This window comes from Euphorbia lathyris, chromosome 7, assembly GCF_963576675.1.
Source record: "Euphorbia lathyris chromosome 7, ddEupLath1.1, whole genome shotgun sequence".
Classification (NCBI taxonomy): domain Eukaryota; kingdom Viridiplantae; phylum Streptophyta; class Magnoliopsida; order Malpighiales; family Euphorbiaceae; genus Euphorbia; species Euphorbia lathyris.
The window spans coordinates 57,598,142-57,670,230 of NC_088916.1; the positions used below are offsets into that span (position 1 = coordinate 57,598,142).

Genomic DNA, 72,089 nt, shown 5'->3' on the forward strand with positions numbered 1-72,089 from the left:
TAAAAATATGGACCAAAGGGTCTGTAAGAAGATGAGTGAGATGTCCGGTATTCCTCTAACCAAGGTTTTTGGTAACTATCTAGGGGTTCCTCTCCATAGTGATAGGGTTTCAAAAGCCTCTTTTAAAGCGATCTTCGATAAAACTAATAATAAGCGTGCTAATTGGAAAGCTAAATCCCTTTCTCTTGCGGGACGTCTTACCTTGATCCAATCAGTGAACTGTGCGGCTCCCAATCACATTATGCAAGCTTGTAAGCTGCCGGAGCCTGTTCTTAATGGCCTTGACAAAATCAATCGTTGGTTCCTGTGGGGGAACTCAGAAGAGGGGAAAAAAGTTCATTTGGTCCCGTGGAGGGAAGTTTGCCAACCTAAAAACATGGAAGGTTTAGGGATTAGACAAGCCAGGGACAATAATAAAGTGCTGTTAATGAAGCTTCTTTGGAGAATGTGGCAATCCCCGTCAGCTCTTTGGGTTCGGTTATTGTGTGGGAAATATAGAAATGATAGGATTTTTGGGGGCCCAAAAGAGAGAGCTCTTAATTGTTCCTTCTTATGGAAAGGGGTTAATGTAGTGTTTTCTGAGTTCTGCTCTGGGATTGGTTGGTTAGTGGGCAATGGAAAATCAATTAGTTTTTGGAATGACATCTGGTATGGGAAGAAGCCTTTAGTAGAGGTGTGTACTGCCCCGCCGCCTCTGGAGATTCGTAATTGGAGTATTGCTGATGTGGTGGACTCGGAGGGAGATTGAATTTGGTCGAGATTTGATGCTTACCTTAATATGGAAACACTCCTTAAGATTCGGGGAGTTAAAGTTAGTAGTAAGGAGGAAGATGGGGATAATCACTATTGGTCCCTTACGAACAACGGGGCTTATTCTTGCAAATCTGCGTTTGAGGCCTTCAATCTTAACTTGGATACTCCTCCTTCAGTCGCTTGGAAAAACATTTGGGCCTTGAAAGTTCCCTATCACATTAGGAGTTTCATGTGGCTTGGTGCAAAGAATAGATTTCTTACGAATGTAGAAAGGAAAAGATGCCATTTAGTAGAGGCTGATACTTGTAGTAGGTGCAGAGCTCAGGCAGAAACCATCAGCCATGTTCTTAGAGATTGTACGAAGAGTAAAAATGTGTGGAGGAAAATTCTTCCGGTCCATTTGCTACCTGATTTCTTGGCCTATTATGATCATGATTGGTTTATAGATGGTGTTAGTGGTTTGTTAATGTCTGACTTGGAGCATGGTGCTATCCTCTTTGTCGTTGCCTGTCACCAGCTTTGGCAGTGGAGGAATGCTGATATCTTTGGAGAATGAGCTATTGTTATTTCTAATTTACTTGCTTTTTTCTCCAAAAAAATTAATTCTATTATTACTAGTTTCAAGGAGGATAATTTATCTAGTACTATCCAGAGGAATGTAGTTCAGCTTTTTGGTTGGAGTAGACCGGGTGAAGGGATAGTGAAGTTAAATACTGATGGCTCGTGTCTTGTGGACGACAGAATTGCGGCTGGAGGTGTTTTGAGAGATGCTGGTGGTGCTTGGGTGTCTGGCTTTGCTCAGAACCTAGGGGTGAGTTCTTCCTTCACTGCTGAGCTCTGGGGGATCTTCTCTGGACTTAGGCTCGCCAAAAATCTGGGTTTGAAAAGACTGCTCGTGGAATCTGACAACCTCGAAGCGGTTAAAATGATCTCTGATAATAAGGCTATTTGTTTAGGTAGCCAAAATTTAGTTAAAGAGATCAAGAGATTGTGTTCTTCCTTCGACACCATCAGCTTTGGTCATGTCTTCAGGGAGCAGAACAGGGTTGCAGACCGCCTTGCTGCTGAAGGCCAATGGAGGATGTTGGGAGTCTCAACTTTCTCTTCTCCTCCGGACTTCCTTTTTTCGGGGCTGTTTGTTTGTTTTTCTTTCATTTTCCTACCAAAAAAACAACACAAAGGAAGATCACATTAAAGAGAAAGGAAAACGATCAACCCACTCCATGTGATTCGAACCTATGACTTTTAGGATCATAGGTAAACTCTCACCCAACAGGCTAAGAGTTTCACAAACATATGGTAGAAAATCATAATTATAATTAAATTTTATATAAAAATATTAATACTATATATATATATATATATATATATAATTTTGCCATTTTTTGAATTTTGTTTCTAGAAAACAAGGTGAACTAATTTTATATCCCAGCCATGCTAGGTGCTACCCTCAATCTCTTTCATTTCCTTTGAAAGAAAGCTTCATAAATGAAAAATTAATAGAAACATAGGAAAAAAAGGAAAAAAGGAAAACGTAAACACGGAGCTTGAAATAGAAAAGAGTTTGAGCTCAGAAAGATTAAAAAAAAAAAAACTCTTTCCAAGTCCCCATGGAAGTCCGTGGCAACCGCATAATGTGCAGTTAAGACTGCCATATATACAGACACAGTTTAGAGTTCCATTCTCTGCATTTTTTCTCACATTGCTTCTCTACTTCACCACCCCCAACTTGCATTTTTTCTCTCTACAACAGAAAGTTTTGATCTTTTTCGCACCAGGGTATTGGGTACTTTTGCTTCTTCTTTCTTACAGTTTTGTATTTCAATTTCAAAATTTATTGTTGATCTGGGTTCTTCTTAAATTTTTATAGAAAGAAAGTACTTGCTTTACTAGAAAGTAGTTTTACTTTTAAACTCACACTTCACTTGCACTCAATTCAAAATGTCATAACTATCTTCTCTTTTTCCTTTTTTAGGATTCCAAGTTCCCTGGATCTTGCATTCTCAAATCAAAGATCAAAGTATCACCTCATCTCATCTGGGTGTCTAATTTTCTGCCCTTTTCAACAATGGATTGTTGCTGTCTTGCTATGAGGCCTACACCCAATATTGGCGCTAACAAAGGTACTAAGTTTTGGGGAGAGAGTGTTAATGGAAGCCTGAAGAGTAGAGGTTTACAGAAGAATCTGACGACAAAAATGATCATACCCGGAGTCACCTACTCTGTTCTAACACCTGACCTTAGCAAAGAAAAGGTAGTCAAATCAAAGTTTCAACTTTTGCAAATTATTGATATGGGTATCAATGATCATACTAAGTTTTGTCTTTAAGCATCTCAAAAAGCTAAAAGATGATGAATGAATCAGAATCTTACCTTTTTTCCTTAAATTATAGACATTTGATCCACCAGCAGTTGTTGAGACACCAAGGGTAGACCCCAAAAACGTAGCTTCAATCATATTGGGAGGAGGTGCTGGAACTCGTCTTTTTCCTCTCACAAATAAACGATCCAAACCAGCAGTAAGATAATTTATTTTCCCCCAATTGAGTTTGGAATGTAAAACTCAATACTTTAATGGTTTTTTTCTTTTAATTGCAGGTTCCAGTTGGGGGTTGTTACAGGCTGATTGATATTCCAATGAGTAATTGTATTAATAGTGGCATAAGGAAGATTTTTATTCTAACACAATTCAATTCATTCTCACTCAATCGTCACCTGGCTCGAACTTATAATTTTGGCAATGGTGTTAGTTTTGGGGATGGATTTGTTGAGGTAATTTGATTTTTTATGTATGAAGTGCAATAAAGCTTCAAACTTTATCTGTATTTTATTTGTAGTGATACCAAGTTATTCTTTGTTCTTCTGCCATGCTCAGGTGTGGCACTTTGTTGAGAAATCCGCATTGCCATACGAATCATAGCTTCATAAGAGCTGTTGCAATCATCAAATAGGTTGTATTATGTCATTGTTTTTGCAATTGTCCTAATGCCTGAATCAGTATAACACACTACGATAGGAAGCAACGGGTCTCTCTGCCCGGTCAGTGAGTCGGGGTCGCCCCTGGCCTGGGTCCGGGGGTGGAGTCGCCCCCGCCCCGACGGTATATCTTGTTTCCTATTCGGATTAGTACTGTGTTTCGGTTTTCTATTTGGATTCGACATCGTGGCTTCCAAGTCGGATTAGGTTAGATTGAGTATTATAAACACTCCATTATGTAAACCTAATTTGTAATCTGATTTTCGGTCTTCTAATAAATACTATTCTCCTTCTGCCCGTAGACTAGCCAACACAACGTTGGTGAACCACGTAAATCTGTGTTTCGATTGTTTGTTTATTTATCTTTCGTTAAATCCGCACAATAGCAATTTTTTAGATGCTATTCGCTTTGAAACAGGTTCTGGCTGCTACTCAAACACCGGGGGAGGCAGGAAAAAGGTGGTTCCAAGGAACAGCAGATGCGGTGAGGCAATTTGTATGGGTCTTTGAGGTAAGCTGTAATGTTTTTTTAAAGATTTGATGCTAGTGTTCTTTGATGCTAGTTTAGGGTGTGAATGGCTTTCTAATGATTTCTTAGGATGCAAAGTACAAGAATGTGGAGCATGTTTTGATCTTATCCGGTGATCATCTTTATCGAATGGACTATACAGATTTTATACAGGTAATGTTTAAAGATAGGATCTTTTTTTTCCCCATACATGATTCATTCCTGAGATTTGAAATCTATTTTTGCAGAAGCACATTGATTCGAATGCAGACATTACTGTTTCGTGTGTGCCAATGGATGACAGGTATTCGGATGAACTTTTACCTTGTGATGCAAGGAATGCTCGAATTCTGTCTGAATTACTATGTTTACTTTCATATTGTCGTAACTTAAATGATCTATAGGCCAACTTTTGTTGAAATTACGACTGTTTCGAAGGGAGAGGACATGTTCTTATGTTATTTTTTGTATTTTTGAAATTTGTCTATGTTTCAGCCGAGCATCAGATTATGGACTAATGAAGATCGATGACAGAGGACGCATCGTCCAATTTGCTGAGAAACCGAAGGGCCATGATCTAAAAGCAATGGTGAATAGTCTAACCCGTTGTGCTCTTTCCACACGAAAACCTTAGTAGATGATGCTCTAATGTTTGCTTTTGGTAATTTATCTTTCAATCTGTAGCAAGTTGATACAACTCTTCTTGGCTTATCTAAGCAAGAGGCTTTAGAATTTCCTTACATTGCATCGATGGGAGTTTACGTGTTTAGGAGTGAGGTTCTTCAGAAGCTTCTTAGATGGAGTTATCCGTCATGCAATGACTTTGGCTCGGAAATTATTCCCTCTGCAGTGAAGGACCACAAAGTCCAGGTGATTGATTTTGACATACTCTTCAAAATGACTTCATTTTTCTTTTCGATGTTTCGCAGCTGGTAAAAGTTTGTGCGTGTCTTATCTTGCTAGGCATATTTGTTCAATGACTACTGGGAAGACATCGGAACCATAAAGTCGTTTTTCGATGCTAATTTGAGCCTAACCGAACAGGTTGGTGCCACTTTGATTTCATTGTGTAATACTTCAATAATGCCAATCAGCAAAAGTTAGAATATTTTTGCAATTATTTAGTATCTCCTCTTAGATGGAGGTTATAATACTGTGAAATTATGAATTGACGAAATATTTTTCGTCGATGCAGCCACCGAAGTTCGAATTTTATGATCCTAAAACACCTTTCTTCACTTCTCCTAGATTCTTGCCACCAACAAAAGTTGATGAATGCAGGGTATGATCTAAACTTAGTATTTGCTTTCTTTTTTCTCTCTTAAAAACGAAGTGTTCAATTTCTCATACTTGTTTATTGTAGATTGTGGATGCCATAATATCACATGGATGCTTCTTACGAGAATGTAGGATACAACACTCAATCGTAGGAGTTCGATCACGACTTGAGAGCGGTGTGGAGCTCATAGTAAGCATATGATTTCCATGTTTTTGGAATTCGATCACAGAAAAGATAGGAACATGTTTTTGAACTTCATGTTTCAAGTGACATTTCTTGTTTTGGTTATGGATTATGAAACTTGCACTTGTTGTGTAGGATACGATGATGATGGGAGCCGATTACTATCAAACTGAATCTGAAATCGCCTCTCTACTAGCTGAAGGAAAGGTTCCAATTGGTGTTGGTCAGAACACCAAAATCCGGTTAGAATTCGATCACAACTCTCTTTCAGTTGATAGTTCTAACATTAGAGGTTTCAATTGATTTCAAATGCTTTCACTTATCCATTGGATATATGTTAATTTTGTTTCAAGGAATTGCATTATTGACAAGAATGCAAAGATAGGAAGAGATGTAGTCATCACAAATGCTGATGTAAGTGAAGCTTCTTATGCATTTTAAACGTTATGTTCGGTTTCGTTTTCTTTGTTTCAATGAACTGCCAATGTCTGATTGATAAATCTTGTGAAATTCACAGGGTGTTCAAGAAGCTGATAGGCCAGAAGAAGGTTTTTACATCAGATCAGGTATTGCAGTCATACTGAAGAACGCAACGATCAAAGACGGGACAGTTGTTTAAGAGTCTTTCGTTATCCTGAGATCTTACTGTTCAGTTTTCGACAGAGATGGAGCCGAATGCCGAAGCTGCATTAGCAATAGTATTGTAATAAAGATAGACTAAGGCATCTAGCAATTAGTGTAAATTGTAAAGAGACAATGTACAAGAAAAATTGGGATATGGCTACTTATATATTCATATTTCACTCATCTGATATTGATGTTTAAACCTCTCTGCTACTTTACTTTATTCTTAAACCTCTTACTAAGTTACTACTACCATCTCCGGTCTGGTCTATCACCGAGTTTACACAATATGATTTGCTTTCTTCCACTTGGCTATATTCCGAAGCTTCACATACATCCTGCGGATCTTATTAAGCTTTCGAGACTGATCGACTATAATGTTAGCTGTGGATGGATTCTCACTGAAGATGACTTCATAGCCATCTCTGAACGAGTCCATTCCTTCAGTCATAAGTTGCCAGAACATGCCTCCGGCAGCTGCACCTCCACCCCTGGCCGACGAATAAATGGCTGAGTAGACTGTATTGAACAGCAGGTCTCTCTGGTTATAAGCAGCAGTCTTTGATGATTTTCCAAACTCCGTAAAAAGAAGTGGCTTCCGGAGTACGTTCTGCGCATCCTCGATGTGATTGCTGAGCCAATTGTCCAAGAAAGACAGCAAGCTTTTGTCATCTGAACTTGGCAGCCTGAAATCAACACAAATAAACCATCAGCTATAGGTGTTAAAACGGACTATCGTGTCATATTCGTGAAATGGTTACCATTGATCAGGATAAGAGTGAACAGTGGCAAAATCAATGCCAGGAATCTGATTATTTGAAATGAAATCAGTTCCAATTAGAAAATTAGGGTTGAATTGCTGTTTTTGAGCAGATGATTGTCCATAAAAACCTTCCAGACCCACTTCTAATAAGTGATTGCTATCTATGGATTTTAAGTAAGAAGCCATCTCTGTAATCCAAGCCTGCCATGCCAATATGAATTATTAACCATAAAGTTAATGACTTTGTCTTGTAGTCATGAGAATTACATGTGATAGTGATATTTAATGATCTTGGTTAGATTCGCCTAACCTGAATTGTCTTTCCAGAAGGGTCAGAAGTGCATCTGGGCTCATTCATAAGCTCCCAAGCCATTATTGTTGGTTCATCTTTGTAAGATACTCCGGTGATTGTGTTGCGTCTTGTAAGAACAGTCTATTACACAATTTCAAAATATTCCAATATTAATTATTCAATTGATTGCACTATAATTACCAAATAAATTTAGTCATTTATTGTTAGATCCAAATGTAAATGACCAAATTCATTTAGTCATTAGGATCATATGAACACAACCGTCGTAACCCAAATGTTTATGAATGAGTGAATTATAATTGACTAAATATACAATACATATCGCATTTATAAAAATAATTTTAGTGTCATTTTTTCAATCCCATCAGAATACCAGAAATATTTCAATGAAAGCAATTGTTTAACAAAGAAAATATGTAGAAGTTGACAGAAGTATGTTATAATAGGTGCAAAATAAAATACAAAATTATTTTAAAAAATTCAGCATCCGCTAATGTATTTTAAACTATCAGTAGTGTTCACATGGACCCTGGCGACTACGTGAATTTGACCATTCACCGTTAGATCTAGGCTGATTAAAATCCTAACGTGAAGACTTAAAGCATCCTAAGACTTAGATTTAATCAGTCTAGTTCTAACGGTGAATGACCAAATTCAACATTGAATCAGGGTCCATGTGAACATTAATGTTTAAACTATTTATCCAAAGTTTATTTCCATCAGAATACCAGAAATATTTCAATGAAAGCAATTGTTTAACAGAGAAAATATGTAGAAGTTGACAGATGTTATAATAGGTGCAAAATCAAATACATATTATCAAAATTATTTTTTAAAAAATCAGCATCCGCTAATGTATTTTAAACTATTTATCCAAAGTTTATTTTCATCAAACAAAGAATAAGAGGGCCAGAAAAATCCAATTAAATAGTGAAGCCTCAGCCACTACTAGTTTTAAGTTCTAAAACCTCTTGTTGAATTTATTTAAAATAAAATAAAATATGGCAACCACAAATAATAGAAGAAAGGAATCACATTCAAATTTTCCATAACTTTTTTTTTTTTTTGAGAAATGCACATATATACTTAACGTACAAATGTTAAAATCTTATCCTTAATAGTTCTAACCTGGAGCAAATTTTGGTGCCAATACAAATTTAGACAACAGAACTCATAAAAAAAGATTCTTATGCAAACCCATAGATAGAGGCAAGAGGCATAGGGTGTCGGCATACCCCTTGCTCTGTCCCTTTTGACAAGTTCATCTTTAACTCTATCGTGTTAGTGTCATTTTGGTCTCATTTTTTGGAACTTCTTTTGCCTTTTAATTTCAAAGTTTGGTAAAATTTCGAAACAATTATTTTTAACAAAAAAAAATAAGCTAATATCTAATACCTAATAGCAACCGCAAATAAAAATAATTGAACCAAACAAGCTCTTAATGAAGAATTGTGCATTCTTTTTTTGCCAATTTCAGATCAAACCAGCGTCAAATTTTTTTTCCATATATGTAAGGGTAAAAAAAAGTTCTAAGCCTAACAAAGCTGGTTTTATTTTTTCACCCCTAAACCGTATAAACTGACTTTTTGCTATTTAGATCTAAAATTACTCTATAATTATTTATTAAATTAAAAGTATATTTACGTTTTCCCAAAAAAAAAAAAAAAAAATCAAGGATAAACTTATACTTTAAAAAGAGAGATAAGTATCAAAATGGACTATTTTCAGGTACGTGTCAATTTAGATCCAACCTACAAAATATCAACATCTTAGTCTCAACAGTTGTAAAATATATATTGGAACTAAATTGATACCATTTTATTGTAAAATTGAAGTGTAAAAGCTCCATAATAATAAATTAATACTGTTAAAATGTTGTTATTTTGTAAATTGAGTTTAAATTCACACTTCCCAAAAAGTTTAAATTCACAATTCCCAAAAAAGAAAATCTAGCATAGAAATTACCTTGATATGATTTTTGTAATAATCTTTGACAAGGGAATTGGTAAAAAAATCATCATCAGAAGAGACAGATTGTCCCTGATTCCTTGCCCAGTTCACGTACTGCTTTTTCCCACCCAAGTTCTCATAGTTGTTAACGAGGCTCAATATCACTTTAATCCCATTTCTCTTCGCTTCAGAAATCACAAAATCCAATCCCTTCCAATCCAAACCAAACCAAATCAACACATCAATCAACAAATAATCTCAAAATCACGAAGCCAGAACACGAAATTAATGCTGAAAAAAAAACTAAATTAACCTGAAATGATTTTTCATCGTAGGAACCAGGAGCGTTCTGCAAAGCTCTGTCCTGGCCATCATTGAAAGCCCAAGTTCTAGCGAGAGAAAGACCGTGCTGTTTGGCTTGTAGGAAGACGGAAGAAACTTTGTCTCTCGTGGAAGGATCCGTCGCAAAATACATGAGCCAGTAAGCATTGAATCCGTTCGCGTAAAATGGACTTCCGTTCAGCATAAATTGAACTCCATTTGTGTTTACGAATCCATCTTCTGCCGATTCAAGCCCGTTTGTTTGAATCGCGAGTATTAGGAACAAAATCGCACCCCATTTCTTCATCTCTGTTTTGTCTCTGTGAAAGTGCTAACAAATGAATGAAATTGTGTGTGCAGGTGGAAAAGTATTTCTACTGCTTTTGGGGAATCAGATTTTTGGATTTGCTTTTCTTTTTCTACTTTGGCCCCACACCATTCATGTTTTGGTAACAATAATAAACATCGAATTGACTAAAATCCCCCTCGAGTGAAACTTGTATGATACAATAAAGGTTAAATGCATCATTGGTCACTTAACTTCAATTTGTCTCGATCAAATCATTCAACTTTGAGTTTTGTCTCAATTAGTTCACTATGACGATTTCAATGATTAAAAAACATCGGAATGATGACATAAGTGATACATCAATATAAAACAACTCATATTTCTAATCGAAATGACACATGACATCCATATATGCACCAACTGGCTATCACGTGTCGATTATTTTTATGAAAAAAAAAATTAAAATTTAGTTTTTTTCCATAAAAATACCCGATATATGCCTGTCACATTTCGTTTCGGTCAGATATTTGAGTTAACTCATGTTGACGTGTCACCCATGTCATTATCGATGCATTTTAACCACTAAAACCGATGGAGTGACCTAATTGAGACAAAACTCAAAGTTGAGTGATTTTATTGAGACAAATTGAAGTTGAGTGACCATTTTGAGACAACCATGTAAATTCAGTGACCAATGATGCATTTAACCCATACAATAAATGTCTAGTACTTTACCAATTGTTTGAACTAGGGTGCACGTCATCTGTTAACCCTTTAATCGGTTTTTTAAAAACACTAATCATATATTAGTCTATTATATTCGGTTAATCATTAACCGATTAATCAATTATTTCGATCGGTTAATTTTTTATTTTGGTTTTTAACCATTAGTAAATAAAAATAATAAAAATAATTCTAATTTTTATTGTGAGTCGGATGGTGGGTTAATAGCCAGTTGAAGAGATTAACAATAGAGAGGGAGATGTGCATGCATTATATTTGTATGGACTATGGATTAGACACACATGAGGGTTTTTTTTACTCAATTTTCACATCGTATTTGCCTTTTCATATTAAAAATGAGAGCTTTAAGTGTTTGACTAGGGAAGTACTGTTTGGTTTTATACCTAAAAATTAGTTTTTTTTTTTCCAAAAGCTGAGAACCTCTGCTTTTCCAACAACAACAGGAAATAACAAACCGTAACAGCAAACAACAGATAAATCAAGCAGACCTTGAATGTTTTCCTTACAACAGAACATCAAATTATTATGTTTGTTTTTTAGACTAAAATTATTATCCTTCGTGCTTTACCAACTAAGCCCTATTCAGATATATTAATTTCACTAATTATCTATTTTTGACAAATTGATACTATAAGTTGAGTCATAACTCACCAAAAATAATTAGAGTTTCTTATTAAATTTTTGTTATTGACCCTGTATTTATTCTAAGTGAGATAATATGTAATTATATATATAAATATAAATAAATAAATTTTTATATTTAATATTTAATTAATATTCAATCGGTTTCAGTTAACCGTGGTTTTTAAAATACAAAAACTGTAAGTTTAACCACTATTTTAAAATTAAAAACCATACACTAGTCCATCAATTTCGGTTAACCTCATTTTCGGTTGGACTTCGATTTGGTTTTTCAGTTTTTTAATTTTGCAGATTTTTGTATACATTCCTAGTTTGAAGTTCAATTTTATCCTTATTTTATAAAAGGGGTTTAATTTTATGTTTATGATAGGAATTCTAACTTAATTTGATCATTTTCTAAAACAATTTGTTGTTAGTTTTTGTTTCATTTACTTAAACATTAATAAAACTAAACTAAATCTTTTATTATAGATATAAAAGTGAGTTAAAATTTCTAATGTATGTGATAGATAAATTGGACTGTTTTATATAATAACTATGGAATTGATCTTCTCTAACAAAAATTAGGGGGCAAAATTAACTTTTATCTCGTTTTTTTTTTTTTTTTTTTGGTAAACCAACTTTTATCTCGTATTATAAATTACTTCCTACAATTTTTCTTTTTTTAAAAATTACTTTCTACATTTATATAGGCATCCACAATCTATCTATTATTGAGTATTATCATAAGTTGATATTTAAACATAAATAATGATATCCACATCTAAAACAATTCACATATAAAAAAATATATCTCTACATCCATTTATGAGGGCATCTAATCGACTATCCATGTAGATATGGGTAGTGAGAGAAATTGAGCCAGTGGAAGCAACACCTAAGGAAATAGATGATAACCTGTATGAACAACAGAGTTCACACAGCGTGTCAAATAGCCACACGACATGTGACCGCAAGTGAAGCAATAAGGAATATCTGCAAGACATCCACACAGCGTGTGGGCTTCTCAGCATATTTAAGTTTTTACAAATCCAACACTAATTTCTTAAAAGTTATAACATTTTTATCTTTTTACTTTTAGTTATAATTTTTTTATAACTAGTCGAATGTCGTACGATACACGAGTTATGGTGGGATCGTGGAGGATTTCAAAGTAGAGTGCACTCTGTACAGGCGTATGGCACCACCATTGAACAATGATGTAGAGCCTAGTTGGAGAAATGGACATGAAGTTTCCGTGACTCGAATCCGTGAGATAGTGTATTCGGCAGCCACCTTGGGCCTAGCCAAGTTATCAGTGATTGTGAGTGGTTCTATTGAGCTTAAAGAGGGAATGTGAGTTCTTGGGCGCACGGAGCGGATAACACATGTTGGGGATCAAGTTATTTCTTGTCCTATAATAGATTTGGGCCCCATATCTTTTCAAAAATGGGAGAATGGTGAGGACATTTCCTCTAAGATCTCGAGCCAAGGCGAAGAAAAGCTTCACACGCGGTGTGCCCTCAGCCACACGTCGTATGAGAAGAAAGGTGAAGGAAGAATTGTGGAAGATTATTACCTCCACACAACGTGCACTAGGAACACACTACGTGTGGCACATTGGCTGAGTCCTTGGAACTTTTCTATCAAATTCACTCGGCATGTGCCTATGGTCACACACCGTGCGAGCTTCGTTGGGGGGTTGAGTTGCTGAAGCTTGGAAGAGCTGTGCTGTCGGAGTTCAAGGGCCACATGCCGTGTGGGGCTACTTTTCCAGCAATGTTGATTAAGGGACAACAGCTGCCATAATTCTACCACTTGCTTATTTTACTATTTTGCCACTATCGTTATTTACTGTCTTACCATTTACACTTATTCACCTAAATGCCACTTGTCCAATAATTCCCTCCTTACCCATATCCTTTACTTTATATTATTAACTCTAGCTATGCTATTTGAGTCTTTTACATTATTAATTAGGAGAGCTATTTAAGCATCTTTGTTTATAAGCAGGGGCGTATCCAGGATTTCTCCCCCATGGGGGCAAACAATACGACTAAAATAATTTTTATCCAAAAAATAATAATTATAGAAAACCAGGGATCAAAGCTCAAGTTCAAGTAAAATAGTAGCAGAAATATCAAATCAAAATTCAAGTAGGAGCAAAAAAATACCAAAGCAGAGAGGCAAAGATCGAAGATGGAGTGCTGGACCAACTATCCAATTACAGAGGGATTGGCTGTTGATTTTGATTTAATCTTACTTAGGATTAGGGATTTCAATTTAAGCTTAAGAAGAAAGAAGAATTGAGAAAGAAGAACTAAAGAGATTAAAGAGAGTAAGAGAGACCGATGGTTTGTTTTATGACCTATTTAGTTTTACATTTAAATATTTACTTTTTATTTTTTTTATTTTTGTTGTAAATAAAACGACATAGTTCTAATCAAATAAAAAGACGTTGCTTTGCTTTAAAACAAAATTAAAAAAAATAAAAATATAATATTAAATTTAAAACCATTCTTCATCCTCAATTATAAAACCAGTAAACCCTAAACCTCCATTGATGAAGGAGACAAAGCTTTAAAACTTCAAAATTAATACCTGAATTTCAAAAAAAATACAAATGTCAGTGGGGGCAGTTGCTCCCACTGATAATTTTTATGAAATCAAATATAAAAAACCTCCATTGTAGCATGGTTGAAACCGTTCTTTAGGATTAACTCCTTCCAATTTTAGCTTAATAAGAAACAATTTAGTTGATTTAAGATCAAAATTAACAAGTTCAACATTAATCTGTATCAGGTATCTAAATTTTTTCATTTAACCCATTGTGGATTAAAAATTAACCGAATCATTAATTTTTTTGCCACATTACACAATTTTTGACATGTCACATATACACGCGACAATTTATTTAATTTTTTTCGTATAAATTTAATATACGGATAAATAATGAATCAATTTTTTATTTATTTATCGACTTATTAAATCTATATAGAAAAAAATAAAAATAAATATACATTTACATGTTAAATATAAAAAAATTGTGTCATGTGTAAATAAATTTAATAAATTCAATAGTTTTTTTTTATCTATTACATGTCACCTATGTAAATACCCCCAATAAACAAATGTTACGAATATCAGACAGTTTCTGTTATAAGTTATAACTGAAACAGGGGGTTTCGAGGTTTTAAGATTGATGTGGTGCAAGAAAGCATTGAAAGAGTAGGACCAAAAAGTGGGCAGCCGAAAGTGAGCAATTTCTTTTGCCCTCAAATTAGCGAGCGAGCATCACGGCGACGTTTCATGGGAGAAAGCTACGCCTACTGTCCCCACGTGATATGAACTATATTTCATTTTACCAATTCCTTTTTTCTTTTTTATTTATTTTTGTATAATCCATCAAAACATGAAAATTATTACAATCCAATTTCTGAGCTTCAGATCCAACATTTTATTTATATATATATCATCTCTCGAACAGGAGAAAGCACATCAACAGTTCGATCCAAGAAGAGAATATTCCTCTATGATGCGAATGGAACCGTCGGCTACATGAGGACATCCATGTAGTCGTACGGTTCTGGAAGAGCAACTGTTAGATAAAAAAAAACGGTTATACAAAGGACAGAGGAAAAGGAACAATGTGCATCGTCTGACATATCAGGGGTCCGAAGCCCGTAGATCCAATGAGACCACACCATATGGCAGGACGTGTGCAACATGACAGGATCCACTACCTGGAAATATCACAGACCAAGCACGGTAGAACCAACTGGAAGCTCATGCGTGTCTTGTGACTAAGCAAGGTACACTCTCAGAATGACAAGGAATACCCTTGATAACTATTATAAATAGGAAATGTATAGGATCTAGACAAGGTACGCGTATTACACAACTAGTATAAATACTCTGTGAATATCTTCAACCCTTCTATGGCTCCTCCTAACTTAAGCATTCGAGCGGGTTCGTCGGATGCGATCCTACTTTGACTGTCTGTTGTTCTTATATCAGGCTAACAGAAGAACGACTCAGAAGATTACTCGGAAGCAAAGATATCAACTAAGATTCAGAAAACAAATCTACTCCCCCAATTTGATATTCCCTTCTCTCCCAAAAAATAGTCTTATTTAATTAAAATAATATATTATGTAGGCTAAGATGATGTTTGGTTACCTACTTTTCACCTCATATTTACATTTTGCAACTGAAAAGTAGATTTTTACAAAAGCAGATAATATCTAGTTTTGTAAAAGCAACCTTTTTGAAAGGCAAACATTAACAATAAACAAAACAAAAACAATAAACAGCAATCAGAAACAACAACCAACAAACAGACCCTAAAAGTAGACCTACAATAAAAGTAGTTTTTTTTTTTTTTTTGAAATGAAAGAAGGAATGGGATACCATACCATATTGGTACAACAAATGTTCTTTCCTAGGATTCTAACTTAAATCTCTTTAATTTGATTTTATCTTTTCTGAATTTTAGTATTTTAGTTTAGATAGCAAATTAGAGCATAGCAAAAAGTCTAAAAATTCGATAACCGAACTGAAATTCTTGTTTGATTCAACTGTCAATTTTTTTTTGTTTGGTATTCGGTTATTCTAAAAAAATCGATTTAACCGAACCGAACTTATGTTTAAATAAAAAAATATGATTTTATTTATATTATATATTTTTCGGACATTGAATTTGACACAAAAGCCCAATTATGGTTTTAAACATTATTGAATTAATTTTTGGGGGTGCTGACCTCGTTTGGATGCTCCGGGATCGTTGGTAACGGCTTCCAACCTCTTTAATTAAAAAAATTTATTGAATTAATTTGTGATTTGTCACATATTTGGTTAATTGGTTTTGAAATTGTAAATTCCAAATCAATGAAGCTCAAATTTAATAATTTATAACATTTTAAACATTTAAATTAAAAATATGGAAATTTTGGTTATTTGATAGGTAACCGAACTGAACTTAAGATTTTCGGTTTAGTCAAATTCAATTATTTTAGTTATTTGGTATGATTCACTTGTTAAAATTACACAAATATCAATTCGGTCAACCGACAGTTCAATTCGGTTCAGAGCCGGTCCTGATAATTTATAAACTATAGGCGAAATAAGAGATAAGAGTCCCTTTAATAAAAAAATTGTATGTAAAAATTAAAATATATTCCAATAAATACAAAACAAAAAAGTATTTCATAAATAATTATACGGTACGTCTTATTTTCACAAAATACTTTTATTTATCTAAAATCAAAAAACTGTTTCACATTTTTTTTAAATTAACCATTTATCTATATTCTAAAAATCAATTGAATCTTTTTAAAATCTAAAATATCAATTATTTGTGCCATTTAAAACCTAAAATATATCACTATATGTATAACATCTTTTACTCTATATATAAACCTAGTAATTTTTTTAGGCCCCTCCAATCTAGACCCTAAATTGGTGCACTACTGACCTAGACCCAAGATCGGCCTAATTCGGTTAGTAATGAACTAAACCGATGCTTATCCCTAATAACAACATGTTCATTCATTTTTGACCATATTTTATTCCTTAATAAAAAGTCAAATCTGTATGTCCTATTAAAAAAAAAGATAAGACAAAATTTCATCCTAAGGTTGTTTAAAAAATTATAAATTTAACTTTAATTTATGGAATAATATAAATTTAATCTTAATATTTAAATAAGATCAGTTTTATTTTTACATTACCGAAAAATTTAAAAATATCACTTTGACTATTATTTAATTTTCACATTGAAACATCAATTATATCTAAGATATTTAGGGTTAAATATGATTTTTATCTATTATTTTAGAAAAAAATGGTAAATTATACTTATGGCTACTGAACTTTACCCATTTTCATATTGTGCACATTTTAACACCAGTGGTCATTCAAAGCATCAAAATGACTATTAACGGCCTCAAAATAAAAAAAATCGAAGAGTTAATATATTCTAAAGAACTTTAATTCTTGAAAATTTTTGTTTTGAGGTCATTTAATGTTGTCTGGTTAGGAGAAACTAATTTTTTTAGAGAGAGAAAGCTCCAAAAAATGTGGTTTTTGAAAATAAAAAAATATGATTTCATGATAAATGTTGTTATAAACAACTTTAATTCTTAAATATCTTAATTTTGAGGTTGTTAACGGTTATTTTGAAGAGTTATTTAAAGTTAAGTAGCCACTTGTGTGGTCAGAATGTTAAAATAGATAAAATTCAGTAGCCATGAATGTAATTTACCTAATAAAAATACAAAGGAAACCGAAGAAAATTAATGATGACAAACAATGAAGTCAAAAGACAAGAATTAAAGCCAAGAATAGGAGTGACTCATTGATTCTATCTTTTGAATTTGGTCTTGCACTTGCGATCCCATATTTTTCAATGTCTCGGTCATGATTACAACCATATCTTTCCCATGAAAATTATGTGAATTTAACATATTATATTTATTCCCTCCTAAGTATTTAGAGCATTTCCAACAACCTTTTAAATTGGCTCTTAAATTAAGATTTAAAAAGAGAATAAAAAATCAGCTTCAACAGTCTCTTAGTGACTCCTCAAATCATTAAGAGCTTTTCCATCATCTCTATTAACAGATAGTCTCTCTTCACCTCTTAGGCCATCCCCAACCATGTTCTCTATTTAGCCTATTACTCTATCTTCATTTTTCTCTACTCTATCTTTAAATATAGAATTGCTACAGTAAAAGTTCTCTAACCATTTACTCTATTTTACCCACTCTTTAAAACTTTTATTATTATTATATTCATATTTAACATAACAATTTTTTTTTGAATAAACATAACATTTATATTCTTTATATTATTAATCAAAATATATCCATTTATTAATTTTTATCATGTTTTATAATTCGTGTAATGTTTTTATAATTCGTGTAATGTTTTTCTAATTCGTGTAACGTTTTTATGATTCGTGTAATATTTAAATGTTTGTATAATTTATGTAGTATTTAGTGTTTTTATAATTATAATTTAATATTTAAATGTACAACACAATAAAAAATCAAATAACACTATAATTAAAAATTAAATAACATGAATACTTCTAAAAAAAATAATACCTAAATAATAAATATACATGCACAAAAAATAAATATACATGAAATTAATATTTGAAATAAAAACAAATATTTAAAACAAATATTATATAAAACAAACATTATACAAAACTAATATCATATAAAACAAAACATTAATTTATTAAAACAATTAAATTTAAAAAAAATAAAAAATAAAATATCATTATCTTGTCTTGCTGCAAAGATGCAGCAAGGTTTGTGGTACTGCTTATGCAGTACCACAAACCTTGCTGCATCTTTGCAGCAAGGTTATCCAGCTCCATTGGAGCTGGATTTTCAAGGGCACTTTATATTTAGAGTGCCCTTAGTGCCTCATAATTCATTTTTTTATTAATAATTTATTATTGACGAGTCTCTCTCCGTTCACTATTGGTAAATATAACAATAATTAATAATTTTAATGATAAAATAATAAATAAGGAGTATTGTTGGAGATGATATGTCTTAATCACTAAGAGTCAATTATTTATATTATTTTTAGAGAGTGAACTAACAGTCTCTTGGAGATACTCTTAGGAAGAGTTTTTATATTTACTCCTATTATTTTTAGAGTAATATATATTTTTTTTTGAAACCCGAGTAATACAAATTTATTCACTACTTACAAAATGATAAAATTTACTATAATGTTCTAAACAAGATTAATTTTCTCTTTACTTAATAAAAAAATTGAATGAGTTGATTTGACCGTTATTTGACTGTCACATCTTCTAAATAAACTTATGACAGGTTTGAGGTTCGATTCCCGACTCCGTCAAAATTTAGCCCTCATTGATAGGTGATCTGTAAATTCCACTGTAAACCCTCATCGAGGTCTGTGGTTTGCCCTGACCTTGGGACTGGGTAGACCTACCCTTACCTGAACTTTTTACAAAAAAAAAAAAAACAATTTTATACATTTCAGCAGTTTTTTTATAATTGTGTTAATAACATAGTAAATATTATTGACAATTTTTGTAATAAATTTATACATTATAGATTTAGTTATTAACATTGTAATAGTGATAACATGCAAATGTTATCTGTTCGACCTTAGAATGGAGCTTAGCCGAAGGGCTTGAACCCAGATAATAAAGGATGTAGACTCGTGGCTGATGAAGTGGTCTTACGCTACATGTCTTGAACGTCCTGTTTAGGTAAGGATTTATCGAGAGTTGGTGCACCTATTTGGTAGCTTCTTATTATGATTAGGTCATGAGTTCTTGAATTAAGAATCTGGTTGTAAGTTAGGGTTCATAGAACCCCAAGTACTTTACTCAATTTTTTTTATTCTATTTGCTTTATTTGTTCTTGAGAAACATAATGACTTATGCATTAGAGAGTCTCCCATCAGCCACTAGCATATCTCTTGTTTTGCAGGAAGCAACTAGGTATATAGAAAGATAGACACATCCAACCACCAAAAAATCTACCTTATTTATCATTGGTGTGGTGATCATGTAGATGAGAAATCACCATGAATTTATCATATCTTGAGACAACAACGGTTGGTAGTGGATCTGGCAAAGAAAAGGTTGTCAGCAAAACTTCCAATGCTGAAACACTCGTTGTCACACCAACAGAATCTATCAATAAGTTCTTACAGATGGTTGCATCTGACATGAGCCCAAATGATGCAAACACTTTCTCCATATATCTCATAAAGATAGCCACTCAGTTGACCAAGGTGAGTGGGCCTCCTCACACACCTATAAGTGTTGTGGCTGGAGTAGAGGTTAGTAACCAATTCTAAACCCCCACTGGAGGTAGCATAATAAGAGCGGGATTGAATCCTAGAAACCTAATTCGTGATAAAATTGGGGATTATCAAGAGGTAGGAGTGAAGAGTATTCCATAATGGTAGATGCTAGACATGTTGATCCTCACTCTAGTTTGGTGATGGGAGGACAACTGAACGCGTCCGGTCCGGTGGTATAAAAGACAATCATCACAAACACAAAACCTATGGCCCATCAACATGTAGCTTTTGGATATCCATAACAAATAGGGAGTCAATCTCATGTCTATAGTCTAGAGGATCGTACATGTATAAGTAGCAGATAGATATCCCATGGGTCCTTCTATAGTTAACTTACCTCTAGTTATTACCCTCATTTTACACACACAAAATTCGTATACATGATATTGAAATGAGCATTTTGGTTTCTAACTATTTTGCAGGTTGTTCGTTAAAACAAACTGCTTGCGCTCATTCTAGTTGTTCTCAGCAGAGAATGTGGAAAATCGAAGAAGACTTACAAAATGAAAGCATGCATGCATCTAATTGGTACATTGAACAAAGACACACACATATGAAAACTTGCCAGATTGAATTATGGAAGCACCCAAAAAATGAATGTTTTATTTAAAATCATCTTAAGCTTCTCAAATCTAATTGGCAGCCCTCTAAGTGGAAGATGACCATGCACATGCTTCAACACTTGAGTAAAGAATCCACTTGCACCAATACCATTAAAATATTACGAAAATCAACAATTCTTGCAATCTAATTGGATGATACAAACAGTGCTCCTAACTGTTTGCAGAGTGCAGCATGAGCAAGGAAACTTTAATTCAGAAGCAGCTTGTTGTATTTTTTTTCTATCAATTTCCTTCATTTCCTATTGTCTATATAAAGGCAACTTCAGCTTGTAACTCATCATCATTAATTTGATCATTTATTATTTTCAACTACTTCTTGTTTATCTTCTTTCTTCATTTACTTTCAGTAGCTGATATATATGGCTTCTTCCTTCATGATAGTAGTTCCTGCATTGGCCATGGAGGAGTAGTTCATAACAGGAAAACTAGCCAAGGGTTGGTGGTTCAATATGTTGTCTATTTGTTCTTAAATGCATAAAAACTAGTAGATTATTAGTTAGTGATTAGCTTAAAGTATGAAACTAACCGAATCATTTCAAAACTAATTAATTACAGGGAGGCTTGGATTAATAAGTAGAAAACTAATTAATTACAGGGAGGCTTGGATTAATAAGTAGAAAACTAATTAATTACAATTATGCTAAGATTGGAGACATGAATGGCCTAATTGCTAATGATGCTTTTTAGGAATTTGCTTCCCCATTCCTAATCTTAATAATGGAACAATGCAGGAAACTTGGTTGGTAAGTGGTTAATTGATTCTGGGAAGACATGGGACTTTACTCAGGTGAATTTCATATGAAGATACCTTAGATCTTTACAAATTATGCATTTGAAGTAGATAAGGAACTGCAGACAATTTATTTTGAATGTGTGCTACCTATTCCGTATATATGTTTTTACCATTTCCTTATTTTTCTTATCAAAATATTTGTCTTTAACTCAATTTACTTGATAGTCTGCCTTAGACAAGACATATCCATTCCATCTTCAAAAACTATTTTCAAACCTTTTAGAACTGATTGTTCGGTTCAGAAAGTGCGAATTGTTCTATCAATCCATGTGGATACGATATATACTTACTCTTTATTGCTTATCTGACCTGGTGCACTTACTGGTGTTCACATTCTTGGACACCAACTAACCCTAGATCCAACACATATGCATATATATATATATATATATATATATATATATATATATATATATATATATATATATACTAGTCATGACAGTTACAATGGAAGGTTATCAGGTCAAATGAACCTTGATAGTTATAAGAATTTTCATAAATTTGATCACTCGTAGTGCTTTTACAAAATTGCACGTGGATCTAAATAGAGTGGAACTAGTGCATACATATTTGATAGGCCTGATAGGACATCCGCTCCATTTAGAGGTCATATGGTAATGCATTATGAGTTTGGGGATGGAGATACAACTTGGATGGGTGACTATGAGTTCACAATCATTGATAAATCCCTAGCCTACATTATAAGAATAATTCTATTCTAATCTATGTCAGAGGCGATTATCTCCATTAGGAATTTAGCCATACAAATCCTAACTGAGAAAGGGAAGGTTATTGCAAGAGATAGTTGTTGAAACACATTTCCACACTGATTTTGATTTGACAAAATTATTTAAATTAGAATTAAATCCCTAAGATAAAATTCCAACACACTAAATTTAATTGCTTTGATTCATGTGTTACTAATGTGTTTGTTCAAGTATTGTTTTTGAGTATTTAAATGTACAAGTATGAAAGACATTAAGATAAAGCTCAAACACTACGCCAAAACCCCCTTCAGACGACAGTTAGAAACCATCGTCCCGCGAGATATAAATCTATCACAGGGCTCGCTGCCGTCTATTGCATCTTCAGACGATGGTTAGGTTCTGCCATTTGAAGATACTATACATGACATCAACCTAGTTTCGTACTGTCATATGAACATTGTTACGATGCATCTTTTTATTTATTAACGTCACTTTTAATGTCATCACATGACATACTAATAATTAAAAATGTCAAGTCGCTATATGGGAAATTGGCATATTGGTATTCACGGTGACAGTTTTTATAATAATTTCTGCCGTAGTAACTTGTATCAGATGGCATAGGTCTTAATCAATCATGTCAAGAGATTTATTTTAGATGACAGATTCTTTTAATTTAATGTCTTTTTTATTGTTGTTTAGATGATATATTTTTAAATGTAAATGTCACTCCTTGCCTTCTTCTTTGAATGATTATGGAAATGAACAATAATTATCAATTGAACACGAATTTCTGTATATCAATGATTTTAATTTTATTGGAGACTAATGCTCATAATCTGTTTACATTTGAACTACACAAATAACTGAATGAATGTAGGGTAAAAAAAGCAATTAATGTACATCTCCAAATCTGTATATATAGTCAGAGGTGTGGTGGTGTTGATTGGAAAGCCAAATCCAACTTGAACTGAAGCATATCTAAGTCATCATCTCATAGAATCCCCAAAGTCTTGATATCTACAAAACCAATTGATGATGCTCATTAATTACATACCGTATACAGATAGACCTAATTAATCTCCTTTTACCCTTTCTCCATTCTGAGACTCTTCACTTACCCACCCACATTATAAATAGGAAGCGTTTACCAATTCTCAATAATCACATAGGGCAACCTAACACTATACTTACAGTTTGTTATTTCAAGCATGGATAGACTTATAAGGAACCTCTATCGTAATGTTGAGTTTCAGATTGACCAACTCCGATATGAGGCACCTAGGTGGCTTGTCAATATATATGGTCCTGACCTGCGGCAATGGACTGCCGTGATGAATGGCCCTCCAAACACCCCTTATGAAGGAGGTGTATTCATAGTCGACATGGAATTTCCTATCGATTTCCCCTCTACACCTCCAGTTGTAAGAACATGCATAAACTTGTTAACACACATAAATCAGTTCATATCTTTGTAAATACACTCATGATATTACTATTGTTCGCAGGTCATATTCAGGACCAAAATTTACCATCCTAATATCGGTCCCTTGGGGCATGTTTCTATACCCCAGCTACTTGATCGCCCTGTCCATAGTATTGCCACGGGTAAGATGTAAATCTATGTATTTTTTACCCGTAAATTTATCTATTCATGTTTGGGGTATAGTTTATCTACTCATGTTTGGGGTCTAATTTAATTTATCTATGCATTTTATAGCTGCTGTGGAATATTTATGGACTGCTGGTAGAGCCCTTCATTGAGGGGCCATTTCCTGGCCGAGAGTGAATTGCTGAACGATACATCAGCAACAGGGCAGGTTACGTAGCAACTGCCAGAAGATGGACTGAAGAGCATGCAGTGGATATATGATGTGCAAATAGCAAGCAAGGGGGGCATTATGATGTGACGTGCGAATAGCGTACAAGGGGGGACGTGATGTGCGAATAGCAAGGAAATTTGGGTGATGGGCAACCATTGAGTTAGATGGTGTGAACTACTGGATGGGCATAGAGCCAATCTTGAAGAACAAAATGATTACTGATTACAAATGTACTTGGTAATCAATCTGATCTTCAATGTTGGCTCCATGCCCCTTCAGTATTCGACGCCATTTAACTCTAATGGTTCCCCGTCATCCCGATATCCTTGTTTACCATCTGCACATTCTTGAAGAAAGGAGATTTGGATGCAAAGAAACACTGAGCTGGATGGTGTGGACTACTGGATGGGCATAGAGCCATTCTTGAAGAACAAAATGATTACTGATTACAAATGTACTTGGTAATCAATTTGATCTTCAATATTAGCTCCATGCCCCTCCAGTACCCCACTCCATCCATCCAGCTCCAGTGTTTCTTTAGCATCAAAATCTCCTTTCTAATCGCGCATCACGCCCCCCCTTGTACGCTATTCGCACGTCACATCATAATGCCCCCTTGCACGCTATCCTTTTTTGATAGGCAATACAAAGTAGACAACTTATTCAAGTAGACATATATATGTATATTCAAGTGGATCATAACATGCTATAACAAAGTAGTCAACTTATTCGTTTATGTCTATTTAATTGAATCAGTTCTACTTCCTAACACATAACACACTACAACAAATTATCACTTGCGCCACGAAATATGCCACGGGAATTTAAAATTTATGGCATATTTCTATTTAGCCACGGGAAAAATAAATTTCACTATAAACTTATGATCTCTTTATATATTTATGCCACGGGTAATATTTTTTTGTGGCAAAAATACACTTGTGCCACGAATTATGCCACGGTAATTTTTTTTGTGTGGCTAAATCTATTTATGTCATGGAAAAAATTTACTTGTGCATAAAATTACTTATTAATAATAAAAATAATTAATAAATAAATAGAAGTTGTATAATTAAATATTTATTTTAAAAAATTATTGTTTTATCTGTTCCTATTCTATCTCTAATCGTGGTTCTCCATTATGCTGCCATCTCTTCCTTCATCACACCACCACCATTCCTTTCGTACCCCAGTTCTCTATCTTCTCCGGCGCTCTTCTACGCATCGTAGTTTCTCCAATGCTTTTCTCCATCTGTACTGGACTCTACCATTTTTCTTATCTCTCTCATCATTTTCTTTTCTCGTTATCTTCTCAAATATGTCGCTAAATTCTCTAGCAGACGAATTTAAGGACCATGATAGCTTGATCGATGACTTGCAGCTCTATATGTGGACTCTAATTGCAGGATGACATGCGAAACGGAAGGTTATTCTCTTTAATCATATAAATTAATTCAATTAGGGTTTGCAAATGCGAAATTGTTTCTATTTTTATTTGCCATGTGTTTTCTGGTTTTTCATCTACTAATTCAATTTGGTGAGAGTTGAGCCTATGGATTAAAGGGTTGGTTAATTTTGGGAATATGAACTTAGTTTGAATTTTTTTCAAACCTGGAATTTCATACCGTAACTCTTGCTTGAATTCACTTGTCGATTGCCACTGTCATAATTAATTAATGAGATAAGGTACCAAAATATAGGTTTATTGTTTTTGGGAATGTATCAATTTAGACTCTACCGTACAAAATAGCACCAATATAAGCTTAACGTTAATTTAGGCCTCGACAGCGGATTGGACACGTCATTCCTATTACTCCGTTAAGTTCCGATTTCTCCATCCACGTACAATTGACAGAACTTAACGGAGTAATATCAATGATGTGTCTCGTTCCGTTATCAAGGCCTAAATCGGTACCTTTTTACTTGGAGTCTAAATTGATACTTTCTCAAAAACCATAGGCTATTTTGGTACCGTATCCCTTAATTCATTAATTGAAATGCTAATCACAATGCAATTTTTCTAGCTTTAAATTCTATCAATAACATCAATAGTCTGATGCAAAGCTTATCCTCATTTTACTATGGTAAGTCATAAAGGTACATGAGAAGGCATGGGGGATGCGTTCTTAAACTTTTAGGACCATAAAGGCTGCAAAGTCAAGATTTAGCTGATGCTTTTGGACATATATAACATGAATCGGTGGTCATCATGCTAACCGTGTACATTGCTTGGATTTTGTTTTCATCTATATTATAGAGGCTAGCTAATTAATAAATTAATTTGGACAAAATTTATATTTATATGTTATGGAATTAAGAAGTTGTCTTCTTTTTTCTATTCTTTCGGAGCTTTTTTATGAAACTATCTGTATATGTGTGTTTCTAAGTAAGTCAACTTGATTTCATTACATGACTTTTTTCCACTAAAATTCATTTCATTACATAACTGTTATGCTCAACTTAATTTACTTGAAAACTTTCATAATTTTCCAGAAAGTTGTTGAAGAAATCTATGAAGAGGGTTCCATTATTGGCAATTAATTATAAAGGAATAAGTGATGTAGCTATATAACAGACTTGGTGTACCTGATTGCTAAAATCACCTCACTTAAAATCTCCCGTAATTAAACCCTCTACCAATTCTTATATGAAATTGAAGACTATGGCATGATTATTATGGTTTCAAATCTTGATTTATTTCTTAAATTTAGGATTTTGAGTTAAACTTGTTTAAGATTTAGGTATATAGAAGCTTAGAATTTGTTTGGGGGTTATCATACTTACGGGCTATTCACAATTTTCAATTTCAGAGTTTCCCTTTACCTCACACAACAGATCAGGCCGGTAAGAGTGACTTCTCAGAGGTGGAGGCAATTAAGCATGCATGTGCCTTGGATCAATTGGGTCCTCATCCTGTTATCTCTGATCCCCGGACCGTGCTTTGCAGGTATTGTTAGATATTCATGGTTTTGCTAAAAAAAATTAAGACTTACAATTTTCAATTTTAGAATAATGTTCGTTTTGCTTTTGTTTATATGTTGGAGCAGCTATTCTTCATAATGGATTTTGATTAAGAAAATTGGGTTGAAAGAGTTGATAGTGTTCATGTTTCAATGAATATAATCATATATGTAGTACTTCAGTTTTTGAACAGTATGAATATCATTGCAGAAACTTACATTGACTTCATTCTCTTGTTCTCACTTTGACTATGAATGAAGCAGGTTTGACCTATTCTACTTCTATCATGCTTATGTTTTAAAAAATCTGCAATATCTTACTGTATCTTGTAAAAGACGACAATAAAGTTTTAAACTAATTTTAATATAGGCAATCTATATTTCCGGTTTCAATATGGACTCTAGACTATGCATAATTAATAATATCTTTCTCGTTGCTTGCATCTATCATCTATCATTAAGAAAGATTGTTTACCAATCCATTATAGTGCAACAACTTGTAATAGCTTCAATTAACATCCAACCAAAGTATGTTTTGGCAGCCACAGAAAATATTAAGAAAACAACTCATTAGGAGGTTGATGTTGAATTTGATCTTTTCTATACAAAATCTTGTGCAAATCGTCTGGTCATTGGTCTATTTAAGGGGAAAAGCTTGTTTATTCAGATCCTAACCACGTCATAGTGAAAATCTTGCCAAAATATGCATTTGAAGCATGAGAAAATGCTAATCTTGTCTCTTCTGACGTTGATACAGTTTCCTCCACCTATGTTATCTCTGTTTTTCTTATCTAATGTTTATGTAAATCAGTACTTTGATTTTCCTTTGCTGTTAACTTGTAGAATTTAGACTCGAGTTGTTTGAATGAATCTCCTAAGTTGTTTCAGTGACTGCTCTAATTTTGAAGGTTTTTATTTCTCAGCTGGGAATTTGTGTCGTTGGTATGCAGTTGTGCCCTTAATCCCATTATCGCTGATCTCAGACGGCCCAAAATCGCCCAAAACCAGAGAAGAGTGTCGCCTCCTTCTTATCTACCCGAGGGAAATCAGATGGCCCAAAACCGGATAGGAGTGTCGCCTCCTTATCTGCCTAAGAAGCTATTATCTTTGTTCAAAAAGATTGTTGGGAGAACTTACAAAGAAGGCTGATGCGTATATTTTGGTATGCTTATGCTTGAAATAGTTAGTGGGACAAGTAGCAGTAAAGCAACATTGGGGGTCTATCTGTTGATTCTTGCTGAATGGGCATCTTTTCAAACTTACATGAGTATTTTTAGGAAAATTCATGTTCCACTCACATGAAGTCATGAACTAGTTTTCTTTCTTCGAATTAGTCCACATCTTTTTGTAATTGATGTATAGAATTAATCTGAAATTGTAGACTTGATTTTTTATTTGTGATTGAGGGAGATTTTTTTTATTGTGTTGTTAGGAGTTTCTTTGTTGAATGATGGATGTTTATTTAATAAGTACTTATTTTTAGTTATGAATGGTTAAAATTTTAGCTTTTGTTTATTCTTTTATTCTTAATGATTTTAATTTAATGCAAAAGTTCACAATATAATAATAACAATAATAATAATAAAAGAAATTAAAAAATTAATTAATAATAAATTACCAAAATTTGATAGGTTTACCACGATTATAATTGTGGTTAAGTAAGGTTTTTAGTCACGAACATTTAATTTTTGCCATGGTTATGCTCGTGGCTAAACAAGGTTTCCAATAATAAGGGTTCTATTTTTGCCACGGGTTACTATGTCTTGTCACGGGTATTTTACTTTTGCCACAACTTTACCCGTGGCAAAGGGATATAATTAGCCACGGATTTTTCCGTGGCATGAAAACCAATTTATGCCACGACCATTATTTTTCCGTGGCAACTATCTAGCCACGCTCACTTGCGCCACGGGAGTACCTAACTTGAATTTCCGTGGCTAAATAGTATAGCCACGGAAATATTATACTTGTGCCACGAATCTAACCATGGCGCAAGTGATGATTTGTTGTAGTGACATGCTAAATTGATATGAAACATATGTCTATTCCTGGATCAGTTACTTCATAAACAGAACATAAAACAAGCTAACATGCTTCATACATAGACACATAACACATAACATGCTAAATTGACATGAAACATATGTCTCATCAGCATAACTCATGTTAAAATAGAAAACAATCAGGCAAGTTCATCATTTTCAGCTTTAAGAGTATACATAATCAGCTACCTTCCTAAACATAATATCAAGTTCATAACTTATGCTGATAGAATCGAAAACCCATCAACATCCTGAATGGTTTCAATCAGATAACAAGCCAAGTGGAAGATATATTGTAAACTTATCTCATCACCATCCTGAATGGTTTCATAACATTTTCAGCTTTAAGAGTATGCCTAACATGTTACACAACTTATTCGTGCATGTTTAAAACTTGTTCTCATAGCATCATAAAGCCACCACTATGTACCTGCCACTTGGATTGTACAGTTCATGATGAAGTTAGCATGGTGATGAAGTGTATGATACTGTCACCACAAGCTTAGTCATAAACTTGTGCTGTTAGAATCATACAACTTCATCACCATGTTAAACACTTTTCCATAAGCATAACACGCCAAGTGACATGATACATAGTAATGGAGATTTAAGAGTATGCCTAACATGCTATAACAAGTAGACAATTTATTCAAGCAGACATGTATATTCAAGTGAACATGCTATAACAAGCATACAACTTATTCAAGCAAACATGTATATTCAAGTGAACATGCTATAACAAGCATACAACTTATTCCTTACTTATCATCATAAGTCATATTCAAATAAAAAAGAGAATGGTGATATCTTATCATTTGCAAGCCATATCAGTACATACAATTAGCCTAAATTTACCCTTTAATACATGCTTCATACATGCTCAATGACCCTTTTACAATGTTCCTCTAATACTTGATGCATGATTAATAAGCTACATGCCCAAATGAACAATCGTAGACATACTCATATAGAACCTCAAACATAAACATCAACAAAACATCAAACATAAACATGTTTCATACACATACACATACTCAATCACTTTTATCAGTATAACTCATAGGTGTAAGAGTATTGTCAATCACAATGAACATTCAAAGCTTTAGAGTATGCCTAATCAGTTATATCTAACCAATCAGTTCATACCAATCATTTCATCATCACCCACAACATCATACATATATGTAATCGTTCAGTTCAAACCCACATAACAATATATATATGTATACTCAAAATCAGGCTAGTTTCCTAAATCAACGAGTTCTATGTTCATATACATACACATACTCATTCAGATAACAATCCAAGTGGAAGATATATTGCAAACCTATCTCAGCAGCACCACCCACAACAACATCATACATGCAACCAATCAGTTCAAACCAACATAAAAACAATATATACTCAATAAGTTAAAGAAATCTTCCCATATGCTAAACGCAAGAACTGAATGACAATCTCTTCAGTCAGCCTTCGCATGTAGCATTCTTATTATCCCTGCAAATATTATGTTCAATAAAAAGAAATCAGAACATCTTCAGCAATCGGCACTGTATTGCCCTAGGTTAAAAAAAATAATGACCCAAGAATTTCAGCGGCGAATCTAACAATGAATACAATAAAATCAGTATCTAAGCAAGAGATCTAACCCTTTAAATCATAGCTCTGAAAATCAATAGATCCTTATTCCAGCTGCTGAAATCGACATACACGAAAGTAAATCGGATGAGGAAAAGAGAGAGTAAGGAACAATGAAAATCAATAGATACTTACCAGTACCGTGTTTATAGCTCAGCCAATGATTGCATGTTCAAATCAGCCATGGAGATAGAGAGGGATGAGAGGGATGAAGCTCTTGCGTAACCTAAACTGGGGTTTGGGATTAGAGAGAGAGTTTATATATCAGCTGAAATTTCAGTCAAACAAGAGCGCCTAAAATTTGGGGATTGGCCGCGTAAGTGAAATTTCATTTGCCGCTTTTTTGTTTTCGGCAAACAATGACATTCATTTATTAGAAGTATCATCTGTTGAGTAAGTGAAATTTAACGAAAACGCGCGTTTTATTTGGATGACAGGATTATGTAATCGTAATGTCATCTGAGAATCGAGCGCATTTTTTATTTCGCTTTCAGATGACATACAGTTAAAATACGGTCACGAAAAATATTCACACGACACGAAAACAAATGTCTGTCATGTATCTTGTGTCATGTGAAAGGGAAAATGGCATAGTGAAAGCCCAATAAGCAAGATCAAGGCCCAAGCTAAGTCAAAACGGATCAAGGCTTGTGAATCAACTCAGCCCAGCAAGAAGAAGGATCCAAAAGACTGGCTATCTCCTTCACAACGAAGCTGCTGAGTTCAATGGACAAAGCAAACAGAGCAAGGGTTGACTCAATAAACTTGGAGACAAAGCTAATCCAAATGAGGAAAGGATCAGACACAACAGGGAAGCTATCGAGGAATCTTTACCGAAAATTGAGAGACAACCCGACGCTCACTGACCAAAACCAACTGAAGCACTGATCAAGATAGAAAAGACTACATTCTCATTGGCCGCGACGCTGAGCACTGAGCAATGAAAGGGGCAATAGAGCCGTTTCCCTCCAATGGTATTTCGAAATTTGAAATGACCGATGGCTCGAGTGTAACTATAAATAGGCCTCTCATTTGCTTCAATCGATGCAGTTCTTCAACAAGTCGAAACGCTGACCAAATTCTTCCTTGAAGTTCTGTGCAAAAGCAAAGCAAAACAATCTTACACCAACTCTTATTTTTTGTGTAAAATATTAGTTTTTAGATCATTCAAAGTGTTCTTGTTGTCAGAACAAAAATCTTATCAATTCTAAAATTGTTAGGAGACCCTGAGTTGCTCGGTATTTAGCACTCAGAGGTAGATAGTGTTGAGTATAGGATATAGAGCAAGGTACTCTGTATACTCGCTAACTATTGTAAGGGGTTTGTGCTCTACCCAAAAGAGCTCAGTAGTGGATTAAATCTCGGAAGGATTCCGAGGACTGGATGTAGGCAGGAGGCCGAACCAGGATAAAACTGTTGAGTAACCTTTTCTAACACTTAACTCCTTTATCTGCTTGCCTTTTATCTTGTCTAGTAAACGCTTAACTGAACTAATACTGAGTTGTGTGAATTGGTGCTGAGCTCAGGAATAGACTCCCTAGTGCTATTTCCCGACTCAACGTTAGAAGCAGCCTTAGTCATTGATCAACTAAAGCTGCCTCTGACCTCACTCAATATCACTGTGCTAAGAATTAAGTGAAAATCTTAAGTGATAACAGAAACAAGTCAGCCTTAAAAAGAAAAATTTTACATAGTTCCTTAACCCCCTCCCTCCTTAGGAACTAATTCTTACATCACAAGGGACCAACAGTAGCCAGAAGATGACTCATAAGACGAACTTGGCATCATTGCAAACTAGGAGAAATAAGGAGGAAGGTAAGAAAGTCAGCACCAAACCAATAACGGATCTTGAGAAGTTAGTGATAGAAACATGGAAATAGTTGATAGTAGGAAAGAACTTCCATCCATCCGTAAAATATTAAGTATGAGAGATCCTAATGGAGGAGAAATAAGTACTTGTAAGGAAAACAAAGGATGTTAAGCAAATCAACTTATATGTCATAGTACACAAGCTGAAGATTGATCTATTTATGAAGCCATTAACTAATAATAAGAAGAATAAAAAAAACAAATTGGCCGAGGGCCAAAGAGAAAAGGTCCATAAGTTGGTTGATGAAAAATTCATCCATTTGGTAGACTATCATGAATGGTTGGCGAATGTTGTGATAGTGAAGAAACTAAATTGTACTATCCGAATCTGCATTGATTTTATGGATAAGAATAAAGCATGTCTCATTGAAAGATATCCACTTATGAATATAGATCAAATAGTGGATTCAACAATAGGGTGTAAATTATATTCACATATGGATGCAAAGATGGATGGAAAGACGGGCTACCATAAAATCTAGATGGAGCTAGCAGATGAGGAAAATATGATTTTTTGTCACCCATCAAGCCACATATTGTTGTAAGGTTATGCCATTTGGTTTTAAAATGGGAGGGAGGGGGGAGCATGCTAGAGTCTAATGAACAAGATGTTGAAAGACCAAATAAACATGACTGTGGAGATGTACGTTTATGACATGATTCATCAAAAGTAAAAATATTGTTGACCACCAAGAGAACATAAAGAAATCATTGGAGATAATCAAGAAGTTTAACTTCAAGATGAATCCTGAGAAGTACACATTTTGGGTTAGTTCATGATAGTTCCTTGGATACATTATTAGTCACAAGAGCATCGAAGCAATCCAAACAATGTGCAAGCGATATTTGGACATAAAACCTCCTTAGAATCTCAATAAAGTGCAAATGTTAAATGGGTGAATCATAACTCTTGAGCAAGAGACGCATCCATGTTCATCTAGAAGATGTGTCTTTCTATGAGGCTATTAAAAAGGCTAAGCAGTTCAAATGGACCAAGAGTATCACGATGCAAATAACTAATGGAACATATGTTATAATGGAGTTTTATATAGATATCTCCTATCAAATTTCCACGAAGAAAAGTATTATTGATATCCAGTTGCTCCCATAGCCAACTTTTTGTTGGTGCCAATGCTAATAAAACCTTGGTTATCGCAATCTTAACCAGTAGGGAAAAGGTTTCAATATAATTAATAGGGGAAAGTTCAAATAAAATCCCTGTGGTTTCAGTAATTTTCAGATAAAGGACTGTGGTTTACTTTTTGTCAAAACGAGGACTGAGGTTTCACACTTTTAATAATGCTATTAAAACTATCTTTAACGACCTGAAAATGAAAATTTTCAAGAATTAAAGTTGTTCAATGTCATATTTTAGAAAATCATCTTTTTAGAACTTTCTCTCTCTAAACATTAACTTTCTCTCTCTTTACCAAACATCATCTAAATAATCTCGAAATAAAAAAGTTGAAGAATTAAAGTTGCTTAGAATATTAGTAGTTCTTAAAATATGTCATTTTTGAAGTTGTTAAGGGTGATTTTAATAGTATCAATCGAAAAAGTCATTATTTTGCTAAAGTTGAAAACCTCAGTCCTCGTTTTGACAAAAAGTAAACCACAGTCCTTTATCCGAAAATTATTGAAACCACATGAGTTTTATTACCCTAATTAATATCCTTCTCTTGGGTCTTTTACTACAAATAAGCTTTAAATCTTTGAATTGAGCCATCATTATTTTTCTTTATCATGTAAACTCATTTACATCTTATTGGATGTTTGTCTTTTAATGGAGAAATCTACCATTCGATGACAACAAAACCTAAAAATATCATTCGATTTAGACCAAATGATTTTGTCGAACCTTCTAAAGCGAACTAAATACATTTATAAATGGGACTATAAAAGTTTTTCTATCATATTTGGATACTTCAATCAAATTGTAATTAAGATTCTGGATATTCTAATTAGGATTCTATAAAATGCGTAATTGTTTCCTATGTTGAAGGGTCGTATCCTATTTAGAGTTTTTCTCAAACATATAACAAAAAGAACAATCCTATCTATTTAGGATTTCTTTTCTTCTATATAAGGGCCTTAGTTCCTTCGATATACGATTTACATACATTATTCTTACTTGCTATTCTTTGTTAATAAATTATACTCATAAACTATTTATTAACTTAAACATTGAAGTTTCTACAATCAATTAAGAAAACCATTTTTTGTTTTACAAATCAAACCCCATTAATTAGTAGCAAGAAAAGTTTTGAATAAAGAATAAATATGGCCTTTTTACTGTTAGTTGAACGAGAAGAAGAAGAACTAAGTGAATAAACGAGAGAAGGCAACTAGAAAGCCTTTTAAAAAAATTTTTTTTTGCGTACAATGCGCTTAACATTAAAGAATAAAGAAAAATCCACACCATGTCTGAATGTGATTTGAACCCATGACCTCCATAGTCATAGGTAAGCTCTCAACCACTAGGCTAAGCGCTTCACCACAACTGAAAAGCCTCTTTAACCGAAAAAAAAAAAGTGATTCTTTTCCTTAATCAGTAAGTAAACCAATCAGACCGAATCAGTAAGCAAAAAAAGATAGGTTTTGCATCAGTTTACTGAAAGGAAGTGATATTTCTGCAAAGACTAAGCTAATGGGCTAACAGAAAGAAGAATAGAAAGCTAATAGAAATAGAAGTTTATGGGAGGACTTTCGAATAGAAAGAAAGAAGGGTTAACCGAAAAGTTTGAGCTATTAGAGTCAAGATTGAGAGCTTCCGAAGGAAGTTATGAAGTGACTGATGCTACTGCCTTATGTTTGCTATCCAATATTATGATTTCATACAACCAGACTTTAATAAATTCAATGGATCATTGTGTTGTATCCTAATAGGAAACAAAAAAAACTCCTATCCTTTTCTTCTTCCTTTCTCTTCCCTTGTTCTGTCAATCTTCCTATTTTGTTGATCTACTTTGAGGAGGACTAAGGATCTTCCTTCTTCCTTCTCACACCGGGTTAGGTTTCTTTATTTTTTATTGTTTTTTTAGTTTGTTTTCATATATTTCATCGGAACTCTTTATCCGTCTGATTGTATCTGCTCTCTATTATTCTGTCGTTTATGCTTTTTTCGGATTTAGCAAGAGCGGAAATGGTTTATCTTGTCTGTAGATCAATAAATCTACGCGGTTGCAACAAAAAAAGGATTCAGGTCTGAATGTTCGGAATGGTTTAAAAGATGAAGTTTGGATTGCAGATGTCTTTCTACAGATTTAGATTAACGAGAAATATATCGTTATTTTGTGTTTTTTATGCATTTTATGGGCTCTTTTTGCTCTTTGTAGTCATTTCCATCCCTCTATGAATATTGTATTTGCTTTAGTTTATAATCATGTGAGATTTTATTCCTTACATTTTACTTGTTGTACTTCTTTATATTTTATCTAATGAAATTACAAGCATTTCTAAAAAACAAATAAAAAAAAAAAGTAAATTTACTATGTATTGTAGTTGTATGGTTGCTTTGCTAGCACTGATAAAAAAAAAGGTAGGGTTTTTTTAGCTATGGCCTAGCAAAAGAAAAATTGAGATAATATCCTATAGGTCTTTCCATTAAACTTGTTTAAGAGACTGACCCCAGCCCGTCTAAACCTCCCCTTTATGAGTTTATGAGTTAGGATTGGACATATATATTTTATGTTTGATCCGATCCGATTCAGACTTGTTTAAATCCGCACATCAAATGGGTTGGGTTTTGCCTAAAATTCCAAACCCGACCCAACCTTATATTATATATTATGTTGTTATTATTATTTTATTGAAATAATAATTAATGTTTGATATATTAAAGTTTGTTACAGAGTATCAACTTAATAAAATATAATGCATAGGCTACACTATGTACAATACATGTATTTTCTTTAAAATACAAAACATAATATTGTGTACTGTTAGTATTTCATAAAACATTATAAAAAATATAAAAAAAGTTTATATTTAATAAATTGTTGATTGTCATTTTATAAAACTAATCGTAGTTTAATTTTTTAATTTTTTTATTTTTTCAATGTAAAATAAATTAGCTGGGTGAGCTGGACTAGACTTAGGAATTAGTTCCCTTAATTTGGCCTAGTCCGGTCCGAACCTGATGTGAATTTAGTACAGGTTTGGCTGGGCTGGGTTTGGATAAACTAATTACATATCAAGCCCGATTAGATCCAGTCTGAACCCGGCTTGATCCAACCCATAAACATGTCTATTCCCTTTCAAATCGGACGTGAAACCTTTCATACAGCAGATCGTCCTTTAAAAAAACATGTGGACCTATCAAACGAAAATTTCTCAAATTATCTAATAATGTATTTCTAAAACTAAAAAAAGCTTACTAACGTAACAAATTAAGAGACAAATTAAGGACTGGGGAATTTCTTGCTACAAATGGTAGCTATAAATTTTTTTATGTAAAAAATGAGATTTTTTTTTATTTTATTTTTTTGATAAAAAAAAAGAGAAATTTTAGTAATATTGTGAAAGTAGTACCACTTCAATTCACCATTTTCACTACAAATTTATGTATTTTTCTTATAGTCTACTTATTTTTTTCCTAAATGAATTCTATGAAAGAAAATTGGTTAGACAAAAATGATCTTTCCTGTATCAGAAACTTCAAAAATATTACTAGAAATTAGTTATTTTGTGGCTTAAAGCCTAAACTGATCCCCAACTTATATTTTGAAAGTCATCTAGATCTATAATTTTGTAATTGACGAATCATCAATTAGATCCCGAATGTATGTTGAACTCACTAATTAAATTCATTCTTCAATTGAAATAAAATTTTAGTATGGTTATATTGTATTTTGGTTCAATTTTGATTAGAATTCAGTTTCGATTATTATTAGTTCAGTTTTCATAAAAAAAATCGTTTAAATAAAACCAAAATAATATATTAAACTAATTTTATGTGCATATTTAATGAAACAGAACCAAATAAGTATGGGAATAAAATATAATTGAACTAGAATTATTTGTTCGATTTGGACACTAACCGAAATAAATATTATATATATATAATTGGTATAATATATTAATTCAACTCACCAAAAATATCATAAAATATTGTCTAACTGAAAATATTATATAACTAAACCAAAACTTTATTTTAACCGAGAGAGAAATCCAATTAGTGGTTATATACCATATCGTTAAAGGGAAAAAATAAAACGAGAAAATAAGGAGGTATAAAACCTAACATAAAACATGCTACCGCCAATATAAGATTCACGAAGAAAAAAAAGATCACATAGAATAATAAAAGCCATAAAAAGAACAACTAAAATAAAAAGACTATAAATCACGTACTTCTCATAAATCTAAATCCACATAAAAGTAGCTGCAATCTATCATTTAGTTCATTATGGACAATCGGATCTACGTTTTTTCTATTACAAGCACGTAGATCTAGTGACTTACTGACAAGATAAAATGCTTACGCTCTTGTTAAACTGAAAAAAATGTATAAATGAAAGAATTATATGTAGCTGATATGTGCAAATTAGATGGAAAAGAAATTTGATGAGATATATGAATTGCAACCAAAATAAAACCACTAAAAAAAGAACACCAAAAATGTGAGATTAGACACATGTGGGAGTAGGAAGAAGAAATACAATCTCTCTTCTCCATAATCCACGTAGATTTAGTTACTTTTACTCCGATAAAAAGATCAGTTGCCAACTGCGAAAAGGAGTAATACGATAGACCTCAAGAACCAAGCCGGTAGATCTTAAAGCGTTTTGAAATATCAAATATGAAATCACGTTTTTTTTTGGTTACAAAAAGTTTAGGTAAGGGTATGTCTACACACTCCCAAGATCAGGGCAAACCATAAACCTCGATGAGAATTTACAGTAGATTTTACAGATCACCTACCAATGAGATTAAATTTTGACGGAGTGGGAATCACGTTTTTCTTTTTAACTTTTCCTAATATACCAATAATTAAGAAATGCATGCATTGGCCACTATGATGTGCAATGAAGTAGGTAGGCACATGGTTTGGTTTGTATGTGGACCGGGCTTGCCATTAACATGTGTCCTTGCCTGCCCATTATGGGTTTCCTCACTCTACTCCAATCTCTCTTTTCCAATTTAGGAAAAATACAACAATAACTTTTATTATTATTTCTTAGTCTAATTTTATTATATATTGAAATTTTATTACTATTAAATTAGACTAAAGCTGATCCTGAGATTTTGGAGGGTTACGGGCGAAGTATCAAATGAGACCCTAATAAAATATTAATCGCCCTTAAAGTTAAAGGGCTTAGTGAAACCAAAATTTAAATAGTATAGTGATCCAAAATTTAGTTTTGCAATATTTTGACATAGGAAATTAGTTCAAGAAATAGAGTTAATTCACAACTTATAAATTTGTGATCAAGTAGAGGTTTGCTTATTCTAGGTCAAATTGCTTAAGCTTTTTATTGAATTTGGTGCAATAACATGAAGTAGAAGTGCATCTAAGAAAACATTTCTCGAACTTAACAATTATGAAATGGTTCTAATAGATTTTATGCTTTTTACAATACAAAGCACTATAACAGAAAAATGAAAAACTAAATCCGAAAATCACCTCCCTTAACAGGTTTTATCGATTAAGTTCTTAAAATTGGAAGATTTTGATACGTTTCTTCCAAATCTCCTCTGTAAATCGAAGTAAATCAGAATCAGATAGAGTTTCTCAAAGATAAAAAAAGGCTATTGGCAATTGGAAGCTTCACGATGAGGTGATAATAGAACAAAATTGATTATTTATATAGTTGGTGAACTAAAGATGAAGGATACTATTACGGTATAATATTCTTTAGTATTGGAATGTGATTGAAGAAGGGAAATGTAAATTATGAATTTTGTTGGGATTGGTGGTTGAGAGAGATAATTATGGAAAGACTCTCAAATTGAAAATTGATATAAATTAGGGAAATTGATGCCCAACGTTTTTAGTAGGGAATTTGAAAAGAATATCATATAAATTAGAGAATTTGGAAAGTCTGATTGATGACCACGTTTTTATTAATATGGATAGATAATAATCTGGTTTAAAAAAAAATCAAGTTTATAACTCCATTTTTTTTTGTAGAAATATTAATATATATTTTTTTCGATAAAAGTCAATGAAGATAGCGACCTCGTCCCCTGGTGACGGCGCATCCATTGCGATTGCCCACCTTTTCGATCGGAAAGCTTTCGCCGATTTCTCCAAATCAGAGATCAGTAGATCGGCGCCTGCAGCAACCTCCTTCGCGGATGTTGTCAAGAAATCAATCCCTTCCATTTCGATACCTCCGCCGCCGCTGCTCAGCTCGGCTTGCTCTTCTCCACCGCTGGTTACAGAAGAAGGGGGTTTTAAGGCAGTGAAAGTCCCACAGAAGATTTACGAGGAAAGGATCAAAGCCGTGTAATTCTCGGTCATCGGAAGAGTATTTTTGAGTAAAGGTGAGAAACCGTGGAAGCATGCTGACCTCAAACAGCTGCTAAATAAAAAATGGAAGCATAACCTAGAGTGGAAAATGATATCTCTAGGTAAGGGATTCTACCAATTCGTTATGCCTAATGAAAAGGCGCTGCAGGTGATTTGGGAGCATGGAGCTATTTCCTTAAAGCCAGGAATCATCAGATTCTCTCCGTGGTACCCTGGTTTCAATCCTGACATGCACAAAACTACCTCCGCGCAAGTCTGGGTAAGATTTTATAATTTTCCCTGGGAATTCTGGGATACCAGAATTATCGCTAGCATTGCTAGAGCTGTAGGAGTTCCAATTAGATTTGATAGCAACACTGTTAACGGTGAGTTTGGACACTATGCTAGAGTGCTCATCGATGTTGAACTATCTATGGACATCCAAGACAGGATACGGGTTGACACGGAAAACCAAAAGCATTGGGTATTTCTTGAGTATGAAAATCTGCCTATGCTATGCAGTATTTGCTCTTCTATTGGACACGATGCTTCTGTATGCAGGAGGAATGTCAAACCCAAGCCTCAATCACAGAAGGTTTCAAAGGCTAAACCTCCCTCTTCAGTTTGGCGGTCTGCCCCACCTGCAGATTCTGTACAACAGAATGCGGATATTCCCCCTTTGCACTCCGAGGATAACGTGAAAAGTGGGAAAGAGCTGCAATTGATCATTCACAAGCCTGAGACGCATAGGCAGAGTTCTGAGAAAGGTGTACGTGACGCCTGGGATGATCCCAGTGATGATGATAGGCGCTATGCGTCTGACTCTGAGAACATAGAAACTCAGTTTCCGGTAGGGACTCCCAAAGGGGTTAACTATCTATCTGAATCAATTGAATGGACACATCATATGGTTCGGTCACATAACAGAGAACTTTGCTCTGGAAATGAGTTTGCGGCTGAGGGGAGTGACTGGATAACAGCTCGCAAGAAATCTAAGGGCAAGAAAAGTGAATCGCGTCTGTCAGGGCGCATTCGATCTACTGTATAGTTCTTATGAAGATTCTGTTCTGGAATTGCAGGGGAATTCTAAACGAAGGAACCCAGAGGGCTCTTAAACAGCTATGTATCTCCAATCAGCTTGATCTGCTGTGCTTAGCTGAACCTATGGTTGATTTCGACAGAATTTCCATCCTCTTCTGGAACTCTATCGGTATGCAACGCATCGACAGCAATCAGAATAACTCAATTTGGATCTTCTGCAAACTTGGCTACAGTGGTCGCTGTTCAACTGTTATCAATCATGAGCAATACATTTCTATCAAATACGCTCTGAATCAGGAGAGTTACCAAATATCCTTTGTTTATGGTAGCAATACGGCAATTAGAAGACGAGTACTCTAGAGCTCTCTACTCTCTAGTCAAGTTTGCAATAAAAGGCTAGTCCTAGGAGATTTCAATGCAATTACGGGCGCCCATGAAAAAACTGGCATCAGTCCCTCGGAAGGCAGCTGCCGGGATTTCAGGGAATTCATCAGAAACGGTGAATTGACAGAAATTGACAGTTCTGGTCTTCAATTCACATGGTCTAATGGGAGAAGGGGGGCTGCTCATGTTGAATGCAAACTGGACCGGGCCTTGGTGAACGAAGATTTCATTGACAGTTGGGATAGTTTAAGCTGCTCCATTCTTCCGCGAAGTAAGTCTGATCACTCCTCGATTCTTCTTTCCTGTGCTTCTGGAGCTGTCAGACAAAGCAGGTTTCGCTTTCTTTCTATGTGGATCACTCATGATTCGCTGAGAAATCTGGTGGCTGATCATTGGTCTTCTTGCAATATCTCTCTCCCGCCGGCACAACTGTTATGTTATAAGCTGAAATCTCTAAGACCTAAGCTTCGGACTTGGAACAAGGATACTTTTGGGTTGGTTGACAGCAACATAAGAGACGCTCAATCAAAACTTGAGGATATCCAAAACTGCATTTCGAGAGAGGGCCTTAATGATACTCGGTTTGCTCAGGAATTAGAGGCCCAAAAGGAACTTGATCTGCAAATCTACAGACAAGAATTGCTGCCGAGGGACAAAAGCAGGGAGAAATGGCTGAAAGCCGGAGATCGTAATTCTGCCTATTTTCACAAGTCTGCCAAAATTAGAAAGGTACAATCATCTCCTGACAACCTTCTAATTAACAACACATTTGTTAGTGATGAAAACACAATTGCGCAGCACGTAATAAGATATTATCAAGATTTATTCACTGGCAGTGTGAGACACATCAACTATGAAGATGTCAGATCGGTTATTCCGCAATGTGTCACGGCCTTGGATGATGAGCTGCTAACGCAGCGACCCTCTGCAGACGAAATTCGCAAAGCCGTCTTCAACATGAGTAAAGACGGCTCGCCCGGTCCTGATGGCTTTGGAGGCACATTCTACCAACACTTTTGGGACATAATTGGCAACGATGTTTGTCAAATGGTTTTCAGCTTCTTTGACTCTGGTCATATGCTTCCTGGTCTGAATGCGAGCATTATGGCTCTCATCTCTAAGGTGGAAGGGGCTAACGAAATTCAACATTTCAGGCCTGTTGCTATGGGAAATTTCAATTACAAGATCATTTCAAAAATTATTGCTGACAGACTTGCTCCTATTGCTTCTAGAATCATTTCTATCAACCAATTTGGCTTCATAGCAGGCAGAAGCATCCACCACTGCATAGCTGCCGCATCTGAGGGTGTTAACATGCTTAAAAAGAAGTGCTTTGGGGGTAATATGGCTCTCAAAATAGATATCAGAAAGGCCTTTAACACACTTGACTGGAATTTCCTGCTGGCCATTCTTGAATCTTTTGGCTTCTCACTGAAATTTAGAAACTGGATATTGGAGATTCTGAGATCCGCTAGAATTTCAATTTCTCTTCAAGGCGGAATTAAAGGCTTCTTTGCCTGTTCCTGTGGAGTTAGGCAGGGTGATCCGCTATCCTCCACTCTGTTTGGGATTGCTGAGGATTTTCTGAGTAGATGGATTTCTAAAATGATTGCTGAGGGCAAATTTGATCCTATGCTATATACCAATAATGCTATTTTCCCTTCTCATCTTTTTTATGCAGATGATATGTTGATTTTCGAAAGGGCCTCGACGAAGAATATGAGGTGCATCAGAGACTTCTTCAAGCTCTATGAGGACTTTTCTGGTCAGGCTGTTAATTGGAAGAAATCACAGGTTCTATTTGGTCATTTTATTTCATCTTCAAGACGAGCTTGTCTTTCTGACATCCTGGGAATCCGACAGGCTGAGCTCCCGTTTAACTACCTGGGGGTTCCGCTGTTTCAAGGAGCTCCTAGGTCCCAGTTCTTGACTCCTCTGATTGATAAATTCCTCTCTAAATTTAGTCTCTGGAGGGGTCACTCCCTGTCTTTTGCGGGCAGGCTTACGCTGATCAAATCTGCTCTAACTGGAGCTCTAGTGCACTCTTTCCTATTGTATCGATGGCCCACAGCGCTCTTGAAGCGTCTTAACAGAGCTATCCGTAACTTCATCTGGACTGGTGACAGGGATCGAAGAAAACTCATAGTGGTTCCTTGGAATATCTGCTGCAAGCAAATTGTTCATGGAGGTTTAGGTATCAAAGATTTGAAAACTTTCAATACGGCCTTACTTGCGAAATTCAGCTGGGACCTTATTCAGGGACATGGTTTCATCATCAACCTGGTTCGTCTCAGATTTCTGGAGCCTTCTGGCATTCCTAAGAGATACATCTCTAATTCTTCCATTTGGTCCTCGCTAAGAAACAATTTTCATCTGATTAATGATGATTCAGTTTGGTGGATTGGAGAAAACTCGAGGCTGAAGTTTTGGACAGACAAATGGATTGTGCCATCGGTTGCAGACCAAGTTGGCATTCCCAAAAAATTACAGGCTAAATTGGTTGATCCTATTCAGAACTACAGATTAAACGGCGCCTGGTTCAATTTACACGAGTTGCCGGACCAAGTTCAGTTTAATATCAGCCAAGTGGAAGCTATCGACGGCTCTGATCTGTGCGTTTGGCAACCGTTAGAGTCAGGTATGGTTACGGCAAAGTCTGTTTATTTGAGCCTTATTCAAGGGGACAAGGTGACTTGGAGCAGGTTTGTTTGGAATCCCTTCGTCCCTCCCAAACGAGCTGCAACTTGTTGGATGCTGCTGCATGGAAAGCTGGCAATTCAGCCTCTGCTGCAGGCCCGCGGATTTGCGCTAGCTCAAAGATGCGAGCTGTGTAAATCACATGAAGAATCCGCCTTTCACCTTTTTGTGACCTGTGCTGTTACTAAAGAACTCTGGTCTAGCATTTTTAGTGTTTTTGATATCACTACCAGGTATGCGGATTCCTTTGCGGAATTCTTCACAATGCTGCGGGATTATCGTATCAGGCGCAACAGAAGAAAGTTTTGGATTTTTGCGGTTGTTTCGTGTGTGTGGTTCATCTGGCATATTAGAAACCAAGCTATTTTTGAGAATGAGCTTCCTTCAATCCAAACTATTAGGCACAGGTTGTTTCGCTTGATTTTTGAATACAGAGGAGTGGCTGCCATTTCTGTCCGCCCACCCCAGGAACCAGATCTTGTGACTGTTCGTTGGATTGCCCCCCCGGCTTATTGGATCAAGGTAAACACAGATGGTGCTTCAAGTGCTTCAGGTGAAGCAGGCGCAGGTGGGCTGTTTAGAAACTCAAGGGGATTTGTAGTCGGATGTTTCGCTTTCCCAATTCCGAATGCGCCGGCTCACCTCGCTGAACTCCAGGCAATTACATATGCAATTGAAGCTGCGTGGAACAGAAACTGGCGCAATATCTGGATTGAATCTGACTCATTATGTGCAGTGCAGCTGCTGAATAATAATCAGGCTGAGGTCCCCTGGAAAATCAAGAGAGTTTGGCAGAGATGTAGAAGACTTTTATTAGTAATGAATTGGAGGGCTACTCATATTTTTAGGGAAGGGAATCAGGCAGCAGATAGACTCGCTAACCATGGGCAATCGGCAACCTCTCCCTGCTGGTGGCACTCGGCTCCCTACTTCTGTCAGGCTTTTGTCTTTGACGACTTATGCAATGTAGCGCATATTCGTGTTATGTAATTCTTTCTTCTTTTTCTCTTTTTCCTTCTTTTTTTCTTCTCTCCCCATCTCTTTTCTGTATTTTTTATTCTTTTTTAATAAAAGGGTTGTTGGTTGTGCTGGGGGTGCTAACCTAGTTGGGATGCCCGGCCTTCCTTCGCGTCCCAACCTTCATTCAAAAAAAAAACTCCATTTTTTTTAATTTTAAATTAAAAATAATTTAAAAGTGTAAACTTATTAATACCAATAAATTACCATACTATATTTTTCAATTTTTTTTTACCATATTTGGGCCCCTCTACCCCTAGGTCCTGGGCAGACGCCCCTTCTGTCCAGATTCAGGGACGGGCCTGAGACTAATCATGATGATTCCAACTCTTAACCATTTTATTACTATTAAATTAGACAAATCATGATGGTATTATGTCAAGATTCAAGAAATAATTATGCCAAAAATTTAAGCTGATAACTAAAGTAAGTATAACAATTATTACATTGATTTTATTTCACAAAAAGTGTAAAGGGGATATACGATCAAATCTTAACACTCTAAACGGATTGCTTGTGATGCAAGTCGTTGAACATATCTTCAAAAGATGAATTTAATGTGATAGAGTCCCACCTACATCAACCTGAGTCCTCAAATGTGTTGGAAAGACTTGGTGGATAAGTGAGAGAATTTATCGTGACTAAATCTACTTGCTTATTCTAGATGTCTGCATCACAACCAAACTAGGTTTTATTTATTTATTTTGTAATCAAAATGATTGCAGAAAAAATCAAATGTATTATGATTTTGATATTAAGAAATTAAGTTTTGTAACATTAATAGTTCATTTGTGATACAGTGATACTTGGAAAATTATTAATGTAATTTACCCTAGGTATGATTAGGCCTTAAAACCTCTGTAAATTAATATTATTGGTACCATAATATTTTATTATTTAATGATATTAATTAACCGATAAATTAATATTTATTAATTTAAAGAGATTTTTATAATTTATTGAAGTTAAATTTTGATTATATAAAAAAATATTGTATCTTAGAAAAATTTGTGTATCATGTTTTTTTAAAGAATAATGTACCATATCAATTGAATTAATCTAAAACATAGATTCATTGTATGAAAACTAATAAATAATGTTCATTGTTTCTTAATAATTAAATATTATCCATTGTGATTCAAAAAAAAAAAATTATTATCAATTGTACTTTTGCTACAAACGTTCAATGTATGATGGTGATAGAAAATACTACATAAAAAAGATGAGCTCTAATTAAACTTAAATTTCAAATTTCTCTCTCAATTTAGCAAATTGAAAGGTAGCTCTCTCTCCTTTGCAGGACGTTTAACTCTAATTAAATCTGCTATTACTGGTTCTCTAGTTCACTCATTCTTGATCTATAAGTGGCCAGTGGGTTTGTTGAATAAGCTCAATAGAAGTGTTAGGAATTTCCTTTGGACGGGTTGGGTTGACCAGAGGAAGTCAATCACGGTTCCTTGGCAAACTTGTTGCAAAAGTTTGGAGGATGGAGGTTTGGGCATTAAGGACTTTAGGATCTTTAACCAGGCTCTCTTGGGTAAGATGTGTTGGGAATTAATTCAAGGCACCAGTCTTGCTATTTCTCTTGAAGTGTAGATTTCTGGCTGTCTCTGGTTTGCCTAAAGCTTCCATTGCTCCGTCCTCGATTTGGTCTTTTTGTAAGTTTGTTTATTCATCCATTTGGAACCAGACCTTTCGGTGGACTGGCTAGTCTTCAAAGCTCAATTTCTGGACAGATAGGTGGATCATTCCATCGGTGGCGGACAAATTAGGTCTTGATCATCAGGATAAGCGTTCACGCTTTAATTCTGTTGATGATTTTTTGGTTAATTCGGAGTGGCTTGACTTAGGCACTCTTCCTTTGGTTGTTCAAGACAGTATTTGATCTATTCACAGGGGTAGAGATGATCTTGATTTCTGCGCTTGACAACCCTCTACGAAGGGTATTTTCTCTGCCAAAGAGTACTATTCGATTATCAGTCTTAGTTCCTCTTCGGTGGACTGGTATAAATTTGTTTGGAATGCTCACACTCCCCCTTCTCATTCCTTCACTTTCTGGAGAGTTTTGCATGGCCAGGTTCCGACCCACGACCTCCTGCAGCATCTTGGATTCTCCTTTGCCTCTCATTGTGTTCTATATGCTCTCTTCGTAGCATTCATTTTGGCTCACAGGTGTCGATGATCTGGCGTGTTGCCGCTGTCACTTGCATCTGGTTAATCTGGCATTGCAGGAATGAAGCAATCTTTAAGGAAGTTTCTCTTTCTATTCAGCACTCGAAGATCACCCTCTTTCGAATGATTCGAGAGTCCTAAAGAAATCTCCTATTGCACCCATCAATCCTGGTACAATACCGAGGGAGGAGAGTCATCTGCATGACATAATTAGGGACAACAGACATAACAGATTTCATAAGAGTCAGTCTACCTGCAAAATTCAAACAATTCTCTTTTCAACATGCAAGTTTTGCGTGAACTCTGTCGGCCACGTAGGTGTAGGTTTCCTTAGTGACCCTCTCATGGGTAATGCCCATCCACAGGTATCCCCCCAGATCTAAAGTATTATCAAACCCCAGATCATCACAGATTCCTCGGCTGGTTGTATTAGACACATTAGCAAAAAACAAAACTCTGGATTTTGGAAGACTAACCTTTTGCCCCGAACACTCAGAGAACTTGTTAAGTATATCTCGAATAAGATACACTTGATCAACCGAGCTTCTGACATAAGGTCAATGTCATCTGCAAAAAATATATCGGAAATTACAGACCCTCTACAAGAAAGACTAATAGGTTTCTAGATGCATCTCTGAACCGCATTTGTAATCATATGGTTCAACCTTGCCAAACAAATAACGAATAAACAAAGAGACATGGTTCACATTGACCGAGGCCTCAAGAAGGGTGAAAAGGGCGAAGTTGTTCCCCATTATAAAGAACCCGCATATTGGACCCTGAGACACAAGCCATAATAAGTTTAATTAGATGGTCACCCATCCCGACTTCATTGAGCATATTCTGCAAAAAAAGACCAAGAGATCCTGTCATAAGCTTTCTCGATATCAAGTTTCATTACCATTAGCCCCTATCAGCCTTTTTTTCTTCTTAAAAGAGTGGATCATTTATTGAAGGAGAATAATATTGTCGGCTATTTGTCCACTTGGTACATAACTGCTTTGAGTATGACTCACAATAGAGCGAATGTAAGGTTTGAGTCGATTTATAATGCACTTGCTCACAATTTTATATTGAACATTAGATAAGCTTATAAGACGAAATTGAGATACCAATTCAGGATTAACTACTTTTGGAATTACCGTGAGCAACATGTCATTCCAACTAGAATGTATAACTCCAAAAGAGATGGCATGCAACACTGAATCAATGACTTGCTTCCCAATGTTTGGCCATAATCATTGAAAGAAGTCGGATTGGAATCTGTTAGGGCCCGATGCCTTAAAAGGAAAAATGTCAAATAGAGGTATGTGAATCTCATCACAGGTAAACACATTTAAGGTTGAAACAACTTTTTAAAATAATCTGAAGTTGCAGATTCATTGCATCACTATCCCAAACCTAGACTCCAGTATCATCCTTCAAACCTTCAAATTTATTATGGCGCTGACGAATCAAGGCGGAGGTATGAAAAAAGGATGAATTTCTTGTCCCCAAAACACAACCACTTGACACGTGATTTCTAATACCACAAGGTTTCTTCCTGCAAAAGAACACTATTAAGATCAGTGAGTATTTTTTATTCCAACTGTAACAGACTCCGAGTAACATGAGTCTCTAAGCACATATGAATGCCCTCCAACCGATGGTATAACCTTTTGTATGATAGAAAATATTACCAAAATTTTTCTCATTCCACCGTTGCGCTTCCGGGACTAATGACTTCAACCCACTCAAAATATCAGAGGATATGTTCCAGGTTGAATGGAAGAAGGTTGGAAAGTTACATGCTGAAACCACACAGCCTCAAAACAGAAAGGCTTATTTAGGCCTTGCGTATTTAATTTGAGGTCGATGAAGATGGGAGCATGATCAGAGTGGTTTCTGGGAAGATGTCACACCACTGCTTCAGGAAACCGATTTCTGAAATGGGCATTACATAAGGCTCTATCAAGATGACACATTATACAAAGTGAAAGCAGGACCCAAAAATCACATATCTATAAGCATCATATCATTAATCCATTGAGCAAAAGATGTATAGTGATCCAGGACCCCTGGCACACCCCTTTGTTTCTCGTCCATGATCTAAATGCAGTTAAAATCTCCGATTGTAACCCAAAAGCACCCAATTTGGGCTTACAGGGAAAGCATATCAGATATAAACACACATTTGAATGCTAATTGAGGTCGAACATAGACAAAAGTAGCGAGGAAGGACGAACCATGTAGCGAGCCTCCAATGAAAGTAACTTCAGTATGAAGAAATTGCTTGTTTTAAGAGATGATTGAGATTTTCAATTTATCCAAGTTCCAGAATATGAATCCCTCCATATCAACAACCTCTACATTTAAGAATTTTAGTTTCCTTCTCATTTCTTCTACCGAGAGAAGGGGAGGCGAGTTTCTAAAAGATCAAGAGCATCAGGTTTATGAACTGAAATCACGTGGCAAAGAGCCCTGTGAAACTCATTACCACCGGCTACAAAACAATTCCAAGTTAAAATCATTAGAGGCAAATGTAGTAGACACGTAACTAAGCAAAATTATTGCTTATATGGGGCATAGGTTTGCCCTTTTTCAATATGTAGCATATTCAGGTTGCGAGATGATAATGGCTCAATGACATTTGCTCCCGACCGACTTCTCTTATTATGGCCCGGTGATTCGACAGGAATCATGAGATTCTCCTTATTGATGTGCGCTCTATAAACATCCATAGACGTGTTTACCACATTGTCAGTCAAATCTCCAAAAACATTATGTGAGCTTAAGTCTCCAAAGCCCGGAGGTTCAGCGTAATGAGGCTTTGAGGCAGCAGGACCCCCTAATTTTGAAGCTTAAAATGCAAAACCCGACGGAGGAGTTGATCGGTATGAATGAGCACTGAAATCATGATGCTGAGTAGCTTGATGAATGACCCCTATTACTGGTTTCTTGGTACGAGGAGAGTATTTACACGAAGGAACACACATTCATTCCCCCATACAACCCGACCATGCCTTTAACTATTGTAGCCCCGTCAGTTTTACCAACTGCAGAATTGAAAGTATCTCTGCTAACATTCGAGGTATCTTGACCAATGATGAAAGAATTTATTGCTTGTCAAGTTTCTAGGGACACTGGTATGATAGATGGAGTGCCCTTCAAGATACTGGGGTTGATACGCTTCATTCACATGTCTGTATCGACCATAATTGTTGCAAACTACGTGGAGACATTCGTATTCAACATGATAGATATTTCCATTCAAGAAAAACCGAGCAACAAGGGGTTTATTTAAGTCCACTTCTACACAAACACGAGCACATTTCCCTCGAGACATCCCTGCAGTTGTAGGGTTAGCACCTCATTGACAAGCATCAGGAGAATCGTTGACGACACGAGTGTTTTGGACTCGAGGTCCAATTGAGATCATGGTATATGCATTTTCGATAGGGGCGACCCCAGAGAATAAGAGTCGCCATGCAGACAGTGTTTGGAAAATGTTACCGAGATTCCTTGCGGGAAAAGGCTCATATCCTCCTGGAAGAAAATATTAGGCACCTCTCCTATTTAACATTTTGAGGCTTACCAGGCTAACCATACCATTTCTTTAGGTTTTAAATTCTTTTAAAAAAAAAAAATTGTTTGTACAAAAATATTAGCATAAATAAAAGGGATAAGGTACCAAAATAGGTTTATGATTTTTTGAGGAAGTATCAATTTAGGCCCCACGTATAAAATAGCATCAATATAGGCTTAACATGTAAAAAATGGTATTAATTTAGTCATCGATAACGGAACGAGACATGTCATTGATATTACTCTGTTAAGTTCTATCAATTGTACGTGGAGGCAAAAATCATAACTTAACAGAGTAATAGGAATGACGTGTTCAATCCATTCTCGATGCCTAAATTGGTACCTTTTTTTAAATGTTAAGCCTATATTGATGCTATTTTATACGTGGAGTCTAATTTGATACTTCTCAAAAAACCATAGACCTATTTTCATACATTATCCCTAAAACAAAATATTAGCATAAATAATGAAAAATTCCAATCAAGTCAATTAATTGAACAAAGTGAATAAAATGTTAATAAATTGAATTACAGATACATCTAGTATCAAGGCCGTCTTAAACATTTTAGGGGCCTGTGCTAAATGAAAAAAATTGGATCATGTTTATTAAAAAAATAACACTTTCATATAATGTTTCTACAAAATGAAACACCAAAATACTTTTAACTTGATTTTTAACACAATACATATAATAAAAAATAATTAAATCAGATATTGCATAATAATAATAATAAAAAAATGGATCTCTTAAGACTCTTTAGAGTTTTAATTTTTTGGATAAATTAACATTTACTTAATTTTTTACGTAATAATTAATAACAATAAATTTATTTAGATTTATATAATAAAAAAATTGGACTCTCTTAAATTTGGGGCCCCTGTGCGGGAGAGCGTCTTGTACACACTTCTCCTACTCCCCTGTCTGGTATTAATGGGTCTTCATTCATATTTAATCATCACCATATAAGACCTGCAATGCTCGAATAAAAAGCAAAGAAATTAAATTGATTAAGAAAATAATAAGAAAAATACCAGGTGCTGCATTACTGACAGAAGAGTCTGTCTTCGTCACAGAAACTTGGGACGGTCTGTTTCTGATTTCTTATGGAATTCACTGGCAGAATGTCCATCGAAGTACCTGCAACATTATTTCCCTCAATACACACCCATTTTTAAATCCGTTCGTCCCGAAACTCCACAAAGGACTTGTTAGTACCTTCTAAAAATTAAATAAAATATAAACTTGTGGAATGAATGCTAAAAAAAGATTAATTGGTTTAAGTGTGCTAATAATAGAAAATATACTTATAGGGACCAAAGTGAATAAAATAGAAAGTTCCGAATCAAGGACTAAAGTGGATAAAATAGAAAGTTATGAACTCGTAAAATTTAGACGCTCAAGGCGAGATTAAATCTCACTAAAGTGTTCTAACTTGTAGTATAATTAAGAACTTAAGCAAATAGAAATTAAATCAAAAGTACTCAATTGGATGAAATTACAAATCGGCTATTGGAGGAAACACCCGAATTATGAAATAAGCGAGATTATTTCACTATCAGTCTTAGTCACATGCACTTTAATGAGCATCTAGAATTTAGATTTAACTAGTAAAAGTATCAATTAAATTAAAATTGATTTAATTAAAGTAATCAAGCATAAATACATGTTGATCAAGCTTAACCATCTCCAATGAAAGCTAAAAGGCTACGAAATATATATATATATATATATATATATATATATATATATATATATATATATTTTGTAAACAAGATTTATATCTTCATAAACATTATCAAGGTTGTATGATTTTAGAAAATAACAAAGAACGGATCACCGTTTAATATGTTTGAGATGTAAATCTAATTTGAATTATTTTGGTAGAATTTAGGTGATTGTTTCCTCTAAACTCGAATGATTTTAACAGAGGTTTGCCTATTTATTTGTGAATCTCAGCCCATTCGTTAAAGTGATTTAAGGTCTTGTATTTATAAAGTAAAAAATAGGGTTTGGGGATCAAAATATGAAGAATATAGGAGAAAATTAGGCTTAGGCCGAAATTGGGGTGAAAAAATGGTTGTTGGGGCCGTGCTGGCCTTGTGGGCACAGCCCAGCATGCAGACGTCGTCGGTCAACCGTAAGCTTTTTACTTCTGAAAATGGCTCTTTCCAATCTCCGATTTGTGCACGGCTCGTTTCGACAATACAGACATTTTTGTATACCTGTGGCTAAAAATGATCCTATCTAAGATTATTGCCTAATTTCATCCAGGATTTTATCCGAAACTTCACATAGTCACAACTTCTTCGTTTACCTCCAAATTGAGTCTGAAAAAGTGAGTTACAACACTCTCGGAGATACGACTCACTAGGATATCGTAAAATTCAATTTGGAGATCTAGAAATTTTGGTTTTGAATGGGAAATGGTTGACTTTAACTTCCTAACGAGTAATTTTTCCGTGATCCATTTTAGATCGTGTTTTCCAAACATCTTTGAAAAGTATTCATCAGAGAGCTCTGACTCCAATGTGTACAATAGTGTTCTTGTTTGCGCTGATTGCTTTGCCAAAAGAGTTACCTATCAAGACGAGTGTGTCTTCTTGATAATACCGCAATGGCAATTCCAGGAATCTGGCCCACAAACCATCTTGTATCGAAGTTAACCAGATGGAATCCATGCCCAAGGTCTATCATAGTGAAAATCCCTTCAGTTTTCCATATCTTAGTAGCACAATTCCGTAGAGCAATGAAACCCACGTTTCGTTCCAGGATTCTAACAATCAATGCATTGGACCAAACCTTTGACCATTCATCCACTAGTTCAAGGTTTCGGGTTGGGGCCGCGACATTAGCCCACCCGTTTCAATAATGAAATTCATCTATCATCATAGTTATTCTCAGTTGGACACTCAACTATACCGAATACGAAATATCAGAAAACAAATAACATCTCCTGTCCTGTCTCTCCTCCGAGGTAAGTCGCATGATTTATTATTGTCTTTAAATATGCTTCACATATTCAAATCTTCTACATTTTCAGGCTTTAATTCATTCATTCATTTAGTTACCCATTCCTGTCATTAACTGAATGTGGTTAGATTTAATTTCTGATTTAATTCATACCATTTATAACACAATGTACTTATTCATAAATTAAGTTAAATATCCAATTTATCAAGGGCTAATTACAAATCTAGCCCAATTAAGAGGAGCCTTTTACATATCTAACCCATTTTACTTCCATCTTACCAAATTAGACACTTTCAACCATTTTGGACAAAATTACCCTTAGTTCTATTCAATCATCGATCTTCTTCTTCTTCCGCCTTTTCTTCTTCTTCTTCTTCTTCTTCTTCTTCTTCTTCTTCTTCTTCGTTTTAACTTCTTCTTCGGTTCATCTTCTTCAATTTCTGATACCAATCATTATCGATTTTTGAGATTATTGACGTATTATGTTCAATTTCCCATAGAAATGGTATGTTTTTAGGCTTATACGCTTGCTTTTCTCGTTGGTCTTGCCTCTTTCTTCATCTGTAATGGTATCGTTTCAATTTTCTCTATTTTCCACAATTTTTCTCAATTTTCCTCCATTGTTGTCGCATTTGTGATGAAATTTATCGCATTTCGTCACAAATGCGACAAGAGTTGTCGCATTTCGTCACAAATGCGACAAGAGGTGTCGTATTCGTCGCAAATATCGCATTCGTCGCAAATGCGACAGCTCTTGTCGCATTTGTGACGAAATGCGACAACTCTTGTCGCATTTGTGACGAAATGCGACAAATTTCAACAATGGAGGAAAATTGAAACGATACCATTACAGATGAAGAAAGATGCAAGACCAACGAGAAAAGCAAGAGTATAAGCTTAAAACATACAATTTCTACGGGAAATTGAACATAATACGTCAATAATCTCAAAAATCGATAATGATTGGTATCAATTGAAGAAGAAGAACCAGAACCAGAAGAAGAAGAAGAAGCGGAAGAAAAAGAAGAAGAAGAAGTGGAAGAAGAAGAAGAATCAGAAGTAGATCGATGATTGAATAGAATTAAGGGTAATTTTGTCCAAAATGGTTGAAAGTGTCTAATTTGGTAAGATGGAAGCAAAATGAGTTAGATATGTAAAATGCCCCTCTTAATTGGGCTAGATTTGTAATTAGCCCATTTATCAATAGATATTTTTAATTTAATCATAATCTCTCAATTTTACTGAATGAATTTATCTACGGAGAATAAGATCTGAATATAATTACAAGTTATCGTGTTATCTATTATAGCACAAATATCCGTTAAGTTGATTACAACAGAAAAACATAAACCACGATTTAGTATTGCCGGTCACGCCACAACTACAACGAAATTAATCGAAAGAAGAAGTAATGATACACAAACTAAAAGCAAGTGTTTGAGAGAGAGAGAAGAGGCCAAGGATTAGGAAGAGTGAGAAAAGCTCTCAACCTGCTCATCTTGTCTAATGTGTTAGAGTTAGGATTGAAGAACCTTGGGAGTAGATTATAACCTTATTACTCATGTAACCTTGATCCGATCCATTTCAATTACGAGTTGATAATATTCGACCCAAATATATTTTTTCCAACAATTTCAATCAAATAATAATACTAAATTGAAAGTGATATCAAATTAAACTTTCGATATAGTTAAATCCTTGAACTTAAATTTTAAACTTTTTTTTTTTTTGAAAGCGAAGGATAACTTCTTATTCAATATCTGATATTAAAGCACTACAGATAAACTCCGGGGGATTATGTTTCCATATCCTAATGTCAGACGCTGAATCCGAAGCTTTAGCTAACATGTGAGCAATCGTATTCGCTGACCTCCTAACAAATGAAAAAGATAACACATTAAACCCTTTAATCAAAACCTTAAACTTATTTACTGTTTGATAAAATTGAAAATTAAATACTGAAAAATAAGTAGTAGATTTTAAGTGTTGAATATTATAAGTGTTGAAAGTATTAATGATGTAATTGTTTGACAAATACAAAAAATAAGTGTTAAATATAAAAATATTAGTGGATAATGTTTAACTTAAAATGTTAAGTTAAATATTTTGACTTATCAAATAAGTGATTTTTAACTTAGGTCCTCTTTGGCAATTAGATGTTAACTTAGCTGATTACAATAATTGTTAGCTGGTTACCTTTTTTTTTTGTTAGCTGATTTGACTAGCTGGTTTGATTAGCTGATTGACTAGTCAAAACCTTTAAAGTGGCTTAAACCAAGCTCTTTATTAGAATCTTAATTGACTAATTTAAATTGTGGAGAAATCACTCTTATTAAATACACTTAAATTAAATAAATGTTTTTTAAATAATTAAATGAGCCTCAGTGATTTGGAAATTAAACCTTTAATAATTTGTACTTAAAACTTTGCATTATTTTGTATACTTAAATTTTATTCAATCTTTAATAAAAACTTCTGATGATATATATCCCTAACGTTTTAATTTTTTTCTTAAATAATTGCAAATTTAACCTAATATCTGTTGCAGAATCTGTAGCGATAGTCCTTTGGAATATCTGGAAGTATCGTAACCAAGTTGTCTGGAATAAAAAATACAGTCTACCGGAATCGATTCTTTTGGCAGTAAGAACGGAAGAATCTGCTTGGAAAAATGCTCAGGTATGCGCACCGTGTATCAATTCTAGTCGTTCAATTTCTTCAGCTTTATGGAAGACACCGCCCCTAGGGACTTTGATTTGTAATGTGGATGTGAGAATTGGGGCAGATTCGACTTTTTGCTCGGCGGGTATGTTAATTCGAAATCACCTTGGCGAATGTCTTCACGCAAGGAAAGCAGGCTTAGCAGAAATTATTGACCCAACTTTGGCAGAGGCTATGGCTGTTCGGGAGGCACTTAGCTGGCTCAAATATCTCAAACTGTCTCATGTTATGGTCCAATCTGATTGTCTCAATGTGGTAACAGCAATTCAACTCAAAACCTTCAATCTCTCGTATTTATCTGACGTCATTCAAGACTGTTGTTCTATTCTTCAAGATCTGAACTATGTTTCGATCTCATTCATTAAGCGATCAGCGAATCTGGCAGCTCATTCTTTAGCAAAAGCTGTTAGTTCTAGGTCTGATTGGGGTGAGTGGGCATGTCCACCACCTTTTCTTATCGATGTTTTACATTCTGATTTAAGTTAATACCATTCTTTATTCTTTCAAAAAAAAAAAGTAAACCAATTTTAAATTCGAGTTGCCAAAATTTTGAGAACACCGGGTTGACGGTTATCTAATTGTCATCTCAGATCTTACAAATATCAATCATGTCTAAGATATATAGTGGATTATTAACACAATTACAAAAAAAAAAAAAAGTAGTTAAAATACTAGTAACAACTATGTCTGGTACATATAAGTTAATAACAATTGTTTTGTCAAAGTGTCTAGAATAGGAACTGTGTTACTAATATAGTTACGAATAATCAATCATAAATATATAAAACTGTTTCAATTTGTCGATAAACTTGTTTGGAAGGTCCGATGTGGCAGTAAAATAATAGTCAAATCAGTCTCTTCAAAATTTTGGTAATGTAAGATCCTTCTTATAAACATTAGAGTTAAATTTATACATTTTCATATGTTAGGACTAAATTTGCACTTTTCTTAAACCGTTAACATTAAATTTGATCCATATATTAAATATGATTATCATGTAAAAAGCCATAATTCTAAAAATCTTCATTGGGCTGAATTGTTGGTCTAATTTTTGAACTACATTGGGTCCAATTTGATGTAAATCACATTAATTATAAAAATTACCATTACATCATATCATAAAACTTAATTCTAATTACGTCATTATTTTATAAAAATCATAAAATAAGTATATTTTTATACCCCAATTTATAAATTTTAAACCTCAATTTATAATTTTTTTTAATCAAACAAAGATCATATAGAAACATAACTGATGAGCCGCTCTATTCGCTAGATGAGGGACAAAGCCCACTCTAAATGCTTCTATGATTTGCCCCTGTTCTAACTCAAAGAGCGCTCCTAGCCACTAGATGAGCCGCTCTATTCGCTAGACGATGGACAAAGCCCACTTTAAATGCTCTATTAAGCATAAAATGTTTATAATCTTCAATTAAATCTCCAAATACCGAGATGTCTATAATATTAGAGTTAACACCATGAACAATTACCTTTCTATCAGTCTCAAATACCACACTCTCCATATCATTGTGAATAGCCCACATAATGCTAGCCCTTAGCGCATAAACTTCAATCATTCTTGCATCGTGGACCCCTTCAATGTACCTATGACGCCCACCATAAAAAGACCTTTATCATCTCAAAGTACAGCTCCCCACCCGCTTTTGTCTTTTGCCTGGAACGTGGCTCCGTCAACATTACATTTGAACCAGCCACCCTTCGGTCGACTCCAAACTTGATGGAGCTGCTACTGATGTATTTCGAATTCGATGCACATAGGCCCCGCGACCCGCTACTACGGAACTTGCTGCTGAAAGGTGGTGGGTCCTTGCTGAGTCTGATCTGTTGGATGTCGCACTGCCTGGGTCTGCTGCAATCTGTCCGCCGAATTGCTGCTTCTACAAACTGTCCGCCATTAAACTGCTGCACATTGCCTGGCATCTGGTTCACTCCGCGACCCTACTCTCATGACCACAAAGCCTCATCGATGCTACTGCTCTCGCAGGTCCACCGCTGCTTCCCAAAACAGTCCGTTGTTCCTGATTCAATAACTGCTGACCACCAAATCCCAAAAAGATTGGAAGAAAATACTTGTGAAACCGTCTGGACCCGGTGCACTTAAGGGGCTCATTGACATTACTGTATTTTTAATCTCCATAATTGAAGGGGTGTGAATTAGCTCGACATTCATATCCTGCGAGACAAGAGTTGGAATGATCTTCTGCACTCTACCCAAATCAGCTCGACATTCCGATCTTGGGTTATTGAATAAGTCTGTGTAATATCCTGAGATGTGCTCTGTAATGTCCTTTTCATTTGTTGAGATGTCATTGTTTATCAGCAGGGTGTGTATTCCTGTCATCGAATTCCTAAAGGAAGCCATTTTGTGAAAGAAGGTGTTATTTCTGTCCCCCAAGGCGAGCCAGTTGCTTCTGCTTTTCTCCCTTAAAAATGTTTCCTTCTGTAGTAAATACATATCCAGGCGTTCATAGGCCTGAAGTTCTTATTCATGAAGTGAATCAGTAAAACCAGAGTCAGAAATTTCCTTCTGTATCACAGCCAAAGCTGTTTCGCTTTTAGCAATATTCATGTCAAAATGTCCAAATACTTCCTTATTGTAGGTTCTTAAAACACGTCGAAGCCCCTTGAGCTTATAACTTAGAAGATGCATCAGCCCCAAAGCAGGATGTTGTCCATTCTAGTAGTTTTCAATCGTCTCCCTAAGGCTAGGGTGTGAGATCCACATCGCCTGAAATCGGAATCTAGAGCTTTTGGATGCATTCTGATAGAAACAGAACAGAACCGTGTGATGATCTGAATGATGACAGGTCAAGATCGTGCAGTTGAAAGACCAAAAAATCTCGCAAATTCTCCAGAAATAAAGACACGGTCCAGTCGACTGTCAACACGGGCTTGTGACTGCCTTCCATTCGACCATGTGAAAAAGGAACCCTCAGCTTGAACTTCCCTCCATTCTCCCATGTCCCGAAATTCCCAAAACTCTCTGCAAGGTCTCTGAGCAGGTGGCGAACCCGTTTTCTCAGGGGTCCCGACAATAGCATTAAAATCTCCCACCAGCATCCAAATCCCCAGAGTTGTCGCGTGTAGCGAGTTGATGTCATCAAACATTAGTTTCTGCCTGTTTGACCACACGCTACCATATACAAAGCATAAATAATGCATATTGTCTCGGATTACGCAGCTGATAAGTACGAACTATTCATGCTGAAATAGGACCATCAATGAAAAATCTATTGTCTTTGCTTTAAACAACCAAAGCGTTGGCTTGTCGCGAAGGTTAGCTGCAACAAAATCCATCTGTAAGCGATTCCAGAATCTCGAGACAAGATTGAACCAAATGTTGAACCAAATCGAACCAAATGTTGGAATAAGAATTCCAAAGGAATAACTATTATATTTCTTCTCTATTCCATGAACCAAACAAGCCTCTTATGTATTTTTGTCTCGTCTTCTGCTTAGGGTTTTATTTGTATAGTTGTATAAATATGCTCTAATGTTTGATGTTTGTCAAGGTTAATTATATATAAAGGTATACAATTCTTTTAGGATCCGTTTGGTATGTTATAGTCCAATATAATGTAATCAATGTTGTAATATAATCAAATGTGTAAGGTAATGGGATGGAACAATGATTTCATTACCATGTTTGATTGATAAATTTTAATAAAATTGATAAAGTGTAATTATCATTATGTTTATTTAGTTAAATGCAATGGTGAGCTTTTTTTTTTGTTTTTCACATTTTTCCGTTTTCTTTTCTTCGTATTTTCATGTTTTTTTCGTTTTCCCCATTTTTTTGCTTTTTTCTATTGCTTTCCTCATTTTTGCTCTTTTCCATTTTTTCGTGTTTTTCATGTTTTTTGTCTTTTTCTGTTTTCTGTTTTCCGATTTTCACGCTTTTGGTTTTTCTCTTTTTTTTTTTGCATTTTTTCGATTTTTATGTTTTCATGTATTTTTCGTATTTCGTCACTAGTAATCGAAATACAAGGGTTAATCGTAATGAGAACTCATGCTTATTTTGTTCGTAATGTCTATTGCATAAATTTGCAAAGAAAAATCAAGTGGTGTATTTGCGATTTCATTACGATAAAAATGATATGACTAACAAAACATGGTAATGAGCAGGGGCGGATACAGAGAGGGGCTTGAGGGGGTCTGGGGCTCTCCGGCCGCCGGAACCACCATGATCCGGGGTAGTTTCGACCCTCTCTGTCTCCACAAAATTTGAGGCTGTGGTGGTTTGACCCTCTCTCTCCAAGAAATTTTGATGGAGTGTTGAATTAGCACCCCAAAATTAGTCCAGGTCATCCGTTTCTACCTAGGCAGAAACGAGTAGTTCATCCGTTTCTGCTTAGACCAAGTGGTGTGAATCACCGGTTTAGGCCAATTTGGATGAATTTTTTTTTATATACTGATTGGATTGATTAGTTTTGGAGACGAATTTCAATTAGTGTAAATAAGAACTGTAGTTATTCGATTTCCTCGACGTTCTCGGGTCCATTTTTCAGAAATCCAATTTTTGGCTCGGGAGAGAGAGGATATTAAGTTTTTGAATGGAAAAATGAAAAGGGTAAAAATATCCAAGAGGGAGCGGTGATAAGTAATTTGGGAGCGGTGAATAGCAAAACCCTTTTTTGTTTTTTTTTTTTGCTTGTTAGGAACTCTCTAAATCCAAATTTCTAAAGTTTTTTAGGTCTATTAGGTCTTCCCTAAATTCGATTTTTTCTACTAAACACATTTTTTTTACATATTAAGAATCTTAAATACAATGTATCTTAAATTTGAGAAGTTTTAGATTCGTATTTAAAAAAAATTGAAGAAGTTCGATTTAGCAAAAAAAAAAAAAATTACACACGTACGTATAAAATCAGCTTACCAACCGGACAATCATATATTTATCACTGATAATAAATCTCTATTGTGATGGCATTCCATTACAATATGCCAAACAGGGTTTTAGTATCTAATTAATTTATAGAATTAGAAAATGGAATTTTCCTAACTACATATACAAGAATGCAATAAGAGTAGGCTCAATTGCCACGCACGTGGAATAATGGGCCTGATCACGTGACTGGAAGACAACACATTGATTATAAACTAAGCAAAATTTAGAAGAAAACAATATAGTACCACATGTTAGTCATGTTGATTGATGAAAAAAAAACTAGATTAATTTGATTGGCCCTCAACTTTTAAAGTGTTCTGATAGCCCATTGAACTTGTATAAAATATTCAGTTAGCTCTATGAATTTGTATAAAATGTAACCAATTAATCACTCAGTTGTAAAAAAAAGTAAGTTAAATGCGGAAGATATGTTGCACACATCTTAATAAAGTAAAACGACCAAGGTCAGAGTATGTGATTCTAATATTAGAGAAGAAAATGTTTTATAGTTGAACAAATAAAAACTTTTTTTTTAATATGTTTTAATCGATTTTTTGAATTATATAATAATATTCTAAGACACGTGCAACATATCTTCTGCATTTAACTTACTTTTTTTTACAACCGAGTGATTAATTGGTTATATTTTACGCAAGTTTAAAGAGCTAATTGGACATTTTATGCAAGTTTAGGAGGCTAGAAGGAAACTTTGAAAGTTCAGGAGGCCAATCAAACTTTTTGGACAAGTTCAGAAGTAAAATGATGTATTAAGCCATATTGATATGTTGAATAAATTTTAATTATTAAAAAGTATGAATATTAACCAATTAATGTTGACTTGAGTGGTTAATGACTAGATTTCGAATTCGAATCAGAGCATACGTAGAAAGCTATTCGATCCTACAGTGAACTTCACAGGTTATACAACAACAACAACAAAGCCTTAGTCCCGAAATGATTCGGGGTTGGCTAACATGAACTATTATACAAAACCGTGAATCAAGTCGTGTTAGCAACATAAATTCTCTTCCTCCATTCTGTCCTATCCACTACCATATTTTCCTCAATCCCCAATAAACTCATATCACTCTTGATCACCCTCTTCCACGTTTGCTTAGGTATTCCCCTACTCCTCACCATTACATCCCTTTGCCACTCTTCAGTCCTCATAACCGGCGCATCAAGCGCTCTTCGTCTTACATGGACAAACCACCTTAGTCGGTTTTCTCTCATTTTATTCTTAATAGATGTAACCCCTACTTTTGTCCTAATTATTTCGTTACTCACCCGATCCTTTCTCGTATGACCACACATCCATCTCAACATATCCATATCCGCCACTGACATCTTACGAATGTGACAATGTTTCACTATCCAACACTCTGTACCATATAACAATGCAGGTCTAATTGTCGTTCGATAGAATTTTCCCTTCAAACTATTAGGCATGTCAGAGTCACAAAGGAAACTCATAGCACTCTTCCATTTCGACCAACCAGATTTAATCCAATGAGCAACAACTTCGTCCACTTCTCCATCCATTTGAATAATAGACCCTAAAATACTGGAAGCAATTCGAGTCGTGGACAACTCTCCCATCTAGGGTGATTGTCCCTGCCTCCCTACTCCTATCTAAACTTACACTCCAAAATTTTCAGTCTTACTTCGGCTCAACTTAAAGCCAATAGATTCCAAAGTTTGTCTTCATAGTTCCAACTTCCTCTCCACGTCTTCTTTCGTCTTATCCACCAACACAACATCATCTGCAAACAACATGCACCATGGTATACCATCTTGAAGTGAACTCGTCAATTCATCCATAAAGATGCCAAAAAGAAATGAGCTAAGTGCATAATCTTGATGCACTCCAATCGTAATAGAGAACTCTTTAGTCTTTCTAACACTGGTACGTGCACTCGTGCACACTCCCTCATACATGTTGCAGACACCGAGTCGGAGGACCTGTGACGAAAATCTGTAAACAAGACGGTCGAAGCGGTTGATTCCGGAAGCTTTAAAACAAAAATATATAATAAGAAAGGAAAAGTCAATATGAGTCGCGGTCGTCAAGTGGACGGCTCGCGAGTGCTCAGCGACGTGGTGCGAGCGCCTAGCGGCAGCCGACGCGTGTCCGACGATAGTTGGACGCACGCCCGGCAGCACGGGGCGCGCGCTCGACGACCGTGGGACGCGCGCGCCCGACAACGCGTGGCGCACGCCCGATGGCCGCTGGGCGAGCGCCCAGCGACGTTGGGCGTCCGCCCAACGAAATTTGGGCGTTCGCCCAACACAAGTTGGGCGTTCGCCCAACCGGCTTTGGGCGACGCCCAATTTTCTTCGGGCGTCGCCCAAAGTTTCCGGGGATCCGTTGCCTATATAAGGCACGGATCCCCATGCATTTGAGTGAGGGGGATTTTTGGAGACTTTCTCACTCTAGACATTTTTAGAGAGAGAAAGTGATTTTTTTTTAGAAAAATATTTTTTTTCTCAAAAAAGTCAGAATTTTCCAAAAGTTAAATTCTTGGAATCGACCGACTTCGACTGTCAGATACCGAACTTGAGGTATTATCCGAGGACTAGACTCGTTTTATTTTATTTTATTTATTTATTTTTATGTTATAATTTTATTTATTTAGTTATTTATTTATTTATCACGTTTTATTTAATTTTTCGTATTTATTTAATTTTCGTCTCGTATTAGATAAACGTTCGGTTTTGTTTTAAAATAAAAAACCTCGTTTTGATATCCAAATACGAACCGTGATCCGATTAAAAGGTAGTTCGAGTATTAAAAACGTTGTAATTATAAGTTTTAAAAAGATATTTCTAAATAACGTTTGAAAATAAAAACGTCGTTTTAGGAAACTCCGTTATAGACTATGATCCATTTTTGGTAGTTCGGAGATCCAAAATGATCGAATTAGACTTAATCTAAAGCTTTTGAACGAATCTGGAAAGTTTTGGACTGCTGCTGTAATTCTCCCTTTTGTGTCACTAATAGCAGATTGGCGATGGATTTTCCGTCGGTAATCTGCTGGAAAACGAAAATTCATATTTTTAACCCATTTTCTCAACCTTTTGGTATTTAATTCCTATATATGTAAGTATGTAATTATGTAATATGATTATAAAAATTATTTTTGGGGTCATATAACTATTAATTATCTATTATGTAGTTATTTATTCCATATTTGAAATTTAATTTGTTTTGATTCATTATTTGTATATATGTATATATATTTTTGGGTTATCAAAATGTGGAGTTTAGCTATTATTTGGGGAGGGTGTTTTCTATATACTGATTATATCATTTTTTTTTGCATTTACGGTCTTCCATTACTTTTACATAGTTTTAGTTAGGATGAAAATGTATTATATTTTGTATTCTTTTTCATTTTCTTTATTATATCATATAGTATTTCTCACTTATTTTTATATATGAATATATCCTTATTTTTAGATAAAATCATATATATATATGTATTTCTATTTTATTTTTGTATACATGTATATATTCCAAATGAGTTTTACTTGGTGAATTTGGGTTTAATTGGTTCATTAGTGTAATTATGTGTGAATAAAGAGTTGATTGAGTGAAAAAAGGGAAAATAAAATCACAAAAAGAGAGTTTAATTTGCTTATTTAAACTTAAGTTTTTCTAGATATTCCTAAGTGTATAAATAACGTTTTCTTGACATTTTTAAACCATTTCTTAAAACATCACGTTTTAAAACCTTAATTCGTTCCAACGACAGATTAAGCGAACCTTGTAATTAAAATTGCTTTTAATGGTAAATAATAGAGTTTTTGAATCGTTTTCCTAAATGGTTTTTGAACAAAATAAATTGACTTGTATGCTTAATCACGTTTTCTTGTTAAAACTTTTATCTCAATATTTTCGAACGCTCGAGTCGTTCCAACGGCGATTCGAGTAAACGTCATTAAACGGGGTTTTGAAACGTACCTAAATCATTCCAACGGCGATTAAAGTACGAACCATGTAAATAAACTCGTTTTTGGGAAGTGAGTTTAGTTTAGAGTTAGTGTGTAATACGAAGCATAAATCACATTGTAAACAAATCGATTCTTTCTTCTCCCCCCTCTCTCTCCTATGTATTTTGAACTGATGTAAATGGGTGATTCTTTACCAAAAAGGCTTTCGATAATATATGCCCAAAACGGTTTTCAAAATGAGAAAGAAAAGGTTTCAAATGAATTTTAAACTTAAAGAAATATGCGATTAGTCCGTTATCGCCTAACACGCTGAGTAGGAGGCCGGTGGTTCATAACTGGGCGATGTCGGGATGCCTAGTAGCCTTTCTCCGGAAAGGAGCTAGCCTTCTCGGCTCGTACCTAAGTTTCTCGAACCCTCACCGGTCTCCCGCAAGGGATCGGTGTTCATTTTCCCATTCGTGGGTGGCGACTCTTCCATACTCCGAGCTCCGGTCCTGCCGAGCAGCTTGATTCCATGATTGGTTGCTTTCGGCGCCAATCACCGCTTACGTCGCCATGAGGTGTCCACCCCCCGGTCCGCCCGGGAGATTAGGCCGCGGCACCTCGTCTAACAAGTGGCGACTCTGCTGGGGAAGCGAGAAATTTGATTCCGAAAGGCGTGTATTAAGCCCTTAACGGGGACGGATCGTATTATTTCTTTTCGTATGCATTCATAAGCATTATTGCAAACCTTTTGGGTAATTTCTGCGAAACCTCTAGCGAGAGTCCATTCGTCGCTCGAAAGAGGCTAGTGTAAGTTCCCCCTTACAGTAAGGCGCCAAAGGGTCCCCATCCATTCGTTAGGGGCGAATTTGTGCGGTCCTGTGAGGTCCCGCAATCAGCCGTGTCAGCATATAGTAGCCTTAGAAGTTGCCATAGGATTACCCGTTACTATTTTTGATGTGATAAATGAATCAGTTCGTGTTTTCAAATTGCCATGATACGTGTCTAATCCTAAAATATGTAAAGAAAATGAAACGATACGTTAATATATACTCTTAAACCGATATACAAACTACCCCAAAACATCGAAAGGATTCGAACTAAAGACGACTTAGTCATCTCGTATGAATGAACTTGTGCGACCCGCCTAGTCCCTTTCCGTGTCTCGAAGAAGGCACCTGTTCAGGAAATGCGTTATGACGTAAGCACGTATTAGTATGAATCGGTTTGGTATTGAGGATAGTTATATCTCGATTCAAAAGACTATATTAACGGTAGCCGTTATTCACATTCTTTAAATAGGTTGGGATAAAACGAGATTATGACAGAACAAAAACGAAGAACATTTCTGTTTTGAACGACCCCGTTGTAACGTAAAGAGTTTCGCAAACATGGCCCGTCCCTTCCGAATAAAAGACGAGCTCTTACGTTATGCCTTGTGTTGCTCTTAAGAGAAATGGACGTGCCCGCAAAGGTGACTAAGAAAATAAAAGAAAAACAGAAATAAACGACCAAAGTCATTCTGTATCTACGATATATATCCATCTCGAGGGTAGTTAAAGAAAATAAACCAATGCCGTTAAATACGTGCCTCGAGCCGGTATGTACGCCGTTTAAAATCATAAAGTCGAATTAAGCTAAACTGCATAATTGCGCCATATGGACAAGACTGTGGGTTTGACTAACGACTCGATCATTTCGACCGTTACCAAAACTACAAGAAATATGGCCCGATCTGCGTAGTTGCTTAACTCGCGCCTAAATGAAAAAGAACGGTAACATCCCTGCTTCGAATAAGCATGCGATTAAACGAAACGTTGATTTTCTATAACCACGCTAGGATGATATATCCCGTAAATTGGCAGAAATAAAAAGTTGTTATTAGCCGAAAGATTATCGTGCGCTCAAATAAGACTCACCATCTTTTTACATAGCCAAAACGAGCAAACGAATTCTTAACGCTAAAAACAAACACGTTACGCGATGAGTCCGTTCCCTAAAACAAAATCCAAAAGTGATTTCATCACTAAATGAACATGTGGTTACGTCTCTCGATAGATCCAAAAGATCCCGACGTAATCCAAAAATCGAGACACGAACCCACGCGAATAAAAGGGAACGAATCATTGTCAATAACGAACGATTGAACCAGAAGAATAACTCGTACCGCGTCTAAATCCGAGATACGCTCAAAAGGGAGTCAAAACCCGAACTAATGCGTCTCGCAAAATGACAAAAGACGGGTTATTCCGAAAGGACAATCCATTTGGTCGATATCTTAGTCACTGAACGCTGATACGTCAAAACGAACTGTATTGGCTGATGAGTGATTTACTTTTCCGTAATAAATCGTCGGCATCACGCGTCCCCTGGACCGCAATGTGAGCCCCAAACCAAAATCCTAGGAAAGAGACTTGGACCATCGAGTGTGTGGAGGAATAAGGGTGTGATAACATTGAGATATTATCCTGAGGACCAAAAGGGATATTCACCTCAAAGTACGCCGCGTAGGGGTCTCCAAAAGGAAGCTGGTTGGCGGATCTCCCCAGATCAGCTCAGAGAGATCCGCTGGCGGACCTATAGGGCGAATCTCTCCCTTCGCCTCTATAACGGCTGGCCACTGACTCGGCCATAAAAGATCATTAATGAGTTATTAATTAGCTAATCCGCCAGGTTCAGAATAACCCGTAACCGCCATTAATGAGGCATTAATGGAGACTTTCTAGTTACCTGAAGGTTACAACTTCCCAGCTATATATAGCCTGATCCCCTAGGTTATCAAGGTACACACACATTCTCACCATTCTTGTCAATTCCGTTGGTTTCCTTGATCCATCTTACTGACTTTGGCATCGGAGTGTCCCCGGTCGATCCCAACGGCACCTCACAGGGAAGTGCTCCGATCAAGGATTTTTCCTCAAGTTAACATTGGTGCGGTGAGCGTGGAATCCTTAATCAAACAAAGGGTTTTTTCATTCACGCTGAAAACGCAATGACCAACGGAGGTGAAAATCCCTCCTCAGGGATTGAAACACCGTTAGTTACACCATCTAGTGCTGGTCGCACCGATACAACCGCTCCAATAACGCATGTCGACAATAACATGCCTACCGCTGCTTTTATCAATATGTGTGCACAAGATATCGAGGTGCGATATGGACTCGAGATAGGAAATCGCCTTCGAACATACATGACTCTTCCTCCGCGTTGGAGTACGACGTCTACGTCAACCGTTTCATCTTGCCTTTGTTAAACTTTGGCCTTAGACCAGGTGCCCATAGCTCCTCGTTCCTTCAAGCTCATAACACGGATTCCATGTTAACTGCCACGACATCAGGTGGCGAGCGACCAATTAATCAGGAGTTATTCCCTAGTGAAGGAAGTCAAAGAAATGATACAACCCTTCCTGGCGGATCTGGGGGTCCGGTGTTGAATCTTGGTGGGTCCGATATACCCAGGCGTCCACGGACGAATTTATCCCTTAGCGGATCTAAAGGGCCAGCTCGCAAAAAGCATAGAAAAGAGAAGGATAAGCGGATAAGGTCACCTTCGCCCCGACGAGCAAGATCCTCCCGTCGTGGCAGATCGCCCCCATCTACTGGCCGTAGGTGAAGTAAAAGGCCAGAAAAGGCATCCCATGCAAGTGGACCACCACCGCCGCCGCCTTCAGGAACTGTTGGACACATCCCGTCAGGAGGCCAGGGGGGAGGAAGCGGTCCGACTCCCCCAGGTGGAGGAAATGGAGGGAGAGGTGATGGTGGAGGAGGAGGCGGAGGAGGAAGTGGACGCGGTAATGAAGGAAGACGTTCGCCATCAGATCCATCGTCTGATTCAAGTTCTTCTTCTTCTTCTTCTCCAAGCAGATCGCCACGAAGAGGCCATCCCAGGGCGGATCTGGAAAATTTTGATGATAGGGTAAGGGCCCTGGTGCTCCGTATGAATGAAGAAAATGCCAGGCACAACCCGTTTGCCAATAGAGATTCACCTTTTGCAGCTTGGATTGAGGCGGAGGAGACAGAAAGAGCTTTTAAGATTCCCAATCTCGCAGTATATACAGGCAAAGATAATCCAGAAGCTCACATTCGAAAGTATCGAATACTGGCCAGGCTCAACTGAGCCACCGAGCCCGTGCTCTGCAAAATGTTTATCACCACGCTGGGGGGCCCAGCCTATTTGTGGTTTCAATCTCTACCTCCGGGCTCGATAAACAGCTTCGATCAATTGAGCAGGGAATTTTGTGCTAAATTCGCCGGTTGTATTCATGCAGTGGTGAAATCTGGAAAGCTTTTTGAGTTAAAGCAGAAAGCGAATGAACCCCTTCGGGAGTATGTGGACACTTTCAACCAATTGTGCATACAAATCGTTGATGTGGATATCTCCGTAGCTGTGGAATGTTTCGTAAGAAACACTACCTGCAAGAGTTTGCAAGAAGATCTCATCCGAAAGAAACCCACCAGCATGGCGGAGCTGATGGAGCGTTGTAAAGATTTTATAGAGGTGGACGACATTCACCGAGGTTCACCATCATCGCCAAAAAGAGACAGGGGCAAATCTCGTCTTCGAGATCGGGACAAAGACAAGCGTCAGGATCCTTCCTCCCGAAGCAAGCGAAGAGATTCTAGGAATAAATCAACGTTTGTCACCTCCTTTACACCTCTCAATGCTTCTAAGAGTGAAGTTCTTATGTGGATCGAGAACAGCCAACACAAGCGGAGCATTTCATACCCCGAACCAAAGGGGGGGGAGTATACCAATAATGGTAAAAACCCTAAAAACTATTGTAAGTACCATAGGAAAAATGGCCATGACACTGATGCATGCTGGGAATTAGCTCGAGAAATTGAGCGTCTCATAGAAAGGGGCAAATTGGATCGTTTCATCCAAACGGAAGGCAAAAAAGGAGAAGGTGACAGACCCAAGGAGGACCCAAAGAAGAAAGGAAAGGGTACCATCAATGTCATAGCAGGCGGACCTGGGTACCAGCCAACGTTGAAAAAGGCAAGGACTACTGCCCTTGACAGGACGTCATTAAATCGCCCCTTTTCAGATGCATGTCCTGAGATACCACCCCATGCAGATGCTCTGGTCGTCACTATGATGGTTGAAGGCTGGGAGATGAAAAGGGTAATGATTGATACTGGAAGTTCATGCAATGTCATTACCCGAGGAGCTTTCGCCAAACTCAGGATTGATCCTGTTTAAGTAGAGCTAACCATGGTCGATATCTTGGGAGTAACGGGACATACTATTCAAACAAAAGGCCAAGTTACTTTGGACTGTGAGCTTACAGACGATGATCTAGTTTGGAGGGGAGATTTAGAGTTTTCGGTCTTGGATGGTCAGTTAGCTTACAATATCATCCTCGGACGACCTTTTATCTCTAAAGTTGCAGCTCTTATCTCCATTCGCCACTTAACACTTTACATTCCCACGGCCAAGGGAGGTGTAATGATCAAAGGTAGCCAAAAGGTGGCCCAAGAGACGTATTCAGCATCATTAATGATTCGCCCCCAATCTAAGGAGGAAGATGAAGAGGAGCGCATCACAATGGCCTTGGGCGAGACCGAAATGTACCTTATGGCGGATGGAAAGCAGGTGCGAATGGCTAAGGGGCTCAAGGGCGAGATTAAAGATGCAATCACCAAAGTGCTCTGTGAAATTCTCCCCGGAATCAGCCCAGACGTAATTACTCACAAACTCAACATTGATAAGGATGCAGTTCCTGTGGCTCAGAAACGGAGAAATCATGGCCCGGAAAGGCAGAAGGTGGTTGAGGAAGAGATCGCCAAGCTCCAGAGGGTAGATGCCATCGAGGAGGTACTTTACACTCAGTGGTTGGCGAACGTCGTGTTGGTGAAAAAAGCTGGCAGATCTTACCGTATGTGCATTGACTTTACAGATCTCAATAAAGCTTGCCCCAAGGACAACTATCCTTTGCCATGTATTGACATGCTTGTAGATGGAACCGCCGGTCACGCAATGTATTCCTTTACTGATGTGAAGTCAAGTTATCATCAGATCCCTATGGAGCCCTCAGATAGAATCAAGACCTCGTTTGTAACACACCAAGCCACTTATTGTTTCAAAGTTATGCCCTTTGGGCTTAAGAACGCAGGTGCAACTTATCAGAGGATGATGAACAAGATATTCGCAGATAGTAAAAGTGGTAATTATTCTGTCTATGTAGATGATATGATCATCAAAAGTACGACCATAGAAAAGCATGCAGATGATATAAAGGAGGTACTGGACGTACTCCGACGCCACAACATTAAGTTAAACCCAGAGAAGTGCACTTTCGGGGCAACCTATGGAAAATTCTTAGGGTTCATGATCAGCGAAAAAGGAGTTAGCCCAAATCCTGACAAAGTTAAGGCAGTCCTGGAAATGTAAGCGCCACAGAATATCAGAGAGGTACAACGCCTTAACGGGCGTATCATAGCCTTGGGCAGGTTTATCTCTTGTTCAGCTCGCAGATGCCAGCCCTTTTACGAAGTCATCAAGAAACAAAAGGCATTCGAGTGGAATAAGGATTGTGAAAGAGCCTTCGAAGGAATCAAGCAGTTCCTCACAGAGCCACCCA

The 72,089-nt window shown here is 35.9% G+C and overlaps 2 protein-coding genes and 1 long non-coding RNA gene across 4 annotated transcripts; 2 read left to right on the forward strand and 1 right to left on the reverse strand.

Moving 5' to 3' along the window:
• The first annotated feature begins 2,226 nt into the window (after positions 1-2,226).
• On the forward strand, positions 2,227-6,506 carry LOC136235176 (glucose-1-phosphate adenylyltransferase large subunit 1-like). Of its 2 annotated transcripts, none has more exons than XM_066024726.1 (15): positions 2,227-2,539; positions 2,729-3,007; positions 3,147-3,272; positions 3,352-3,525; positions 4,148-4,240; positions 4,328-4,411; positions 4,486-4,541; positions 4,733-4,826; positions 4,922-5,107; positions 5,201-5,281; positions 5,433-5,519; positions 5,601-5,705; positions 5,835-5,941; positions 6,053-6,113; positions 6,217-6,506. In XM_066024726.1, the coding sequence occupies exons 2-15, from the start codon at positions 2,822-2,824 to the stop codon at positions 6,316-6,318; spliced, it is 1,542 nt and encodes a 513-aa protein (XP_065880798.1). In that variant the 5' UTR covers positions 2,227-2,539; positions 2,729-2,821; the 3' UTR covers positions 6,319-6,506. The 2 variants fall into 2 exon arrangements, with proteins under 2 accessions (XP_065880798.1, XP_065880799.1); XM_066024727.1 differs by having other exon boundaries at positions 2,227-2,532.
• Positions 6,459-10,069, reverse strand: LOC136235177 (mannan endo-1,4-beta-mannosidase 7-like). Its single transcript, XM_066024728.1, has 5 exons — positions 9,663-10,069; positions 9,365-9,559; positions 7,397-7,519; positions 7,085-7,287; positions 6,459-7,009 (listed from the first exon to the last, which is right to left on the reverse strand). Exons 1-5 carry the CDS (start codon positions 9,975-9,977, stop codon positions 6,604-6,606), a joined length of 1,242 nt encoding a protein of 413 aa, XP_065880800.1. The 5' UTR covers positions 9,978-10,069; the 3' UTR covers positions 6,459-6,603.
• A 15,176-nt stretch (positions 10,070-25,245) lies between these two features.
• LOC136234757 (uncharacterized) lies at positions 25,246-28,576 on the forward strand. The gene is made up of 3 exons (XR_010691464.1): positions 25,246-25,558; positions 26,943-27,079; positions 28,016-28,576. It is a non-coding gene; the product is annotated as an uncharacterized lncRNA (long non-coding RNA).
• The last annotated feature ends 43,513 nt before the right edge of the window (positions 28,577-72,089 follow it).

Excerpts from the sequence above, each read along its gene's own strand:
- LOC136235176 (XM_066024726.1), top strand. The coding sequence starts at position 2,822 with ATGGATTGTTGCTGTCTTGCTATGAGGCCTACACCCAATATTGGCGCT. Across the intron at positions 5,706-5,834 it reads AGAGCGGTGTGGAGCTCATA|GATACGATGATGATGGGAGC; the intron begins GTAAGCATATGA and ends CTTGTTGTGTAG. Across the intron at positions 5,942-6,052 it reads GGTCAGAACACCAAAATCCG|GAATTGCATTATTGACAAGA; the intron begins GTTAGAATTCGA and ends TTTTGTTTCAAG.
- LOC136235177 (XM_066024728.1), bottom strand. The coding sequence starts at position 9,977 with ATGAAGAAATGGGGTGCGATTTTGTTCCTAATACTCGCGATTCAAACA. Across the intron at positions 7,288-7,396 it reads CTTCTGGAAAGACAATTCAG|GCTTGGATTACAGAGATGGC; the intron begins GTTAGGCGAATC and ends TTGGCATGGCAG. Across the intron at positions 7,010-7,084 it reads CACTCTTATCCTGATCAATG|GCTGCCAAGTTCAGATGACA; the intron begins GTAACCATTTCA and ends TGTTGATTTCAG.